The 72,089-nt window shown below is 36.0% G+C and overlaps 3 protein-coding genes across 8 annotated transcripts; 1 reads left to right on the forward strand and 2 right to left on the reverse strand.

The window, feature by feature from the left end:
* Positions 1–11,724: 11,724 nt before the first annotated feature.
* LOC145800055 (protein FAR1-RELATED SEQUENCE 5-like) lies at positions 11,725–13,021 on the reverse strand. The gene is made up of 2 exons (XM_082889713.1): positions 12,754–13,021; positions 11,725–12,200 (listed from the first exon to the last, which is right to left on the reverse strand). Exons 1-2 carry the CDS (start codon positions 13,019–13,021, stop codon positions 11,725–11,727), a joined length of 744 nt encoding a protein of 247 aa, XP_082745839.1.
* Positions 13,022–26,911: 13,890 nt separating this feature from the next.
* Positions 26,912–30,569, forward strand: LOC114295422 (putative E3 ubiquitin-protein ligase EDA40). Its single transcript, XM_028239638.2, has 3 exons — positions 26,912–27,491; positions 27,653–27,742; positions 28,894–30,569. The coding sequence occupies exons 1-3, from the start codon at positions 27,360–27,362 to the stop codon at positions 30,289–30,291; spliced, it is 1,620 nt and encodes a 539-aa protein (XP_028095439.1). The 5' UTR covers positions 26,912–27,359; the 3' UTR covers positions 30,292–30,569.
* Positions 30,570–32,253: 1,684 nt separating this feature from the next.
* LOC114295428 (snRNA-activating protein complex subunit) lies at positions 32,254–47,443 on the reverse strand. 6 transcript variants are annotated; one of them, XM_028239656.2, is made up of 11 exons: positions 47,148–47,443; positions 46,978–47,033; positions 44,022–44,088; positions 43,893–43,936; positions 40,074–40,272; positions 36,998–37,086; positions 36,783–36,873; positions 34,399–34,494; positions 33,613–33,738; positions 33,276–33,536; positions 32,254–32,942 (listed from the first exon to the last, which is right to left on the reverse strand). In XM_028239656.2, the coding sequence occupies exons 1-11, from the start codon at positions 47,310–47,312 to the stop codon at positions 32,658–32,660; spliced, it is 1,479 nt and encodes a 492-aa protein (XP_028095457.1). In that variant the 5' UTR covers positions 47,313–47,443; the 3' UTR covers positions 32,254–32,657. The 6 variants fall into 6 exon arrangements, with proteins under 6 accessions (XP_028095457.1, XP_028095456.1, XP_028095455.1 ...); XM_028239655.2 differs by having other exon boundaries at positions 40,074–40,275; XM_028239654.2 differs by having other exon boundaries at positions 43,893–43,948.
* Between the last annotated feature and the right edge of the window lie 24,646 nt (positions 47,444–72,089).

The following is a 72,089-nucleotide window of genomic DNA, read 5'->3' on the forward strand; positions in this document are numbered from 1 at the left end:
TTGAATGTAAAGTATGTAAGCAATTATAACTTACATCATATGTAGGATACATGACATGATAAACACTTGTACGACCCATGGCAAAAGGAGGTTGATTTTGAGATATAGGTCGAGATTGAGAAATATAGAGACCATGACCATGACCATGACCCTAAAATGCATTGAAATACAGTACATAATATATGAAATGAAAAAAAAAATTAATAATGCATTTTAATTTTACGAAAAACACATAATATGAATTATTACCTGAACATAATTACTACCCATGCTGAAAGGAGGTTGAGATTGGCCTTGGGGAGTACAAATAGCAGCACCCTATACAACTAATGCAGGGATTAATAGGTAAAATGTGATGGAAAACATGTTGGGATATGTTTGACTAAAACTCTAGCCCCAGATAAAACATGATAGGAAAGTGGAATTTGTGTAGAGGAAACCATATAATTTGTGCACATCTCAGTTTACAAAGTCTTCTAAATTAATATCACCCTACTCTTGAACTTTCATCTGTGCATATCTCAGTTTACAAAGTCTTCTCAATTTTGATGATTGAAAATTCTGAACACAACACAGTGTACAGCTATTTCCCTATTAATATTATTCATGGGTGTAATGAACTAGTAATTTATGATAATGAAATGTGGAAGATAATTTGTTGGAATTTTTCCCCTAGGATCATACAGCCACTTCTCCTAGTCCACTGTGATTACTATATTTGATGCTAATGTCAGTTGAGAGATAAATGGAAATAATTTCATATTACTGATTAAGAGAAGTTAGTACTGCACTTAATACACTCACTCTGGAGGTGTATTCAAATCTGTACTTAGCACTGGTCCCATACTAATATTCATTGTTTTGATTAACAACAATTCATTTAATGCTTTCTGTGCAGGTGTACTCAAATATGGAGGGCAACAAATCTGGATGGGCTATGCTGGCTCTCATTGATGCACAATAGTTCCTTAATACACATTCCTCAATTTAGGTGGTGAGCTGTTAATAAAGTAAAACACTGGTTCCGTATGAGGTTCAATTTTCCTAAGGTCTATGCATGTCACAAGTTACATACAATATTGAATATTACCTATATGGAATGATTATCAATGGCCGAAAAAGATTCAGATTGACCTTGGGAAACACAAGAAGAACCATCCTACATGCATAAAAAAATAGCAAAATAATTAATATCACCCTACTAGATGACAAATGATAACCAATCCTACAAGATTTGTTGTCCCAGATAGGCAACCCAAGAGGGGGTGAATTGGGTTATCAAATTTGAGCATCTTTAGGTATTAGTCAAAAGTGTACAAAAAGGAAAAGAAAAATTAATTTGAATTATATGTTGTATGACTTTCCACATGCTAATAATTAATGTGTTCATATGCTAATATTCAATATTTCCACACACTAATATATATGATACAATCAATGTTGTGTAAAAAAAATATAATTGCTCCGTGATGTATACTATTTGTATTATATGCATTATATATATAATGTTCTAATCAAATATTTGCATACACAGAAAAATCTCTTTAAATAATATTTATGATAGATCTGAAAATATATGCCCTCTTTAAAATATTGTATATGTTGTAGAGATTTTAAACTAAATATATTCTACCACTCCATATTAATTTTGTCAAAACAAGGCAACCTATCAATATCAAATTTGTCAAAATAATACAACCAATCCATCATTTTTGTCAAAATAATATAATTAATCAATTTTTAATTTGGTCAAAAAGTGAATAGTGATTAGCCTCAATTTTCAAAAAGTGAATAGTAAAGTTTTCAAAAATATTTTTATTTAACTAATATTTAACAAATATATATATTTTAAAAAGATAATATTTTGTGTCAAATAAATATGTACATTAAAAAAATCCAAATTGTTACAAATAATATTTTAGACATCATCAAAAGTAAATAATACAAATAATATTTTAGACATCATCAAAATTAAATAATATAATTAACAATCTCTCCCTTTTTTATGATGGCAATATTTGTATGGATTTGACACAAAATAAAATTGACAAAATATTTGATAACCCTGCAAAGCAAAAATCATATTTTTTTACCATCTCCCCCTTTGAAATCATCAAAATAAAAGATGAAGAGATGAAACAAATACATTTGATAAAATAATCTGAGCGGCCAAAAATAAAATAATTGTCCTTCTGTCTTGTCGGAATCATTGTGGGGATTTTGGAGCATCTCGAGCGCAGAAAATATTGACAAACAAAAGATTTGAACAGATATGCATCGAGTAATGGATTGATGGAGTGTATGAAAAGTGATACAAATCATAAGCAAAGATACGAAATCATCAAGCGTCGGAGAGAAAACTTTGTTTCAGCTTCTTTTGTAATCATGTCATTCCTTACCTTGTCTATCAATGAGTCGGATCTGCATGAGGTGACTGTAATGCAGGCAAATGAGAGAGTACCAGTGACGCAGGCACATGCTATGCCTGTAAATGAGGGTTCTAGTGTTGTTGGTAATCGAAATGATTTCGATGCTATTAATAACACTATGGCTCTTAGTACACAGGCCATGACTGCAGTTTCCAATATGGCGCGACGATTACAAGCAAGAGTACAAGAAAATCAGCAATAGAGAGATGAGGTGTGTTTGTTAAAACAACAAGTAGTTAATATGTATAAGGAGAAAAAAGAGTTAAAAAGGAAAAATGCACAGTTGGAGAATGCCGTGCATTATTACGCAATGGTGATAATGCCAAGACTCATAGAAATTGAAAATAGAGAGAGGCATGTAAAAGAGGCTCATGAAAAATTGTTGAGAGAAGTGAAAAAAAAAATCTGTGAAGCCTTCTGAAAATTTACATGTAATCGAGTAATATTTTCTTTTTCTGAAATAAAATTGCGAGCATTTCTTCCTTTATTTATTTATTTTTTTTTTATTATTTTTTTTTAATTCTGTCGTTGCACAAAAAAAATTTGTTTGTTGGTGCAGATAAGGAGTATGGCAGATAAGGAGTAAAAAAAATATGTATATATACTCCCCCTAAAATTATGCACAGAATCTACACATGCCCCTTTTTTTATAGTTTTATAATGAAAATATATGAGTCTTCCCCTGAATTAATGCACTAAAAATTACATAAATTTGAAGGGACAAATTACTAATCTATAATACCAAGGGCCATTAAGATCCGGCCATAAACAATTACACCAAGTGCACTAGCATAAAAAGAGAAAATAAAAATAAAAACAATTTCGTCAAACAAGATAGAAGCAACCATTATTAAATCCAAGAGAATTTGGAGCACATATAACAAGTAAAAAAATGTAACACAGTGCAATAAGAATTTTAACATGTTGACTGGTGATGACCTTGCTGAACGGAAGAAATTGAGACAATTGGGTAGATCGGTGACGAATTTGTGTAGATCGGTAGTGGATCTTGATGGATCAGTCACGGATCTTGATGGATCGGTGATGGAACTTGATGAATCGATAAAGATGGTGATGCAATGAGGGATTTGGGTGGATGATGGTAGAGATGAATGTGATGGATGATTTTGTGGATGGTGAAAATGGTTGTAGACGATGGTGAGCATGGAGATGGAGTTAGCTGAGGATGTGAGGAAGAAGGGGAAAGCGAGAGACCAAGAGAAAGAGAAAAAGAGAGAGTAAGGGAAAGAGTGGGTGAGAGATAGAGACGGAACGGGAGAGAGAGAGAGAGAGAGAGAAAAATTATATATATAAATATATGTATATTATTATTATTGTTATTATTTTTTATAATGATAATTATTATTACAATATTTATTTTATTTAATTATTTAAAAAAAATCATTTTTTAATATAAACATTATATTGGAGTATTCATCATACTAATTTCTGTTCTAATATAACAAAATTGTTCTTCATTTAGAGGCTTGGTAAATATGTCAGCTAATTAACAATTTGTAGGCACAAATTCGAGTTCAATGTCACCTTTGAGTACATGATCTCTTAGAAAATGATGCCTTATCTCAATGTGTTTAGTGCGTGTGTGCTGAATAGGATTTTTTGAAAGATTAATGACACTTGTGTTGTCACATTTTATAGGAATATGATCATAGTGAAGTCCAAAATCTTGAAGTTGTTGTTTCATCCAAAGTAATTGTGCACAACACCCAGCGGCGGCAATGTATTCTGCTTCAGCAGTTGATAGAGCCACTGAGTTTTGTTTTTTGCAAAACCAAGAAGTGAGTGAGTGTCCAAGAAAATGACAAGTGCTACTAGTGCTTTTTCGGTCAAGTCTACATCCCGCAAAGTTAGCGTCTGAGTAACCAAAAAGTTCAAAGGTGGTTCCCTTAGGATACCATAATCCCAAATTTGGAGTGCCAACAAGATATCTGAAAATGCGTTTGACTACGGTGATGTGTGACTCTTTTGGTGTAGATTGAAAACGTGTACACATACAGACACTAAATATTATGTCGGGCCTACTTGCAGTAAGATAGAGTAAAGAACCAATCATACCTCGATATTTCTTTTCATCTACAGGTTTACCTTGCTCATCTTTGTCGACTTTTATCGATGTGCTCATTGGAGTTGCTGCTAGCTTTGATGATTCCATTTCAAACCTTTTGAGTAGATCTTTGATATATTTCGTTTGATTTAAATGGATTCCATCATTAGTTTGTTTAATTTGTAGACCAAGAAAGTAATTTAATTCCCCCATCATACTCATTTCAAACTCAACCTGCATGTCTTTAGCAAACTCTTTGCACAAATTTTCATTAGTAGTACCAAAAATAATATCATCAACATAAATTTGAACAATTAGCATATCTTCTTTTTTGATTTTTATAAAAAGTGTTGTATCAATTTTTCCTCTACAAAAATCTTTGTCAAGTAGAAAATTACTCAATCTTTCATACCATGCTCTAGGAGCTTGTTTCAAGCCGTATAAAGCTTTTGAAAGTTTGAAAACATGATCCGGGTATTTATGATTTTCAAAACCGGAAGGTTGTTCAACATAGACTTCCTCTGAAATATACCCATTCAAAAAAGCACTTTTAACATCCATATGATATAATTTAAAATCTTTAAAACACGCAAAAACAAGTAACATTTTAATAGCTTCAAGTCTAACAACTGGTGCAAAAGTTTCATCAAAATCAATTCCCTTTTCTCGATTATAGTCTTGAGCTACTAATCTAGCTTTATTTCTAGTAACAACTCCAGATTCATCCATTTTATTTCGAAAAACCCATTTTGTACCAATAATGGGATGATCCTTAGGTCGAGGGGTCAAAAACCAAACTTCATTTCTTTCAAATAGGAATGGCAACGGGGCGGGGCGGGGCGGGGCCGAGGATCACCTTCCCCGTCCCCGATCCCCGATGATAAGAATGTCCCCAGCCCTAGCCCCGATCCCCGACGGGGAACCTATTACCATCTCCATCCCCGACCCCGAAAATTCCCCGGATCAAAAAAAAAAAAAAAAAAAAAAAAAAACAATAACAACAACAACAACTATTCAAACAACATCATCAACAACAATATCATCAAACAACATCAACAACACACAAATCTGAGTAAAGAGAGGTAGATCTAAGTAGAGAGAGATAGATCTAGCTGCAATCTAATATATATATATATGTGTGTGTGTGTGTGTGTGTGTGTGTGTGTATATAACACAGAGAAAGAGAGGCGGAAAGGTCGGGCGGCGGAGGAGATCGCGGAGAAAGGCAGCGAAGGAGATCGACATGACGGCAAAAGAGGGCGGTGGAGGAGCGGCGCTGTGTGATCGGCGGAGGAGGGGCACTATGAGATCGGCGCTATGAGATCAGCTCTTCTCTCTCTCTCCTCATTTTTCTCACGCGAAATGAAGCCGTGTGTGAGGGGAGAGAGGATCTGAGATGGGAGAGAGAGAGATCTGAAATGAGGGAGATGAGAGATGTGTTCTGGTTTTCGGATTGTGAGATGAGTTCTGAGATAATAGAGAGAGAGAGGAGTATATATTATATGAGTACAGATATAATATTATATTATATTAAGTTTATTATTATTTATGTTGAGTATAGAAAGTAGTTAGTTCTGTCCCTTCTAGTCAACACAGAGTATAGATATAAATATTATATTATATTATATTAGATGAGTGTATTATATTAGATTTGAAATGAGAGAGGGAGAGGGAGGCGGGGAGAAACAATGAGGAACGGGGCCGGGGCTGGGGCCAAACCACTTATCACCGTCCCCGGCCCGAAAATGAGCGGGGATTTTTTCTTTAATACCGTCCCCGGCCCGTCGAGGGTATTTTTCGGGGAAACACCGTGTTAATCGGGGTCGGAGGGTCGGGTCCCCATCGGGCCAGGTTTAAATTGCCATCTCTACTTTCAAATTGATTTAATTCTTCTTGCATTGCTAAAATCCAGTTTTCATCATTTTCAGCTTCTAAAAATGATTTTGGTTCAATTTGTGAAACAAATGCTAAGTTACCACAAATATTTCTAACAGAGGAACGAGTTTTTATACCTTCCACCGTATCACCTATGATGAGGTCTTTGGGGTGGCCATGAGCATACTTCCATTCTTTTGGTAGATTTGAGTCATTTTCTGGAAGAGCATATATTTCTTGAAGTTTCTCCATTGTCATTTCTTCGTCATGTTCGCGTAATGGATTTTCTTCATTTTCTTTTTTGTAAATGCTCTCCATGCTTGGTTGATTTTCTACAATATCATTACTTACAAGATTCTTGGAAATAATATCGTTAGATTCATCAAAAACAACATACACAGATTCTTCAATAAGTAGAGTTCTTTTATTGAATACTCTATAAGCTTTACTAGGCATAGAATAACCAAGAAATATAGCTTCATTCGATTTAGTATCAAATTTTCCTAAGTTATCTTTATTGTTATTTAATACAAAGCATTTATAACCAAAAGCACGCAAGTGACTAATATTAGGTTTTCTACCTTTCCAAAGTTCATAAGGAGTTTTCTTAAGAATAGGTCTAATCGTGGCACAATTTATAACATAGCATGCAATGTTTACAGCTTCCGTCCAAAAATATTTAGGCAAATTATTTTCACAAAGCATAGTACGAGCCATTTCTTCAAGAGTTCTATTTTTTCTTTCAACCACACCGCTTTGTCAAGGAGTCCTAGGGACTGAGAAATTATGATCTATTCCTAAGTCATCACAAAACTTAATAAAATCATCATTTTCAAATTCTCTACCATGGTCACTTCTAATACTACAAATATTAAGATTTTTCTCATTTTGAATTCTTTTACAAAGTTTTGAGAAATTATAAAAAGCTTCATTTTTGTGTGCTAAAAATAATACCCATGTATATCTAGTATAATCATCAACACAAACAAGGGCATAAGATTTTCCTCCTAAACTAAATGTTCTAGATGGTCCGAATAGATCAATATGCAAGGGTTGAAGCGATCTAATAGTTGAAACGATATTTTTGAATTTAAAAGAAATTCTAGTTTGTTTTCCAAATTGACATGCATCACCAAGTTTATCTTTTTCAAAAATAATTTTTGGTAAACCTATGACTAACTCATTTTTTGAAAATTTGGAAATTAAATCAAAATGAGCATGTTCTAATCTTCTATGCCAAAGCCAACCATTATCATTTATAGCAGATAAACATTTAATATTAAAATGAGAAGATAAATCATGCAAATCAAACACATATATATTCTCATGTCTATAACCTATAAATAAAATTTTGTTTTCTAGGGTGTTTTCAATAGTGCAATGAGTTTTCTCAAAAATAACTCTATAACCTTTATAGAGGGGTTTTTACCAATACTTCCTACACTAATGATTTTACCCTTGCTATTGTCGTCAAAAGTCACATATCCGCCATCCTTTGGTTGGAATGTGGCGAACATAGCTTTATTTCCAGTCATGTGCCTCGAACATGCACTGTCGAGATACCATCTATCGTTACTGAATTTTGTCTTGAAACATACCTACAAAAATTTAATTTCTCTATTGGTACCCATTTTTTCTTAGGTCCATAAAAGTTAGAATTTGGCACTCTTGAGATGTCCTTAGGGACCCACATCTTTTTTATTTTAGCAAAAAGATTTTTTTTAATAGGACATGAAGGTGAAATATGACCTTTTGTTTCAGAAAAATGACATGTGAGATAAGAGTGATTAGAAGATGCATACACAAAGTCATTTTTGACATTTTTTACTTTTGAAAAAGGTTTATATCCAATTCCGGCTCTACCAAAAGTACGGTTTTGATTTTTAAGGATTTTATCTAAAGTCTCTCTACCTTGGGTGAATTTTGAAAGAGTAGTTTTCAAGTCTTCAATATTTTCTTTTAAAATAATTTGCTCCTTTTTTAAAGACTCGTTTTCTTTTTGCAATACAACTAAATGTTTTTCAGAATTTGAAGACTCTTTTCGAGTTAAAATCTCATTTTCCTTTTCCATGGCTTCATTTTCTAAAACATTTATCTTGGAAGTCAATGATTCATTTTCTTTTGATAAACTTGAAATTACTTTCTTTTGACAATTATTTTTCAAACTAAGTTTCTTAAATTCAGCATGTAATTCATCAAAAGTTAATTGTAATTCATCAAATGTAAATGATTCATCATTTACCTCATTTTCGTTTCCAAGTGCCATTAAGCATAGGTTAGCAACCTCATTTTTGCAAACTTCGGTTTCTATGTCGCTTTCATCACTATCTTCTCCCCATGCTGCAACCATAGCTTTCTTCTTATCCTTCTTGAATTTTTTCTTAAGTTCTGGACATTCTGATTTGTAGTGTCCAGGTTTCTTGCATTCGTAGCAGGTTACTTCAAATTTTTTGTGATTTTCTCCTCTTTGAAAAACCCTGTTGTTAAAGTCTTTTCTGAAAAAATTTCGTACGCCTTGTTTCTTTCTCACAAACCTTTGGAACTTTCTAGTGATGAATGTCATTTTCTCATCCTCATCTGAATCATCTTCCTTATCCTCTTGATGTTTCGAGGTGGATTTGAAGGCTATTCTTTTCTTCTTCTTCTTGTCCTCCTCTTCCTTTCCTTCTTGCATTATGAGCTCATGAGTTAAGAGAGATCCCATTAACTCATCTAGACTTAGCTTTGATAAATCCTTGGCATCGGTAATGGCAATGACTTTTGTCTCCCAACTTTTTGGCAGTGACCTAAGCACTTTTCTTACAATTTCAGCATTAATATATTTTTTTCCAAGAGAAGTTAAACTATTAATAATATCACTAAAACGAGTACACATTTGAGGAACACTTTCATCAGGTTTCATTTTAAAGAGTTCATAATTATGGACTAGCAAATTGACTCTGGATTCTTTAACTTGTTCGGTTCCCTCATGAGTCACTATAAGCTTGTCCCAAATTTCTTTTGTGGTTTTACATGTAGAAATTCTGTTAAACTCGTTGGCATCTAAGGCGCAGTACAACATGTTTGTAGCTTTGACATTTATTTGAGCCATTCTAGTATCTGATTCATCTCACTCATCTTCAGGTTTTGGTACCCAAAGTCCATCTACAGTTTTGATAGGAATTTTTGGACCATTGCAAATAATTTTCCAATATTCATAATCATTAGATTGAATATGTATGGTCATCCTAGTTTTCCAATAGCTAAAATTTGTGCCGCTAAATAAAGGTGGCCTATTAGATGCTTGTCTCTTGGGTAAGGAATAACTAGGGGTTGCCATGATCTACTCTAAGACGGTTAAGTCACAGAAACTAGAGTCTAGACTCTAATACCAATTGTTGTCCCAGATAGGCAACCCAAGAGGGGGGGTGAATTGGGTTATTAAAAATTTCATAATATTAAAATTAACACAATATTCAGAATTTTAATAAATAAATAAAAAATAGAATAATAATTATTAATATAAAAGTAAGAGAGATAGGGAGAGAAAATCAAACACTGCGATTTATAGTGGTTCGGCACGCCAGGCCTACGTCCACTCCTCAAGGAACCTCCTTGAGAATTTCTTTACTATCAATTGAATAAATACACTACCACGCTTGTGGATTTGGTACAGGACATAGTCTTATCTATTGAGCCTCACTCAACAATAAAAGCCTTACCCTTACAAAATCTCTCACAAAAATAAGGAATAAGAATAAGTGGTACTTAAATCCTCTTTTACAATAATTCTATCACAAAGAGTAGATATGAAAGTATAAGAACAAGGCTAGACTTAGATCTGAAAGTGAAAGAGCAGAATACAATTTGGAGCTCACAGAAAATTTTCTCTTCAAGTTCTTGATTTTTCTCCACACACAATACTTCTATTTATACACAAAAATATACCCGTTAGACACTCCTTGCTGATGTCATGGCTTACATAAGCACGCTCCTTGCTGACGTCATGGATGACATTAGTTTGGAAGAGAATCACGTGTAAGAAAATTTACACTATTGCAAATTTGAACATCTTTAGGTATTAGTCAAAAGTGTACAAAAAGGAAAAGAAAAATTAATTTGAATTATATCTTGTATGACTTTCCACATGCTAATAATTAATGTGTTCATATGCTAATATTCAATGTTTCCACACACTAATATATATGATGCAATCAATGTTGTGTAAAAAAAATATAATTGCTCCGTGATGTACACTATTTGTATTATATGCATTATATATATAAAGTTATATATATATAATGTTCTAATCAAATATTTGCATACACAGAAAAATCTCTTTAAATAATATTTATGATGGATCTGAAAATATATGCCAATATATGCCCTCTTTAAAATATTATATATGTTGTAGAGATTTTAAACTAAATATATTCTACCACTCCATATTAATTTTGTCAAAACAAGACAACCTATTAATATCAAATTTGTCAATACAACCAATCCATCATTTTTGTCAAAATAAAATAATTAATCAATTTTTAATTTGGTCAAAAAGTGAATAGTGATTAGCCTCAATTTTCAAAAAATGAATAGTAAAGTTTTCAAAAATATTTTTATTTAACTAATATTTAACAAATATATATATTTTAAAAAGATAATATTTTGTGTCAAATAAATATGTAGATTAAAAAAATCCAAATTGTTACAAATAATATTTTAGACATCATCAAAATTAAATAATATGATTAACAAGATTAATACAAGGTTGCACACAATAGTAAATATTACCTGAATAGAATTATTACCCATGGCGATAGGAGGCTCAGATCGACCTTCGGGAGTACAAAAACCATCACCCTACAAACGACCAATTTTTTTAATTTATACACATATCACATAACACATAACAAAATATCATTTAATCATATAATATGAATTTTGTGTAATTACTTTCTTAGATTGCATTTTTTTCTTCTTTGCAATAGATTTTTCCATCCCGCCATTGATCCTCCTTCTACCCTTACTAGTTGCTAGTCTTTTCTTGAGTCCCTTAGCTTGGATTGGACAATCTACTTCATCACTCTGTGGGCATGTGTTAGTTGAGGAATTTCTCAATTCAGTGATGTCCACTTGACCACAATTATGCACACTTAATTTGTCTTCAACTAATATACTCAATTCTTCACCTTTTGCAAGTGACAAATGATAAGTTTCTTCACTTTCAGCGGCTCTATTTGCTATTGCTCTAAACATATTCATCAATGACCTATATCGATCGCTTTGATGTAATTTCACATCAGCCTTGACGTCATACCCACGACTATCTTTAACACTTTCAACCCTTACTTTTTTAGTCAATCGTTTCAGTATGTATTATGCAAGAAGATCCGTTGCATTAAATATATCTTTAAGCACTTTTAAACAATGTCGACACACTATGCCCTTCACTTCAAACTTCTTGCAACTACAAATCAAAGAACCATCTCTATCCATTATCATATTTTTATCTTTCTTTCCATCTACCACCGTTCTAATTGTGAATATGGTACTCTCACCATCATTAATAGTGCCTACAATGGACGCTTCAATGGACTGCACGTACTCATTTTGGAATTCCTCAAAAATTATTTTGGTGTAAATATCTGCCATTTTCTTTAACATCAAAGTTGGAATGGAAACCCTTGGCAATTTTTTGGACAAATTATATTTGGCTTCCAATTCTTTATACCTCTTGTCATAGAGCATCCTCTCAAAATGCATGGAAAATTCCATCAAGTTATAATCACAATTGAGATAATCCTTCAAACATACATTGAATGATTCACTTAGTTGAGTAGTACTCATTCCAACTGTTCAAGAATTCATAATATATGGCTATCCACATTTGTCCTTCACACCAAAAGTTAGCTTTAACCAATGATTGTTGTGCGCATCATACATATCAAGCATTTGGTCTCATTGTGTTCTGAATTCTTCTTCAGCATCAATTTCATGCATAAATTTTGAAAACACGCCATTCACCCCTACATCTCCAAAAAGATAACTTACATGCTTCACAGCATTTTGCATCAAATGTCATGTGCAAAGTCGGTGATTTGTATTAGGCATGATAATTGGAATGGCCTTAGCCATCGCTGCATCTTGATCTGTGAAAATAGTTTTTAGAGCTTTGTTTGGCATTGCCTCCAAAAAAAATCTAAAACAACCATGTGAATGATTCGGCAATCTCATCATACATCAACGCTGCACCGAATATAATTGTTTCTCGATGATGATTAAATCCAACAAAGGTTCCAAAATGTCTATGCTCATTATTTAATTTGTAAGTAGTGTCAAAGGTCACTACATCACCAAATTAAGCATAGTCCATTATCATTTGAGCATCGGCCCAAAATATATTACTTATCTGCTCTTCACAATCTAATTGGACAGCATAATAAAAGGATGGATTTTCCACAGTTTTCTTACGAAAGTATTGAAACACACTACCCGCTTCTCCATATTCCAAATCTTTTTGTCTCTTCGATCTCAAATAATTTTTTTGGTCCAATTTGGTGAAGCCAAGTGATGCTCTTCCACCAGATTCCCTACCTAATAGCTCATAAGCAGACGTAAGAGGAATTCCAAATTCTGAAGCCAATTCTACTTCAATTGCTTGGGTGGTAGACATTTTTCTTTGGAATGGAAAAATATGAATATACTCTTGACGCACAAGGTCATGATTATGATGTTCAACAAAATCAATTGCAACATTTTTTCCTAAATTTCTATCTAACTTGATACTCAATCGGGTACCACAACCACATCTCACCTCTTGTCTCATAAATTTTACTAGTGGATCTCATTTGTTAATACCTCGAGTTCCCTCTTTATAACATACAAAAGTCCGTGAAGTTATTTCCTTAGTTTGTTTGTTCTTGTGTGCATACGACTTCCTAATACTAAAGCCTACTTTTCCGCCATAGTTATTGTAAAAGTCATACGCAGCTTGTTTAGAGTCAAATGGCATGCCCAATTTCAGCTTCCAACCACAACTACCCAACTCATCAACAACATTATTTTCTTTCATTACCTACAATTGAGTACCATACAAGTAATAAAGTAAGCTAATTCTCAAAAATTGATGGATAGGATTTTTGAGAAGTGGGCCTACAAATAAATTTTGTAAAATTTTATCCGTTTATGTGCTTTCTGTCCTAGTAGTGTTTGGTTTCTATCCTGTGTTTGTAGCAATGATCATCACAAATTAAGCTAATTCCCATCAATCGCCAAAGTTTCCAAAGATATAACTAAATAAATAAATAAATAAGCTGATAACAGAGCAATTAACATTCTTTCAAAAGAGCTAAAAATAAGAAATCAAAAAAATTAGGAATTCCAGATTCACAGAATTGACACTCAAGCATATCAAAAGAGCTCAAGCATATCACAAATACTACTGGGTAATTCCAAAAATCAAAAGAGCTATATTTTAGTTATGTTTTACTTTGTATAATATTTTGCATAACAGAGCTCAAGCATATCACAAATACTACTGAGTAATTCCACAAATCAAAAGAGCTATATTTTAGTTCTGTTTTACTTTGTATAATAGAGCTCAAGCATATCACAAATACTGCTGAGTAATTTGTATAACATTTTCCTATACATATAATATACTAGTGGAACTGATAATTGGTGGAACTCTTGTATGAATATTATAATAGTATTAAAATAATGGAGTATATGCATAATTATATATATATATATATATATATATATGCTTGAGCTCTGTTTTACTTTTCTTTTTCTTTTTCTTTTTCGATGGATAACTGTGTGTGTTTAGGCTTAATTTAAATGGGAAATCACAATAAAATCAAACAATACCCAGTCATGAATCATGAATACAGATCACAAAAAACACAGAAATGCACACATAGCTTAGGAAATTTCAGAAATTTCAAACAACAAAGACAGATATATATATATATATATATATATATATCAGCGACAAAATCTGAAATGATGATCCTGATTAATGTCACTTATTTTGTGTCACTTATTTTAGCTCGTCATAGCCGCAATCTCGCCTCGTCGTCACGTCGCGTCGCGTCCCTCCGCCATTCTCCATCCTTCACCGTGGTCGTCTTCTCCCTCCGCCATCCTTCGTCCTTCACTGTTGCACCCCTCCACTATCCTTCATCCTTCGCCGTCGCCATTGCCGTCGCCGTCATCGTCGCGCCCCTCCACCATCTCTCTCATCTCTCAGTTCATTTCTATGCCTCTCTCTCTCTCTCTCTCTCTCTCTCTCTCTCTCTCTCTCTCTCTCTCAATTCGTTAGGGCTAAACAAAACAAAACATAGAGCTACTAGGCAGAGGAAGATGATAGTCAAAGAAGCGGGAAACTCAAATTATGGGAAAGAAATAAAAAAAAAACTAATCAAAACAACGTCGTTTTCAAAACGACGTTGTTTTGGAGAGGGCCGCAGGAAAGGACGACCGAAGATCCGTATTCTAAGTTTAAGGTATTTGCAATCAATTTCAATGTTTCTCTCCGTGTCTTGCGTGTAATTGTATGTATATATATATATATTTATTTTTTTTGTGAATGAATGGAATCTCTTTCTTGAAATGTACTAAAAAAGAAGTGATGACTATATAGTACTGCAGTGATATATTGGAAGGCAAATGTTTTTATTTTCTCCATATTATATATATAGCCCCTTCATTTTGTTTTTCCAGTAAAAATAATGATAATCAAAAGCTTATATTTATTAAGCTAATGTTTTGTGTGTTTGTTTGAGGAGGTAAACTAAGGATTTGGATCCTGACAAATTATTGTCAAAGGAAACATTGTCTGATTGAGTGAAAAAGGTAAAGTAAAGTAATATGATTAGAAGATGCCAAAGCCAAACCAACAAATCATCAGAGAGAATCGTCTTCGATTAAAAAAAATATAAAATAAGTAAATAAAATATGTGACTGAAAGCAAACTCAAAAAAAGTATAAATAAATAAATAATGGAAAGCACATTATAAACCGGCTCTAAATGAAAATTAACAGTTATATCTTGAAATTAGTTTAGAGATTGAGGGCCTTTTGCCTGATTTGACTTGGTCAAATAGAACGGTAAACCGTTTGTCTTAGCAAAGCAACTGAACGGAACATATTTCTGCTTTCTAAAGCAAGCTAGCAAAGTTGTTGTGGTGACAGTGGACACAAACAACAGCACCCCCACCCATCCAGACAGAAGAAACCTTTCCTCTTTTTCTTCTTTTGAGAAGAGAAGGCTGAGAAGGACTGCTATAGTATGTATGGACTATGGTGGAGGAAGAGGAAGAGGATTCTAGGATTTACATTACAAAGCAGTCCAAAAAAAAAAAAAAAAAGATTCCACCCCCAGCCCCCTAGCCCAAATGTTGTCAATAGTATGCTTTAAAGCAAGCATTCCATTTCTATCTTGTGGAATATATGCTTTTAAATTTTTTGATTTTTTGAAAGAATGAATGAAAACAAAACAAGTTAACCATTAATGGAGAATTAGGTTGATGATTATCAGATGTTATCTTGGGTTTAACTGAGCTTATACCTGCCCCCTAATAGTAGATAGAAAGAGATAACAACAAGCATCATTTTCTCTTTGTATTATTTTTTATTTTTTATTTTTTTAAATTGATAGTTGATCTTTTAGTCTTATCTTGCTATATAAACTGAAAATGAATCCAGAAATGGAAGTGTGTGTATATATATGTTTAAAACACCAGTTTGTTGTCTTTTGAGTAAACATCATTTTCTTGGTTTAGAATAATATTTGGCTACATTGTTATAATATGGTTATCAGTATTTTTAATTGTCTTGTGTTTGTGTCTCCCTTTTATTTCTTTGGATTCTGATAAAGAAACAACAAAGAAGTCATTATCAACACAATGAAATGACCAATAATATTGGATTTTAGTCCTATTTATTGTTATATATATATATATATATATATATATGTTCATTACTGTAAAAGCTTGGGCCTGGTCATGACAAGCAAAAGTCCCACCCGTGAGCTGATGGATCCCATTTACACCACCATCCTGCATGAGCTGCTTTTGGAAAAAAAAACCGACCTTAGTGATGCGAATATCCACTCAATTATATATATATATATATATATGTGTGTGTGTGTGTAGTTTTGCTTTGTTTAAGAGACTAGCGACGTGAACATTATTTCCAAAAACTTCATTAATTTACATAATTTAAATTTCAACAACACAAAATCTCAAAAATAATGCTTTAACTTGCCCCCCTGGATTATTAAGGACTATGGGTTTTTCTGTCTCTTCTTATCTTATATTGTATAGTATAGTGTCGTACGATTGTATACTTGCTGATTTTGGAATCAGATCACACAATCAGGATTTTGGTTCATTTCGGCCCTCAATAGATATTCCTAGTTAATTAATAATCAATAATGACGATAATGAGCTCTGCAAGAACTCATTAAAGACATTAACAACGCTAACTAAATAATACATAAGTTTGGTCTCTAATGCATGTGTTTTTCTGTTGGTTAATTAGCTTTGTTGCGACACCACAGTAAGCAAAAGGGGGAGGAAGAGAGTGGTGTTTACACATTTTCCAAATTTCTTTATTTTTTTTCTTTACATGAATATCTATGTAGATTCATTTTCATTTGACATGAATTTTAACGTCAACTTTAACTATATTAATGAAATACTCACTCACTCTCTAAATTAATAAATAATATTTCACACAAAATTCGATATCACTTGAGGTAAAAATTCTCAACTCAAAACATATATGAAGGTAGTAATTTACGGTTGATCATTTTTTACGTAAAGCAATACGCACAACCATGAACATATATATATATATATATATATATATATTAAATAGGTATGTAAACAAAAGAAAAATATTTGGGAGCTCTAGAAAATGAGTTCTAATGTGTGTGTGAGCATTATCTAATATGATGTTTTAGCCTTGTATTTTTATTTTTTTATTTTTTTTCACATTATTAAAACTTAATTAGAACTCTAATTTTAGGAGAATGAATCACTATTGTAAACAAAATCATAATCATGAACACAACATATTTATGTTTCTTATAAGTCATATAAGGTCAAGCAAGTTAAACATGTCATTCATGGATTGATACAATTATTAATAGGTTATGTGAGTATTTGTATTATTAAATTAGTTCTGTTCGTGTTTAAGATTTTTTAACATGGCTCAAATTTAACATGATTTAAACACAACACTACACAATATTCATTTTAAGTTTCACTTTTATCTACATCAATACACATTTTTTTTTTAAAAAAAAAAATCAATGAAAATGCTTTCATATAGAATGAGACCTATTAAATAATAAAAAAATATTAGAAAAATGAATAAAACTTGAGACCTCCAGTAAGGGTGCTGGGGTCTCCTGTGATTGGCCTAAAAAATAAATTTTTTTTATTTTTATTTTTAGTCAATCCCAAACCAACACGTGACACTAAAAGGATGTTCACTGGGATCACCCCATTAGGGTCCCAGCAGAGTTGTAGAAAAATATATTTAATTTTATGATTGAATTATTAATCGTACAAGAATTGCTCCCGTGCAAAGTCCAACCTAATAAAGTTCTTTTGTATTGTAGGTGGAAGAGGCCACAAAATAATAATAATAATAAATAAATAAATAAATAAGGCCAAGACCCACAGCGACCGCAATTCCAACATCATCATTGCTCATCATCATTTGTTGATTCATACCTAAATAAATATAACTTCAAAATTCAAATCTAACGGTCATTTTTCTTCCTCTCTCTATTTTACTTTTTCCACACACTACTTTTCTTTTCTTTTTTTTAAATTATTCTCTTATGTGTTGGTGCTTTTTCTATTCATGGAAAGCACGAAGTTCAAATCTTGATTTTTGCCCAAAGTTACAAAATCGAAATTTGTTTGAATTGTTATACCCATCAAAGGAGGAAAAAAAAAGTTAAGGTAGCAGCTTGATGTTGAAGCTTTTCTTTTTACAGTTTGATTCTCTTTCTTTTCAAGATATTTACCTGAATTCTTTTATTTGAAATTTTTTTGTTTTAAATACAATAATAATAAAGAGTAAAGTGTAAGAGCACCTCCAATAGAATTAATTCATTAGCTAGCTAAATTTCGAGAATTTTGGAGGCTAGGCAAAACAATTTCAAGAATAGATTGTGTTGTTGAAATCAGTGACAGAACAAAGATTTTGATTCATGAGTGGCACCATTAAATTAAATCCTTAGCCATATAATTACAAAACTTAACCGAATTCAATTTTCATTTGGTGATAAAATGACCAAATATCAACATGATGTTAAAATTATGTGTTTTAGTTATGCTTTAATTAACCGATTAATTTTTTTATTTGCTATTTTAATTACTAAATATGATGATAATCACAATTTAAAATATAATTGCATGCATACAAAAAAAAAGAAAAAAAAATGAAGATCGATGTGGAAAAAAATAAGAGAAAAATGAAAGAGATAGAAATAATTATAAGAGAATATATTGATAAATTAAACATTTATAGTAACAAATTGTAAGGAATTTATTAAAAAGAAAGAGAAAAAGAAAGATGAGATATAAAGATTTAAAAACATATTTGAAAATTAAAGGTAACGATAAAAAAATCTAATTAGAGGTGAAAATATAATTTTCAATAAATGAGAGAGGGCACGTGGCCCTAATCCCTATGTAGCTGCGTCTCTGGTATACACTATGCAAAGTGATTAGGCAAAATGCAATATGTAATTTTTTTTTTTTTTTTAGTAGGCATAATGCCTATTAGTATTCAAGTTGCTTTAATAGGACCTTTAAAATTTCTCGATGTTGATTATGCAATCCCAATGTGAAAATAAATAAATTTCTTGAAGTGTGGCAATAAAATTAAACTCCTTTGGAAAATGAGATTATTATTGTGTCTCAATTTAAGGTATATTATAAATTTATTTTTATGATCTGAATCGTACATTTTGTAAGATTTATTGAGTACTTTATGACTACGAAAAATCATATTAATCAAATATCAATAACTATATGATCGATAATCAAAAAAATAAACAATAAGTTTTTCTTTTGAGAAATAACATAAAAAATATGTAATTCGATCATATAGTTATTGATATCCGATTAATATGATTTTTGATAGACATGAAATACTTAACAAACCCTATAAAATGAACGGTTCGGATCATAAAAATAAGCTCATAATACACTTCAAATTGAGATACAACAGTCTGCTGTGTCTTTAGCACAGCAGTGACCCATCTCCCGTCCTTCCTCCCAGTGTCCACTAATAGCACTAACTGCAACATGCATATGCCAACAAGAAGAATGTTTTAGAGCTCTAAGAGAGCTCTAAACAAGTGAGTTCTACTTATGATGTGATATGTGTTTTTCTTTTGCTTTTTTTTCTTTTTGTGCTGCCCCATCATTAGAGCTCTAATTAGGGCTTTCTATCCTTGCTGATGCCAACAATATGTTGTAAGAGTAGTTACTGTTACATTTTAGTAATACTGTCAAAGCCTTACACACTGATGCATATTTAGAATGAACTTAATTTTTACTAGATCAAATTCTGAATACCAATTCTCACTATTCAAAGATGCTAATAAAAGATAAAAAGTGAAAAAAAAGAGTAAATTACACCCACCACTTGTAAGGTTTGAAAAATATAATAGGCGTTAACACTAAAGTCATATACATTTTAATACAACAATGCTGGTAATATTATTTTTTATTTATATAATTAATGAATTATTAATAAAAACAAATTCAAAATAAAATGTTATGAGAATTGTAATGATACTATTTGGTGAAACTTATTTAAGTTGGTTATTGATTTTTTATTTTATTTTTTAGTTATGAATCTTGAAAGTTGGTGCAGTTTTTACTTATAAAATAATAATTTAAATAAACTTAAAAAATGTTAGTTATGTGAAAGTTGAGAGAGATATTTTTTACTTATGTTTTTTTATTGTTAATTTTTAAGTTGTAATAAGTTACATCAAACAAATTATAATATATTGTAATTATTTTAAAGAGAAATGCTGAAAATTTTAAAATTACAATAATGTGATAAAAAAGTTAATATGACAAATTAAAAATTAACGCCTATTATATAAGATTTTTGTTAACATATGTTCTAAGGACATATGTTAATAAAATATTTAATCAGTGCAATTATTTCTAGTTATATAGAAAATTGTAGAAACTTAAAAGCTATCGTGACTGAAGAAAAATTATTTTACATAGAGACCAAAATACCCCTTTGCATTTTCTTTCACCTTATCTTTTAATTTTATTTTTTACGTTCCAACAAACTTGATGATTTACCCTTCTTTTTCTATTTTTATTATTTATTTTGGATAATACAAACATAATATGAGAAATTAAAATAACGTGACAAGATTTTATTTACTTATTTATTGTGACAAGGGGAAATAGATTTTCATTTTTATCTTTTTTGTTGTAATATTATAGTATCAAAGGATTATTTATCAATGCATTTCAAGGAATTGTTTTGACTTAAATGAACTTGTAAATGAAGAAAGTATTAACTATTATTTTATTTGATTTATAATTTAATTTTTATTTATGATGTAATTTTTTTTTTTATTTAAAAAGAACTATTATTTTATTTTATTATAATTTTTTAATTAATTTTATTATGAAATATGCCCTTCCAAATTAAGGAATTGTTTTTTTATTTTTAGAAAAAATGTCTTGCAGTCTTTAATTTGTATCTACACAACTATGTTTTGTGGAATATAGAAATTAGAATATATATAAAAAAAAAATTTTTAGTATTATGTATATAATCTGTGATTGTATCAATCACTAATTTAGTATTGTTTTCTTATTTATATCATTTCCTAAATTGTATCAAGATCTATTATATATACGTGGCCTCTATCTCATTCATGGGTAAGCCAAATAATTCTTTTCATTCTTTTTGGTATCATAGTTAGATTAAGTACCTAGTAATTTTCCTTCACCGGCGAGCAGCAACCTTGCCTTGACCGCCCACCGAACCTCAACCCATTCCACTGCCATATTTTCTTTCAGTATCAATTCGTGGTGATCTCTTCCTCTATCCACTAGTTTATTCATACCCCAAATATCGCTATCATATTTTTTTTTTTACTCACAATCCATTTTTTTGTGTGTTTTTGTTCCACTTTTTTTTTCCCTCTATTTCAATCTCACATAAGTTTCTATCTTCAAACATATTTGAGTTTGAGGGAAGTTTTATACCTATATCATGGTGAGTATGGTGATATACCATGTGAACCACCAAAGCTGCACCATCTAGCGCACAACCCAAGTCGCCCCCTTAACGCACCAGCTAAGCCCCCCTAGTGCACTTGCTAATAAGTCGCTCATTGGCGCACTCAATCATCTGTTGACATCATCATTCAACACCATGTCATAAGTTATGTATGTGTTACGCTTGCTTGTTCAACATCCGGTTGGTCTCTACAACGGTCCGACATAACCCCTTAAACTGTTCCGACATTAATTCTGGTTAGTTCCTACAACTGTCACATGACCCCTTAAACTGTCCCGACATTAATTCCGATTAGTTCCTACAACGGTCCAACATGACCCCATAAACTGTCCCGACATTGATTCCGATCAGTTCCTACAACGGTTCAACGTGACCTTAAATTGTCCCGACATTAGTTCCGACCAGTTTCTACAACGATCCGGCACAACTATAAACTATCTCCCTTTCTAGGGTATGGTGATGCTGTATTAAACACTTTTTGGCCTTTTTTATTAAGTGGACTACCAAATTTGTTCAGTAGCATTTATTTAGATTAGCCGTTGAGTTTTTTTCTAACTTCTTCCAATCATCCATTGGCAAGCTGTGATTGTTGAATATTTTTACACCAGCTTGAGGGGGAGTGTTGAATATATAAATTAGAGTACATAAAATCTTTTTATTTTTAGTATTATATATATAATCTGTGATTGTATCAATCACTTATTTAGTATTGTTTCCTTACTTATATCATTTTCTAAATTGTATCATGAATCTATTATATATACGTGGCATCTACCTCATTTATGAGTAAGCCAAATAATTCTTTTCATTCTTTTTTTTTTACTATAATATAATATAATTTGTTTTGAAGAAAAAAAAGAAGTAGACAGTGAGGTATACAACGAACAACTTCATTATCCAAAAAGTACTCTTGTCATGTACCCAAAAAAAAAAAATGGTTATTAAAAAACTGCTAACTGTCTCTACTTTTTTTCTTAGGATCCTTCACTTCTTTGAACCTCTACCACCATTGCTCCTTTCCTCATTTTTATTTGAACCCCTACCATAATCTCAAATATACTCTCACCCCAACATTTTGTCTCTCTTCTCTCACTTCACCGGTCCCTCAACCATGACCCACTCTGGCCGACGACCTCCCCCGCCATCACAGCCCCTGTCGGTAGCTTTGTCGTCCTTGCCCACTCATCCCTAGACCAGACCCACTGCCACCACCTCTCACACACCCACCATCTTACACCAACCCCCCATCACTGTTGCTCTCCCTCTTAGTCATTCATCAATGTTGCCACCCACAAGACAACCCTAGAGCCCTCCCCCACCATGCTCATGTTTGATTTTTCTTCATTTGAAATCATCTTGCCTAGTTCAAAAAATTAGTACCAAACAAATAGTAGAGGTTTGGGTGTAGACTATACCGAACAAATGGTGGTAGTTCGGTTAAAGACCGTCAAACAAATGGTGGTGGTCCAAACCTGAACTACCAAACCAAATGAAAAAAGAGAATTTGGTGCAAACGCAAGCAAGTTTAGCCCAGTTTTGAGGATCGTCTTTGAGCATGAAGACAATGTTAAGAACAACGTCCTCGAAGAGCTTTGAAAACACCATATCAATCATTTTTGTTACAAATAGAGAAATGAATATTGATACAATTTTTTGATTGTTTTATTTTTCTAATCATCCTCATCATCATGTTCTTCTTCTTCTTCTTCTCTCTCTCTCTCTCTTAATGGTAGTGGTAAGGAGGCTACAAAAGTGGTTTTTGGTCTTAACGGGGAGACATCAGAATGAGTAATGGTTGCAGTGACTAGGAGATGTTGGATGGTGGTCAGAGATGGTGGTGACTGCCAGAGGTAGTGGGAGATGAGATTAGGGTTTGGGTTTGGGTTTGGAAAATTAGAATTCGAAGATTATGAGTAAGGGTAAAAATGAAATTTTATATTTGGACAAAATTAGAATTAAAAAAAAATGAAAGAGGTAGGGGTTCAAAGTAGAAATGTAAGAATATTTAGCTGCCTTCTATACAAAACTATCAAATTTAAGAAGAGGTGAAAACACTATTTTGAGAAGTTGTTAAATGAGGAACATGAAGGTAGGTCAAAAGGGGAGGAACTAGGTAGTAATAAGGAAAGCCAAGACTATATGTTCTATCATAGGATTAGGGACTTTGAAGTAAAGTTTGCACTTAAGAAGATAAAATTGAATAAAGGTTTAGGACCTAACGATATACCTATTGAAGCATGAAAAAGTTAGGGTAAGAAGGGGGTTGTTTGGTTGACTAGGTTATTTAGCAAGATTTGGTTGGCTAGGAAAATGCCAGAGGAGTGTAGGAAGAGTATTTTAGTGTCAATATATAAGAATAAATGAGATGTTCAGAATTGCAACAACTATAGAGGAATCAAGTTAATGTGTTACACAATGAAAGTGTGGGAGAGAGTAATGGAATGTCGATTACGAGATATAACAGAAGTATCAAAGAATCAATTTGGGTTTATGCCTTGTAGGTCAACAATGAAAATGATCTATCTTTTGAGGAGAGTAATAGAAAAGTATAAAGAAAAGAAAAGAGACATTGATATGGTTTTTATCGATCTTGAGAAAGCATATGATAGAGTAGCTCGGGATATAATCTGGTAGGTGTTAAAGAAGAAAGTTGTGATAAAAGGTTACATTGACGTGATTAGGGATATATATGGAAATATGGTGACCACTATTAGATTGCATGTTAAAGAGACGAATGAACTTCCAATTTCTGTAGGATTACACCAAGGATCAACCTTAAATCCTTATCTTTTTGCTTTACTTATGGATGACTTGACGTGCGATATTCAGGGTGATGTGCCATGGTGTATTTTTTTTGCAGATGATATCATATTAGTGGATAAGACTATAAAAAGAGTTAACACTTAGGAATGGCAACGGGCCGGGGCAGGGCCAGGGATCACACTCCCCGTCCCCGATTCTCAAAGCTACAAAATTCCCCGTCCCCGACCCCGATCCCCGGCGAGGAACCCATCACCCGCCCCCGCCCCCGCCCCTGCCCCTGCCCCTGCCCCTGCCCCTGCCCCCCAACGGGGATCGGGTTTCCCCGACCCCGAAAAATCCCCATAACTCTCTCCTCTCTCTATTTAGCTTATCATCATCAACAACATCATTTTCATCAACAAAAACATCAATAACAAAAAAAAAAAAAATAGAGACAGATCTGCCATGGCAGAGGGAGGAGGAGGCAATCAATTCTGCCCATTCTAATCGAGATCTTCTCAGATCTGACGGTGGCCTGGCAGAAGAGGAGCCGACGGAGGAGGGGGCCGCGAGAGGCGACGGAGGTGGAGGAAGAAGCGACGGAGGAGGAGGCGGCAGTGGCCTGGATGAGGAGGAGGCGACGAGAGGAGAAGTCAATTGCGTCTGTAGAGAGAAGAGAGAGAGTGAAAGAAGAAAAGAGAAAGAGAGAGTGTGTCAGAGAGAGATAGATTAGAGGTATAATAGAAGGAGGGGGTTTATATATATAAATAGATAGAGGGGTATTATGGTAATTTTATTTCAGGGAGAAACGGGACCGGGGATGGGCCGGATCCGGGGTTGTGAAAATGATCCTCGTCCCCGGCCCGAATCTGATCGGGGATTCAATTTTAAATACCATCCCCGGCCCGTCGAGGGTATTTTTCGAGAAAAAACCACTCTTATCAAGGACGGGGGGTCGGGTCCCCGTCGGACCGGGTTTAAATTGCCATCTCTATTAACACTAAGTTGGAGATTTGGAGAAAAACACTTGAATCTAAAAGATTTAGGATAAGCAGAACTAAGACAGAATATATAGAGTGTAATTTTAGTAACAATCATAATAGAAATAGAGGAGAAGTGAAGATTGAGAACCAAGAACGACCTAAGAGTGAATATTTTCGTTATTTAGGATCAATTATCACAACGACTGGGGAGATTGGAGCAGATGTGGTCCACAGAATTAAGGCGATGTGGCTTAAGTGGTGGAGTGCGTCTAAAGTACTATACGATAAACGAGTACCCATTAGACTAAAAGGGAAGTTTTACAGAACGGCTATTAGACCAGCAATGTTGTATGTGACGAAATCTTGGACAATTAAGAAACAACATGTAGAGAAGATGAATGTTGCTGAGATGAGGATATTAAGGTGGATGTGTTGCAAGATTAGAAAAGACGAAGTTAAGAATGAGTATATTCGAGAATGGGTAGAGTAGTACCAATAGAAGATAAGTTGAGAGAGAATAGACTAGATGGTTTGATTATATACAACGGAGACTAACAGAGACAGTAGTGAAGAGATGCAATACAGTAACGGTAGATGATAGTGTTAGGGGAATGAGTAGATATAGATTGACGTGGATTAGTGTAGTAAATAGAGATATGAATCTTCTTAATTTGACTAACGAAATAACCTTGGATAGAGTTGAGTGGAGAAGAATGATTCATACAACCAACTCCATTTAATGAGACTTAAGACTTGGTTTGGTTTAATTTGATTTCTACAATTTCCCATACAAATTGGGGTGACTACAAACATTAAATACTTTCTTAACATGTGCTGTTAAGTCATGTTTGTTATTCCCCATTAGTGATAGGACTGGAGTGATGTTAAGGTTAGACTTGTGAAAGCATGTTTGGTTAAAAAAATATATTAGTAAATTATTAGTTCAACCAGATTGACAATCCCCTTATACAATCGGATTAAAAAAGTTGAAGAAGGTATGTGATTAAAAAAATAATGAGGGGATTAAGTGTTATTTTATTATTTTTTTTCCCCCAGTGCTACCTGTTATTTGTATAAAAAAAAAATTACATTTGTTTTAGAATTTTTTTTAATATAGAAATATTTTTTTTAATTTTATATAAAAATAATTTAGCAATTTCATCACTAATCATCACTCTCACTATCATTAAAACAAACACGTTTTTATTTAATCTCATCGCTAACAATCTTCATATTAACAATTTTTTCACTACCTATCTCCTCACAAATAATTCCATCTAACCTAATCCGTCAAATAAACGTGACTTTAGGGCACATGTTAATAAAGCTCATTATATAGGCTTATTTTAAAAAGTAGTTTTTTTTTAATTTATTAATTTTTAAATATATGTAGAGAGAGAGAAATGGTAAAAAAAAAATAAAAAAATAATATAATTCAAATAAATCAATAAATTAATATATTAACTTTTTTTCTAATTACTAAAATAGGCTCTCATATCATTGTTGATGGAGAGAACATTTTAATTGGAACTCAAACATTTTTCCATTTTAAAGATTGATGGAGAGAGAGAGAGAGAGATTAGTGTAGTTCTAGTTTGTGTACTTTATTTTGAAAAAAAAGGGTTGAGGGTGCTAATATATATTCCTTGGGCGTTGGTATGGGTTACCATGGGGGAGGGTCGCGCACACACACACAAACAAAGGACAGGTGGATGGTGAAAGGTGAGTGAGTGAGTGTTAGTGTTTGCAGTGATAAAACAGAAAAAGCAGAGAGCTTCATATCTCAATCATCTCCAACACACAAAGCACAAAAAGTTTCTTCTTATCTCCTCCTCCTCCTCCTGTGCGTTACAGATACAACAATTCAAACAGCTCTGGGTAGAACAAGAAGATGATTTTAGCAACACAAATGACAGATTAGAGAGAGAGAGAGAGAGAGAGAGAAATACTTGGCAGGTAGGTAGGTAGTGAGAAATGGGGGGAGGGGGAGGAGGAGCTTCGTCGAAACTGAAAAGAGCAGCAAGGAAAATTGTACAAACATGCGGGTCTTTCTCACGCAGACAAAACCCTCTTGACGATGATCCCTTTGCCTCCCCTAAACTCACTGTCTGTCTCTCTTCCTTTTATTCCTTTCTTTCTTTCTTTCTTTCTACTAAAATGCTTGCTTTTTCAATCCGATTAGATTATGTCCAGTTCCAAATTGAAAAATGAATCTACATTGGCACATAGTTGTTTAATTTTATATATTTGTGCTTTCTGTCTTGCAGGTGTCGTCAATTTCACCCACAAATCCTCCTCCAAACTCAGGGATCTCTGCTTCTGCCACCCAACCCCTTTCTTCAACCACTGCTTCCAAGGTATATCAACAACAATTCACGTTTTATATGTACATATCTCTCTCTCTCTCTCTCTCTCTGTTTATAGGGAAACACTATTTATGCACCTTAGAAAAATAACATAATTTTAATTTTTTTAGTCATAATTAAAAAAAAAAATTTGTCATAACAACACGAGACATAACGAAAAACTCAAGAGTCATGACTAAAATAATATCATAACGAAAGAAGAAAATTAGTTATAACTAATGAAAGAAATGGCATAATTAGGGTGCATATGGGACACCGTTTGAATGGGGTGCATATTAGAATTTCCAGTGTTTTTATTTATGTATGATTTTAATTCAATTTTCACACAAGCCTTCTCATATCATATGACTAACAAAAATGGATATGGGGGCTAGCCCACTTCACACACTTCGGCAGCTGTTGTATTTATTCCATTTTTTCTGCTCTACTTGCTTCCTTACAGAAAAACGACGCAACAAAGAAAGCAGTGATTATGACTAATTTTACAACTCAATTCTCATCCATAATTTTTTCTTTTAATCCAAAATTGCAAGGATGCGGATTCTCTGCAAAAGTGGTAATCCAGCGGCCTATGGTTTTAAAGTTAATTTACTTTGGTTTTAACTCAAATTGAACGGATTATGTACTTTGCCGACATGTCTTGCTGTGATAAATAGCATAATAAGATCATTACACTAAAATCATGACAAAAAAACTGAGTTATTTTACTAATAATGAGCCAATGACCATTCTAATTTCCCTAGATAATTAATTATTGCCTCTGCTATAAGGCCACACAAGAGTGTGACATGAAAATGAACCTGACTTGCAAGTAAAACAAGTAGGCATGCAGTACAGTTTCCTTAGAAGGATCTTTGTTTCACAAGGACCATAAGACGCCATCCATGTAATGAAAGACCAGACATGCTTTAAATGACCTTTTTCTTTTTTTTTTCTTTTTTTTTTAAGGTTTCGATCATGTCTTTGCTTTCGAAAAATGATAAAACAGTCATCCTAGATCACTAAACTAAGCATTTGGCAGCATAAGGGTATTTTCTTTGATCCTGCTCTGTGGTTACTTGAAGCATCTAGAAATCATGCTTTTGTGTACGTTTGTAGTTTTAGCTCTCTGAGACCTTATACTTTCGTTTCTTATGTGGCAGAATTTGTGCGCAATATGTCTTGATCCTCTGAGTTATGGCATAAGCACTAGCCCAGGCCAAGCAATATTCACAGCCCAGTGCTCTCATGCATTCCATTTTGCTTGCATCTCCTCCAACGTCCGCCATGGGAGTGTCACCTGCCCCATTTGCCGTGCTCATTGGACACAGCTGCCTCGGAACTTAAACTCACCTTGTTCCCTCTCTTGCAACCAATCTGACCCCATTCTTCAAATACTTGATGATTCCATTGCCACTTTCCGGGTCCACAGACGGTCCTTCCTACGCTCTGCTCGCTATGATGATGATGACCCAATTGAGCCTGACCACACACCCAATCATCCCCATCTCCATTTCACTATCATACCTGTCCCGCTCACTTATCCCAACTATCTTCACCCATGCTCACATCAATCCTTGCAAGTGACTCGACCAAATTCATGTCATTCCCATGGACTTCTGTCACTACATCACTTGAGCAACTCCTCATCACTATTAGCAACACGTACGGGAGATGCAGGACACCATTTTACCCCAACTGGAAAAACTCCTTTCCTGTGCACCTCCAATGGTAGAGCTTATCTCTCTGTAACAGTAGCACATCAACCAGCAACTGACTTGGTCTTAGTTGCAAGCCCCAATGGACCTCACCTGAGACTTATAAAGCAATCCATGGCTTTAGTGGTTTTCTCGCTTCGACCCATTGATCGTTTGGCCATTGTCACCTACTCATCTTCAGCAGCACGTGTTTTCCCCCTCAAGAGAATGACATCCTATGGGAAGCGAACAGCACTACAAGTCATTGATCGTCTTTTTTATATGGGTCAAGCAGATCCAATTGAAGGGCTCAGGAAAGGGATAAAGATACTTGGTGACCGAGTCCACAAAAATCCACGATTTTGTATTATGCACCTGTCTGACAGTCCAACAAGATCTTACCATCACATTGATATGGAAGCTTCTATTCCAATCCATCGGTTTCATGTAGGATTTGGGTTTGGGACGTCAAATGGGTTTGTCATGCATGAATTTGAAGAGTTCCTCTCAAGAGTATTAGGCGGCGTGATCAAAGAAATTCAGTTGAGGATTGGGGAGGATGCTAGAATTGCGAGGCTTGGAGAACTAAGAGGTGGTGAGGAGAGGAGGATTCCATTAATTTTGGGTGAGTCTGGACATGTTTGTGTGGAATATAGCTACATTGAGGGCGGACCTGATGAATGCACCAGGACGGGGGAAATACTGGTGGGCATAAAGGATGAAAGAGACAGAGACAGAGTTGATGGAACAGAAGATTTCGTTAGTATTGGTGGTGGGAGGACTAGCAGTGTTGAAAGCTGGGATTACCATGACCCTTACAGGGCTAGAAGATGGGCTAAACATTTGCATGGGTATAGGCTCTGAAGCATTCTTCTGCTAAAGGACTACTACAGGTTTGTTTGTACAACATCAAATGAGTATTGGTGGGAGGGAGGACTAGCAGTGCTGAAAGCTGGGATTACCATCTGTTGCTCAGGACAGCAACAGGTTTTCCCATAAACATAACCACCATCTGTACTCTAGAAAGAGGCAAGTGAAATGTGTTCTTATTGAATTTTGTAATTAACCAACACCTAACATTTATAGTCAGCAATTTGAATTATGAAACCAATACTGGTAATGCCATACTTATTTTTCACAGACGTACTATTCCATAGTTTTTTGTGTTATATATCAGTCACATTTGCGTTTCATTCTGACTAGGAATTCGGGCTTCAAAGTGAAATGGAACAGCAGAAAACAACTTGCAATTAAAACTAATTGATCTTTAAATTAGAATTGATAATCTTGCAGCTATTGCGCTCAGTTGAACTAGTTCAGAAGCAGCTTCTTCCAGCTTTACGGCTTTTTTAATGTTTCGAGATAACTCGGATGTTCCGGGTGGGTTTATGCTTCACTTGTTAAGCAGCTTCTTCCAGCTTTATGGGCTTTTTAATGTTACGAGATAACTTGGATGTTCCGGGTGGGTTTATGCTTCACTTGCCCCCCGCCCAAAAAAAAAAAAAAAAACTAAACTGAGAATATGCACTTTCTTTGTGTGCAAACAAGATATTCTCCATTTTCTCATTACATTTATTCACAAAATTCAAAATTTTAAGTGTCTTGCACCTTTCAATATGCCAATTCCATCCTCAGCCCTAAACTCACATTATCTCCTTACACCCATCTTCGTATTCTTTGTTCGCCTTCATTCTTTCTCTTTTTTCCTTTTCTACCACCTTCAATTACCACTGCTAACCCAACCCTTCCCTAAGCCCCCCCACCCCCACCAGTGACCACCTTTGCCTATTACAATACCCCTCACCCTGTCCCTGGGAGGGGGAAGAGAGGCTGGGGATATGCAGAGGAGTGATGGCGAGGAGAGGAAGCTGGAGGGTTTCCAAAGGCTGATGAAGAGGGTGGAAGTGGCTGGCGAGGGGAGGGGGGACTGGTAACAGGAAGGTAGCTATGAAGGGGTTGGCGAGAAAGGGGACTGGCGAGAAAGGGTGGATGTAATTAGAAATTTGATATTTACACTATTATAGTTGGTCTTTAATGGTAATTTTAGATACAAATAAATTTGTAATTAAAAAAAAAATGTAAAATGGGTGTGTAATAAATCAAAGGGCGAATTATACTAACAATCGCGATAGTTTGAGGTTCGTATCATTTTGATTTCTGACTTTTCAATTGTAACACATTTGCTCTTAAATTTTGAATCTTAATCCAAATAAAGACAATTGAAGATACTATTACTTTTTCAAGGACAAAATCGTCAATTTAATAAAATATACACTAATTTGACAAAATAAACGTCAAAAAAATATTTTTAAAATTTTAAAAATTATTTCTATCCGCCAAAAATAAAATTATGTAAAATTGATAAATATTTTAAACATGTATTTATTTACCAAATTAATGTTTATTATATGTTTGGATCATGATCATATAATGAATAATTGTTAAGATTTTAAAGTGTAATTGATATATTTAATATATAAAATATTTTTAGTTTTAGATTTTTCAATTTAAGAGATTGGTTTAATAATGATATCAAAATTATCGTTATATTTAACTTTTAAAAAAATAGAAACTAATTTAATAAAAATAAAAACAATCATTCATTACATGATTATCATTCAAATACATAATAAAAATTAATTTAATAAATAAATAAATATGTAAAAAATTTATTAATTTTACATAATTTTATCTTTGACAAATAAAAATAATTTTTAAAAATTTAAAAATATTTTTTTAACATTTATTTTGTCAAATTAATGTATATTTTATCAAATTGACAATTTTACTCTTAAAATTAAGCAATGATATCTTCAATTGTCCTTATTTGAAACAAGATTCAAAATTCAAAATCAAATATATCACAATTGAAAAGTCAAACACTAGAGTGACACGAATCTCAAACTCACTATTAATGTAATTCGTCCTAAATCAAATGTGTGGTATAAATAGAATCACCAAACCCAACCTTAAAAAGCTTTGGAGGATTGATTGTTTGACACCAAAAGAGCAAAGAAGAAAAAAAATAAAAAATGAAAAAGAGCTACCCTCTCCCAACCACCACCATTGATATGACAGGTCAATGGAGTATAATTAAACGATTTGTAGCCTTCATACCAATACCAATGGCAGAATTTGCAACAACTACCGGAACCCAACCATCTTTATCATTCAACAACAAAAATTAATTGAGGCTTGGCACTGAATTCCTCGGCTGATGACATCAACAATTATTCATGATGATAGTCGTACACTGAGAACTCATCATATAGCAGAGATCCATTTTCATCATAGTGAAGCATGTAGTAGCAATACTTGCAAAAATAGCAAGGATTGTCCGGAGCCCACTTATCATCAACCGTTACCTTTTCTGCTCTGTAAATCTTACAAACAGAGCATTTCCGGTAACGTAATTTTAATTGAAATGTGGTAATTGGATAAGCTGCTCGGTTCTGCACATCTTCTGGATGAATTAACCTCATATCTCTAACTACAATTACATGCTTGCAATCTCCCTGCAATGTAAACACAAAAATAACCTCTTAGTGTGTCTAAGAAACTACAGAAACAAGACAGACCAGCATTAACATGCAAGTCATGGCCATTGCATTAAAAACACAAAAATGATACCCCAAACACAGCTGTTTTTTCTTTTTTTTCTTTCTTCTTTTTTCTTTTTTATGACAAAATAGGTGAGGAACACTAGAAACCACATAATAACAAGGTTTGAGCAACCAGTATTACTTTGGTAATTAAAATGTCTACTCGCAATGAAACCATGATTCTCAAGCAAAAACAAGGTTTGAGCCCCAAACAGAGCACAAAAACAAGGTGATGGCACACCATACCTGGTGACAATACAGATAGCCAGCACCAAGTCGAAATCGTAAATCAGAAAAACGTGTCTTGTGCATGTCAACAGCTTTGAAGCGAGGCAAGTGTGAGCTTGATGCACTGCCTAAAAGGGCTTTTTGCTTCTGTTGCATTTCACCAGATATGATGCACTCCCATTTTTCAAGGACTTCAGCTTCGGATTTTCTGAACCAATCAAATACAGGTTCACTGTAGTCGATAGCAGAAGGAACCCTCAAATCATTACAAAACACATCCTACAAGGGATAGCATCCAATTATACAGGGTAGCAAGTCATATTTCTCATTAAAGTGAATTAATTCAGTTAATCACCTCTATGAGGAAATATCCAGAAGGATCATGTTGCTCTGCCTTTTCCATAACCTTATCTGTCAAGCAATATATGCTGTCTCTCAGTTCAGTCAAAGGTTGACATCCTAAGACCAAGAATTCTTGGGTCTACAAACAATTCAATTTATTGTCAGTGGCAAACATTGTTAGTAAATATATGTACATTATGTGGGTGTTTAGGAAGTGGCTATTTTTTAGACTTTTTGGCTTTTTGGCTATTTTAGTTTTTGTGTTTGGGAAGATAGGATGAATTTTTATTTGAATTGCTGTATTGAAAATTATGTTTGAGGTTGAAATGACAAATTTGTCCCTAATCCCACTTTTTTCAAAATTGATGTAAAGGGGCACAAGTGTAATTTACTACCAGTGGGACAGCCGGAATGGTGACAGTGGCAGGCTGCAGTGCCACTGAATGTAGGCTGCCAAGCTACATTTTTTTTTTTTTTTTAATAAAAACCAATGGTTCAGCTACTGTTCAAGGCTAAAAGGCTTTTTGGAAACTTGAGGCTAAAATAGCCTACCCCAGGCCTTCCAAACACCGCCTATGTATATATATGTACAGTTAAAACAAACAAAACCAGAACCAGAACACCTAAAAACATAACATATCATAAAAGTAGTCCATAGAATATTCACATTCAATGATGCATCACACATTGTTTGATCCAGATAAACAATTATCAAAATTGATTAATAAATTGGAACACCAACCAAACTGTCATTTCAGATATGATATCAAAGAAGTTACAAAGGGGAGAAATGGTTTACCTTTGCCCATGTTCGTTTGTTATGGTAAACTTCAACACAAAGAACAGTTTCTGGGTGTAGCACTGGTACATGATCATGAATGTTTGATGACCTGACCTGATATGAATTTGAAAGAAGTACGCAATGTTTAATCATTTAAAATTCAAATTTAGCAAATTAAAAGAAAAGGAAAAACAAGTGACAATGCACCTATAAATAGAAAATTTCCATCCCTTGGGTGTTCGGTGAAATTTAAATGTTTAAGTTGATGGGCCACCAGCAGTGTTAAACTAACTCTCATTATTTCCTAGTTTTAAAACTGCTAACAAGAATATGCTTGCACAGCTGCAGCACAGAGAATTCAATACTCAAAGCACTGGAATCAGATTCAAGCTTTTCTATATGGTGACTCCAAGAAAGAAGGCCATTAAAACAAAATACATGGTCAAAATTTAAATAGTGAATATCAGTTAAACCAAAAAAATAAACGCACCATCAACACATTGTTTTCAGTAACATGAGAAACAAAAAAATAAAACAAAACATTAGCATCAGTCAACGAATAATTATGGAATGGATTTTTTTTCTCATTGTAAAGAAAAAGACATTGAAAGTTCAACGTTGAAGGCCAAGCCAGTGCAAGGCTTTGACACACACAGCACAACCTTCAACTGTCCAAGACTTGAAAATTACATAAATTAATTAAGTCTTGACGAAGACTAAAAGGGCCTAGTGATGTAGGAGTAGGACAAGTAGAGACAGCAGCAAATTTGGTTTTGGGGGCTGATTTTAAGTGGGTTTTGTAGCCGAAATCGCAATAAGAATGTAGGATTTTGAAGGGTTTGTATGGAGTAATAAAGGGGTAAGATTTTAATTTTTAAGCATGAAAAGATGAGATTTTAGCACTGTTTGGCTTTGTTTGATTCACAAGACTAATAGTGAAGGTATTAATAATCCCATCAAATTAGTGTGGTATTCACTATTCAATTGGATTAGTAGGATAAATTATCCCCTTATCCATTGTTTGATTTGCATTGGATTAGTAGGTAAAAGTCCTTTTATTTTATTTCCCAACTTCGGATATATAATCCCACCCCTACCCTATTACTAATAATCCTACAAATTTGTTGGATTAATAATTCATTGGATTAATAATCCTAAAACAAAATTTCAAAACAAACACAAGATTATTAGGTTTACGGATTAATAATCCCAATCCCATGTTCTAATCCTGTCAATCAAACATGCTCTTTAGGTACTGTTTCAAGGACTGTAAATGGTGTTTGAGCTGTGAAAGTGCAGAAAATACAAGAGGGAAAGAAAGGAAAAGACGAAGATAGTTTCTAATTTCTAGGAATCACTCCTAGAGACCTTAGGCGTCACACCCATGGTTGTTAAAATCGCGATCCAGATCGTACGATCCTACGATCCTACTTTGCCAAAACGATCCAAATCGTTGTAAGATCGATGTTATAACAGGATCGCAAGTAGGATCGCATGGGATCGTGTAGAATCATGTAGGATCGTATAGGATCGCAAGTAGGATTGTAGATTTTATGATTTTTCACCTTATTTTTAATATGTATTATTTTAATTTTTATTTTTATCTTTTTTTTTTAATAGAAGGTAGGATCTTATGATCCTCGATCCGATCCTACGATCCGATCCACCAGACTCTCTCACCGATCCTACTTAGGATCCCGATTTTAACAACCTTGATCACACCTAGGGTTTGATTGCATCACACAATCTATCAGAAAGCTTCAAAGCTCTTGAAATTCTCTAAAATATTAACTCTATTAAATTATAAGCATTGCATGACTTCAGATAGACTTCAGAAATTTACTTTACTAGCTGGGATTCCAAAATAGGAAATTACTAAAATTTTGACTTCCAAAACTCATCTAAGACCAAAATAAGAAACATAAACAAAAAACAACTAAAAAAAACATAAAAGAACCATAAAATAAGACTCTACTAACATTAGTAGCTTAAAACCATGGCAATTTCCAAATATTGTCACTTCTTTAACTATGCTTTTACTTGCTCTTCATGCAGATTGCATCACCTAGTGGTTAAGGTCCTCCCTAACCAAGGTTGGTTTCATTACCAATCTGCATAATCCTACGCGCCTCTCATGCCTGCAATCCTACTAAACACTTTTGGGTTCTTAGGGGGGAAAATGGCATTAAAGAGTCGATCAAACAGCCTCGGGTCTGATAGGGGAATAGATTAGGTCAATTGAGAAATTTAAAAACAAGATGCATTAGGGGAAAGCTACAATAATTCTTAAAAAATGAATAAATAATAAACAAATGAAAGTTGTATTACAAAAATCGTGGTTCAATATTATCTGAAGAAATAGTACATAGAATCAAGAAGAAAAAAACATTTCTGGAGCAAACCTTTGTTGTAGAACTTAACGACTTGAGGGCTTTCATCCTCTCAGATCCATCAGAGGACAAGGTCGCACATTCAATAATCCTGCAATTACCCCTGGGCCAAACGAAATATGAAAACCAAGGTTAACATCAGAATAGGAAGTTTAGATTTTATTTTTTATTTTTTTGTAGGACAAGGTCAACTCAGGGGGAGTGTAGAACAACAATCCTTTACATACTTGAATGAGTGCAGTCTTGCTGCTGCTTTGTCTTCATCTTGTTTTTGTTTAATCTTTGCAAGTTGTTCCACCTTTCTGATATAACTTTCCTGAAATGCAAGGAAGATCGGTATACAAGAAAGGACAGAGACCACATTTTGCCAAGGCAGCAACACATAATTGCAGCTAATTATTCAGCACAAATAATCATACAGAGACACAGAAATTATTATTATTTTTTTTTTTTAACCACTGTCAAATCAAACTCACCAAACAACCAGCATATCAAGCAGTCTATTTAAATTTTACAACCAAAAGTGAGAACTTGGCAACCACTGTCAACTAACTCCAAGCATCTCAAAATTATCAATAACCCTTTTCAAATGAAGTTCTGTGTTAATGCAATGTGTAAGTGGCATAGAAGACAGTCATCTACTATGCTCAGTCCAAATAACGAGATAGCCAAACTAAGCCTTGTATCTCAATCAAGTGGGTTAGTTACGTGAAAATTTCACGTAACTAAAGCTATTTAAAGCTATTTGCTCAGTTAAATTAAATAAACGGAAAATTTCACTTTACCCCCCTATAGTTTGGGCCGGATGAAGATTACCTCTTGACATTTGGAAATCACCCCATGCGGTTTATGGACTAAAATGCACAGTCAATATTTCCATCCAAGATAACAAAATGTGAGAGTCACACGCCTCTGTGGAGAGTAAGTCAATTTTTAAGATGAAAATACCCTTTTTACATCTTCAAATTTACCAAAGATGCCATTATTTTCCCTCTCCCTTTATTTATATTGTTTCTATCTACTCTTGCAATTAAATAATAGCACTCATATATATACATAGAAATTAAATAATTTCCATTAAAATCTATCTTAATGTCAATGGCAGCTTATCTCTTAACATACATGCATATATATATATATATAAATACATATTTATGATTGAAGGATGGGATTTGTAACCAAAATGAGTGCAGCACAGAACGTGGCCACTTAGAACTTAGAGGAGTCGTAGATTAGGAGCGCTTACCGAGTGATAATGGAGTGATATTATTATATATGATTTAATTAAATTTCTTTTAAACAATTAGATAATTTATTTTATTATTATATGTTAAAAAGTTAAGAAATAATAATTTACAAAAATTATTATTATATATAATATTTTAAGATATAACAATTAGATATTCCATTACATATGCTAAAAATTATAATTTCTAAATTTTATTATATATATTATATGATAAATTGTATTATATATGATCAATTATATTATATAAAGTAAATTATATTAAAACAAAGAGAATGAGAGAGAGAGCAAAGAACAAATTGAGAGACGAAGAGAGGGAGAAGCTTAGAGACGAAGAGGAGATCGAGATCGAGAGTGAGAGAAGAGTGACAGATGAATACAATCAAGGTCGACAGAGAGAGACGAATACAATCGAGATCAACAGTGAGAGAAGAGAGTGATGAAGATGATCAAAGAGAGAAAAAGAACGAAAGACAGAGAGATCGAGAAGAAAAAAGAGAGAAAACGAGAGGCAGAGAGAGAAGAAGATCGAGAGACAGAGAGATTGAGAGAGAGAAGAAGATCGAGCGACAGAGAGAGAAGAAGATCGAGAGACAGAGAGAGAAGGCAGAGAGATCGAGAGCTTGATCGCTTCCTTCTCGCATCAGATTCGCATTTCTCACTCCTCAAACTCGCGATTCTTCTCCAATTCTTCCTCAGGAGCGCAAAATCACGCTTCTTGCTCAGATTCGTAAGTATCATCCACAATTCCTGCTACTAAAGTGTATATATATACAAACAATGAGTTGAGATTTGTATATCTATATTAAAGATTGTAACTTTACATCTTTTTTTTTTTGGTATATTTAAATCTTTGGTTCTCATAAGAATGGGGGATTTTTGGTCTATTTAGATCTCATATAAACAGTGAGTTGGGATTTGTATATCTATACTAAAGATTGTAACTTCTCATTTTTTTTTTTTTTTCTTGGGGGGGGGGGGGGGGGGGGGATCTATTTAGATCTTTGGTTCTCATAAGAATGGGGGAATTTTTGGTCTGTTTAGATTCATATAAATCGTGAGTTGAGATTTTTGATCTGTTTAGATATTCAATTTTATGGTAGTGGGTCTGATTTTTTTGTTCAATTTTTGTTTATGGTTGGTGGGTTTGATTACCTTTCTTCTTACTCCCAGTTGTTTGTCTCCTTCTGTCCTTCATTGGCCATTGTTGCAAATTCTGTTAAAAGAGAGGATAAAGCTGAAAAGAAGAAGAAAGAGGTAGGGGTAAAGAGAGAACCAAAAGAAAAATGAAAGTTTTTTAAAAATAAATAAATAAATAACACATATATATGGATAAAACATGAGCATACAAAGATTTTTTTTTCAATCTAAGTTTTTTTTCAATCTTCACTGTACATCTACATATATATATATATATATATGCGTGTGTGTGTGTGTGGTGTGTTTGATGAATTGGAAATTCAAAATTGTGTTCTTTGATTTCAGTTTCTTCACTCTGCATATACATACATATACACACACACACGTGTGTGTGTAAAATATAATTTTGGTGATGTTTGATGAAGAAGAAAGGTGTGGGTTTTGCCAGAAATGGAGGCAGAGATGAGGCCAAGTGAGGGCTTGCCCAAGGGGAAGAAGGGTGTGGGTTTCGTCGGAAATGGAGGTTGTTGGTGTTTCTCAGCTCAGATTGGGAAACATTATAAATAAATAAAAAATAGAAGAAAATGAGGGTATAACTGTCAATTTACATCTTCTGTTAACAGAAGTTAGTGTGCTCTTCAATCCACAAGCCACATGGGGGTTATGCGGTGATTTCCAAATATCAAGAGGGTAATCTGCACCTGGCCCAAACCATGGTAAAGTGAAGTTTCCCCTTAAATAAATTCATACATCTCACAAGTAATATAGGATCCAAGTCAAATTTTTAAATATCTAGATTTGAGGAAGCCTAGATAAAGGAAGCTTTGAGACACTGAAATCATACCAAATGCTCAAGAACAAAAACTAGAGGAAGACAGGTAAGTTAAAGCATGAATGCTAGAGAGTTAATACCGTACTTTTGAAGTATGATTCTGCTGATTAATGATACGCCCCCTCATCTTCCTCTTTTTTGATATGTTTCCACTCAGTTTTCCATTATCACCAGTTCTTTGAGGAAACCCATTCAAGGACTTGAATGAAGCTGAAGCATCTTCTAACATTCCTGAACCTTCTAAACCCGCATGTCCACAGCTAGATATTCTACCATCATCTTTTCTACTGAGAATTAATATCAAAACGGGATAAATTTCAAAGCATAAAAGCATTTACACTCATGTTACATCATTCTAAAACAAAATTATCCGCAAAGGTTATGTTGACGACAACTGTACACAGACACTAAGAGAAGACATAAGCACATATATATTTAATGAATTTTATGTAAGCTGCATCCTTGCTAAGAGCAAAAATCAAGATATAAATCAGTGGAAAAAGAAAACCCTCCCCTTGCCAAACAAGTGCTCTAATTTGTGATTTGGCAACTCAAAACCTTCAAAAGACCTTCTGTTACTCCTTTTCAAATGCTCCAAGAACAATCTTCAAAAAGACCACCTATTAGGCCATTCCCAATATTCTAAATAAGAAGCTCTGCAACATTTCTTCATATCTGGGAAAGCCAAGAAATTCCATGTAAAACAGAAATTACCAAAATGCATAAGATCTCGTTAATTTAGAAGACCTTGTGGACAACCTAGCCCCAGTCAAATGTATATTATATATTAAACTTAAATAAAAAGTTAAAAATCATGGCTTGGATATTCTTCTCTAGAAAATAACATCAGGAAGAAATTAGTTTGAGTTCCTAAACACCAACATAGGTATCCACTTAGAAAATATATTTTTGCATGGCCAATATAAAAATAATGAGCTACGTGCAACCAGAGATGTTACAAAATAGAAACTTCAAGGTATAAGCTTCAATATGCCTTCATGTTTCTGCTGTTCATTTCTACTGGACGTGGGAAAACCTTATCCTATTAATGTGACCGAAAATTGAAGATATGTCTCGTATCTTTGGAAGAAAATCCCCAAACACTCTTACTTAATCAACACCAATTTATTTGAGATGTTGCAAAGACATGCGAGCAAGGTTCTGGAAAGCGGTTGTGGTCGCCGTAACGGTGGCGATGGCGCAGTTGCAGTTGCGGTTGCGGGGTGTAAAGGCCGTAGCGTAATGGTTGCGGTAACCAGAACCGTAAATTTTTTTATTTTTCGTACAATTTGAAAAAAACATACCGATAGGCATATTTTTTTTCCATGACCATATTTATTGGGTTTAAAATAAATATTGATCAATTTTTATAAATTTTTAAGTATGATCTAATATATTTTTTATATTTTTAAATCACTAAAAACTGAGTTTTGTACATTTTATTTTAATAATTAATGACTTTATATTATACAAAGAATCAATCACTCACTATTATATATAAGATAAACAATGACAAAAGTAAGAGAATAAATAAGAGCCTAAATATATATATATATATATACATATTTTAACCAAGCCAAATAAATAATAACCACACTTATTATTATTATTATTATTTTCAAACAATATATAGATAGACACACACAAACAAAATGGTTGAATGATAGCAGCTGAATAGAATATTATAGGTCTTACAGCTTCAACAAATGAATAACATGTTCTTTATCTTCCCTCTTCTCTCTCTCTATCTCTGACTCCTCTATCTTCTCTCTTTATCTCCCCTCTTCTCTCTATCCTTCTTCCCCCCATTTTTAGCTTTTTTTTGTGTGTTTTTTTTGAAAGAAATAGTTTGGAACTATTACATAACGGTGCGTAACAGGCCGTTACGGCTGTTATGGCACCGTTACGACCGTTACAGCCGACACACCTGTGAATCTCAATCACATTGCAAAAGCGGCTATAACGGGTGGCGGTAACCACTACAACCATTACGTAACGGCGTTACGTAACGGTTGCGGCTGCGGCTGCTTTTTAAAACCTTGCCTTGCGTGCAAGCAACATCGCCATGTTCTCAATTCTGTTCTTCATTCCTTTCCCCACAGCAGCAACCTCTGCCCTATTATTCATTACTAATGGAAATCCACTAGTCCAATGGAATCCATTCAATGAGATTCAGCAACACACATAGTTGGATTACAAGGAACCTTTAAAAATAATAAAATAATATATGAAAAAAAAAAAGAACTGACAAATTAATTCAGATTCACATACCAAAGTATTAGATTTTACCAGGCATTCATATGTATGTTAATCAGCACAAACGCATGGTCAAATATAAAAACTATGGATCAATAAATCTTGAACATAATCCATACTCAAATATTCATATCCCAAGGGGTTAAGGGTCAAATAATGCTCGTCGTGTTTAAATTCCAGAAAAGAGGGTCCACTTAAGGTCTAATGCCCTCTACCTGAGTCGGGAAGTTAAAACTAAACAATCCTCTATTGTTGGTGCCCTCCCATGAAAAGCACTTGAAAACAAGTTTGACAAGGTTAAAAATTCCAGTATGGGCAGTCTAACAATATCATGATTAAAAGTCTACTGTACTAATGGCATAGCAACTAAAAAAGTTCGGCCAAGAACAGAGCAAAAAAACTTGATTCAAGATATGAAAATAAATGTATGTATACATCATTATGTTAGGGTTTATGTTACCTATTTAGTTAGGTTTCTTATTTTGGTTGTTAAAACCTCATTTAATTGTAATTTCCTATTTCCAGTTGTACTTATTTTAGGAAAGTCCTAGTTGAGTTGTTTTTAGAATCCATATCTTAAATATGACTTGTAGTGCTCTTTAAAGATCTCAGTTTGCACACAACCAGCATGAGCAGCCATCCAGATTAGTATTATGTGATGCAGGAGACAATGCAACAAAAAATATCTAAGTGTAGAAGGACCCAGTCATTCGTTGGGTCGACCGGTGTCTATGCTTAAGTCTCTAGAAGTTCAACACATGATAGGTTGAAACATCGGTGCAAAGTTAATCCATATAGCACAAGGAAGTTGCCAAAAATTCAATCCAACTCTTCCAAGGATTCTCCAACAACAACTATATAGTATGGACAGGATCAAACCTAAGCTTTTGGAGCATTGTGCATAGCCATATGATTCCGGTTTAATCATTCTTCTCCAAGCAATCACTTTTAGACTCCATCGAAGTGTTCAGAGTGGTATCTTGGAGGATTTCAAGGCATTGGTGGTCAATCAAGTGCAAGGAACAGTGTACATGGCTTCGGCAATAGCACTTAAGTCCTAAAGGTTGTGGATTCAACAGTGGTCTGTAAGTATCTTGTAACTGTTCATCAGTTTATAGTGCTTGGTTGAGTTGGACCTTGGTTCGGGGTCCCATGTTTGCTTTTCCCGTTTGGGTTTTCTACGTTAAAATCGCAATTCACTTTTTTGTGAGCCTGATTTTATATTTTGACTTTGATACAATAGATTAATTGCATAAATCGCTTAAGCAACTCCATAAAATGGATCCAAAATGCATATTTTCAATTTTTTCAATTATCAACCACTATTATCTTGTCTAAATCAAGCACTATTTTATTTTGGTTACAGATAATTTGAGCAGAGAGAAATTGAAATGACATATGGAGGGGGGGAAAGAACTCTGCAACAAAAAAAAAATCAATGTAGGTCAAAAAAAATATTGCTAAAATAGTAAATTACCATATCATAGGAAAGGGTCATAAAACATAAATAGCCTTAAAAATAACAGAGTGCAGTTTATATTCTACTAATACCTTTTTTCTTTTTCTTTTTCTTTTTTTTTTTTTGATAAATTCCCACTAATACCATATTATCAACTCTTATACTTATCAATATATATATTCTACTAACCCCGCATTAGATTGCTCTTCTGAAACTTCTGAAGAATTTCCAGTCTGCACGACATCCTGCAGTCATCTTATTAAAACTATATAAAAGAAACCACAGGAAAATCCTCGTAACAAGTTTATATGAGCATACCTTAAATGCCTCCTCAAAAGCCTTGTTTACCAACTCTTCCTCGGCAATAATTTTAAGCTCATCAACACTGCGAAAGCAATCATGAATAGCAGATATGTCAAATGCTATTAAAGATAATCATAGTACAGTCAGTCAGGAGTAGGAAAAAAATACACACTCACAAATTCAAATATGCCTTAAGTAAACAAAAACGATGTTGCCACCAAGGTTCTTGAAGACACTGCCAAGTTCCAAGGCTCCAACATGATTTGCCCCAAAACCCCAAGGGAACTATTAACTTATAGAGACCAAAAACCATCAACGCAAGAGAGACTTCTGTACTTCATTTCCCCAAAGTTCAGAACACATCTCATCTCCTTTACAAAGAATTTGATCAAAACACATATATCCACAAAGCCTATGAAAAGACTACCCTCCCAAGATCAGGAAAATTACGTTATTGACATATATATATTTGAACAAAACTACCCTCCTATACTTTCTCCCCTCCCCCCTGCCCCCTCAAACTCACTATGTGATAAGGATAACATCGAGAGTTTGTCAAGCAGAAGTCAGAAGCGAGAGACAATACAAGACTTGGTATAGAAATCAATAAGCTGGAGTGAGGAGTGGAGGGTGTAGGGGAGAGATAGTTCCATACTATAAACGATGACGGACAAAGTAACAATCAATCTCGAAGTGTTTTGTTCTCTCATAGAAGACAACATTTTGTGCAATTTGAATTGCACTTATCATATAACAGGTATATGATCATAGGAGTAGAAGAAGACAAATGAACACCCATAGCTAGTAGCAACCACCATAGCCAAATGATCTCTACAACTGCATATGCCATAGCACGATATTTAGCTTCAGAACTAGATCAAGATATAACATTTTGTTTCTTGCTTTTCCAAGAAAGAAATAAGGGAGTCTCCAAGAAAAATGAGAAATCCTATGGTGGAGCATCTATCAGTGACATCACCTACATAGTCTATATCAGAGTAGGCTCAAAGCTTTATACCTGGAGAAACATAAAGAAAGAAAATAAAGTAAGACGAATAGGGATTACTTTCCTACAAGTAGTGAGCCCAGGATAAATATATTGACAAAATGTACAGAGCTGGATTTAGTGGGATTTTGTGGCTGCAAAATGTATTAAAAATATAAAAGTTTAAGGGTTCATAAAAGGGTAGAGTTTTGGGAATGAAAAAGTGTTCAAGTGTTTAACGGCTGTTGGGTGGTTGTTTTGAGCACTATGAACAATGACATGAACAGTAACTTTGTTGGGGAGAGAGAAAGAGAGGTACTTCACCTTCACAAGGGTTAGATCAATCACACACAAACACAATATCAAATTCTCATAATATCAATTGCTCTATTGAATCATTGAGATTACATTTATGTTTTTAGGCTAAATACTTTCCTAATTCTATAAGGACTATATCTTTGGAAACTAAGAATATTTGGCAACTACTAATATTCTAGACCAACTATGACTATAACTTCCAATTCCACTTCGATCATAATTGAAAATTTTGATGAGTTCTAATTCTACTCCAACATCAAAATAAGGAATTTACCTTTTTTGACTACTAAGATTATTCCAAACGTAATAAAACACATATATATTACTCATTTAATAACTTGACCTAAAATAAAACACATGAGCAACCATACAACCCGTATCCAGCAATAGTGAAATTACCATAATACCCTTTAACTACTAAACAAACACTACCATGGACACTTTTATTTGGACCAAAAAGGTTTCTTGACGATCATAAGACCCTTAGACTTTGTTTTGGACTTCCAAAGCCTATCGTACTTGCTTAACAATGCAGTTGCATCAAAAAGATTCCTTGAAACAAGGTCTCTACAAGATACCTAAGAAAGCAAACAACAACTGCCCAATGAACCGAATGAGAAGCAAAGATAAATTGGCTAACAACATGAACTGTACAAGAAGTATTTGGATGAGTAATAGTAAGAAATACTAAGCAAAAAATAACTTGACTATACAAGGTGGCATCTGGTAATGGTAAGGAAACACCATCAGATGGTCTGAGTTTAACATTGAGCTCAAAGGGATTATCAACCACCATTGCATCTGTCAACCGAGCACGATTAATAATCTCACTACCATACTTGGACTAAGACAAAACATAACCCTTTGGAACTAAGAACTTCAATCTACTACTATTATTATATAAGGTGGACGAGGCAAAGTGTTATCTACACTTCACTTTCCAAAATTTCCCACTATTACGCTCCGTTTGTTTTGGTGGAAAATATTTTCTAATGGAAAACATTTTCTACGGAAATTTTTTTTCTAGAAAAAAATATTTTTTTATAATTGGTGGTGGTGGTGATGGGATGAAGGTGGAGGTGGAGGTGGAGGTGGAGGTGGAGATGGTGGCGCTAACCATGGAGATGGTGGTGTGGTGGTGGAGGTGATAATGGTAATGTGGTGATAATGTATTCCATTTGACTTTTATTTTCCATTGTACCAAACGCTAGAAAATATGAAAAACATTCCCAAAAAGATGTTTCCGTCCAATATGAATTTTCCTAGCAAATCCTAATTGCTACATGGAATAGAGTGCAAGAGTTTCCAAGGAGACTAATAGATCACTTCCTTTTTTCCACGAGTCTGTGACTCTTAAACAGACTCGCACAAATTAATCTTAATACAGCAATGAATCATCAGTCTCAAGAACTGAAAATTAAGAAGCCTTTTAGAATGCATTTCGAAAACATTGACCCGCTTCAACTGCCTCTCCGCATTTGCGCTATAAGAAAAAAAGAACACGGAAGAAAGAACACACATTTCTCTAGTAGTGTTGGAGTTGGTCTTAGAATTGCTCTAAACATGACAATAACAATAAAGTGCTTTGGCTAAAAAAGAGTTCTTTGAGTGGGAAAGGGTGAATAGACCATAGATTCAACAAATAAATAAATAAGTTGATTGACTTACCACAAATCTTCGTCAAACATTTCAGACAAGTCTGAACATACCTCCGCCTTGAGCTTCTGAACGGAGCCAAAAAGAGTAGTATTACTATTAGAGACGATAGATAAGGGAACAAAATCAGATTGTGTGGGAATGGGAATGGGTGTGGGTGTGTAAGATAGAGAGATGCGTACCAAAACTTCCTGGTGCACAGAAGCCTCAAAGTCAGAAACCCTAGTAAGAGGACCGACCATGTCGGGAACGTATACAGGGCCGCCGCGAGGAATTGAAACAAAGCGGTCTTCTCCATCTTGAAAGTAAGACTCTGTCATCTCAGTTGTTGTCGTTGTCATATTCATTTTGACCTTTTTTCCCTTTCTTCTTCTTCTTCTTCTTCTTCTTCTATGCGTGATCCAGAGTTTTCGAGGAGTTGCACAAGGCGGTAGAGTGAGTCTACTTTTGCCCTATTTGCTAACGTTTTCCCGTTTATATTTACAAAAATTTTATAAATTAATTTTTATTTAATTTTAAGAAAATATAAACTACAAACGCGTTTGGTAATTGACAAAATATTTAAAAAATTTTAAAAATATAAAAAAGAGTGAGAAATGACAAGTGGCAGCAAGTGACGGCGGAAGACGGTGGTAGAAAGTGGTGACGGTGGGTAGTGGGTAGCTAGTGGTGGTGGCGGGTGGGTGGGTGGTGGCGGGTTGGTGGGTGGGTGACGGTGGCGGGTGGTGGTGGGTGGCGGGTGGTAAGTGGCTGATGGTGGGTAACGGGTAGGTGGCGGGTGGTGGTGGTGGTGGGTGGGTGGGTGACGGTAGCGGGTGGTAGCGAGTGGGTGGTAGTGGTGGTGGTGGTAGCGGGTGGGTGGTAGTGGGTGGTGGTGGGTGGGTGGTGATGGTGGATGGGTGGGTGGTGGTGGTGGCGGCGGCGAGTAGTGGGTGGCGGGTGGTGGTGGGTAGTGAGTGGCCGATGGCAGGTGGTGGTGGATAGCGGGTAGGTGGTGGGTGGTAGCGAGTGGATGGCGGTGGCGGGTGGGTGGCGGATGGCAGGTGATAGTGGGTGGTGGCGGGTGGGTGGTGATGGTGGGTGGGTGACGGTGGCGAGTGATGGGTGGTAGCGAGTGGGTGGTGGCGGCGGCGGGTGGTGGTAGCAAGTGGATGGCGGATGGCGGGTAGGTGACGGGGTGGTGGTTGTGGTGGTGGTGGTGGTGGTGGTGGTGGGTAGGTGGGTAACGGTGGCGGGTGGCGGGTGGTAGGTGGTAGCGAGTGGGTGGTGGTGGTAGTGGCAGGTGGGTGGTAAGTGGTGGTCGCAGGTGGGTAGCGGGTGGTAAGTGGTAGCAAGTGGGTGGTGGTGGTAGTGGGTGGTGGGTTGTGGTGGCAGGTGGGTAGCGGGTGGGTAGTGGGTGATGGTGGTAGTGGTGGTGGTGGCGGCAAGTGGCTGGTAGTGGTAGGTGGGTAGTGAATGGTGGTGGCAAGTAAGTGGCGGGTGGTGACGGCGGGCGGTGAATGGTAGTAGTAGGTGGTGGGTGGTGGCGGGTGGATGACAGGTGAGTGGTGGCGGGTGGATGACATGTGAGTGGTGGTGGTGGTGGTGGTGGTGGTGGTGGTGGTGGTGGTGGTAGCGAGGGATGGTTGGTGGTGGCGAGTGGGTGGCAGATGGGTGGCGGTGGCGGGTGGTAGCAAGTGGGTGGTGAGTGGTGGTGGCAGGTGGTGGTGGAGGGTGGATGGTGGGTGGTGGTGGCGGAAGACGGTGGTGGAAAATGGTGGCGGGTGGTGGCTAATGTTGGGTGACAAAAAAAAACAAACTGAAAACTCAAAATGGAAACACATTTTTTGTGTTTTCATTTTTTGGCCTAATTTATAAACTGAGACTACTGATTTATAAATCAAAAAATTTACTAAACAGGTTTTTATTTGAGTTTTTTAAATTTTTTGTAAATATAAACAGAAAACTGAAAACGTAAGTGTTACCAAACGACACCTTATTATTTTCATTTTATTTTAATTTTTAATTTAATTTAAATTATTTTGATGTGTTTGATTCAGTTTAATAATACAGTTTATAACTTTTTATAAATTAAAAATTAACTTATTTTTTGAGTGGGGGAGGAAAAACTTAACTTATAAGTCAAAAATCAACTTATATTTACAGTTATAAAGTATAAATTATTAAATTATAAGGTATAATCACTTTTCCACCGCTCTACCAAAAAATCTTTTCAAGCCCTTCTTCAATTGCGGTCTTCCACCTTCTGCAAATACCACTATTGCGGTCTTTCATATATAGGTAACACCCATAGAAGGGTACTTACGTGTATAATAAGTGTTCTTATTGTCAAATAGGTCTTATAAAAAAAATTTATCACAAAAAAATATTATTAATTATAAATTTTAGCGATAATTTATAAAAATTATGATTAAAAAAGTCACTAATTATCAATATTTAGCGACGTATATAAAAAATTATCACAAAAAAATTATTTTTAGCAATAATTTTATCAAAATTTATTTTCAATAAAACTTGATGAGAATTAAGTCTAACTATTAGGATCTATTGATAATTTACTCTAAATTTTCTATTAGATATGTAGTTTGGCAGCGGATTTTCGACTACAAAACACGCAGAAGGTAAATTAATCACATAAGTAATAAGGTAAAATATTACATTTATATTATAATTATTATATATATTTTTTTATAAAAATTAAAAGAAAGTTAAAAACAAAAGTTAAACGAGATTAAAATAGTTAAAAAATTAAAAAATTAAATTATTTTAAGTCTTTTTCAACGAAGACTTAATTCACATTACGTGTTACAGAAAACTGATAAAATTCTCATTAAAAATAATTTTTTATAAAATTCTTTTATATATATCGTTAAAAATTGATAATTAGTAATTTTTTTATCACGATTTTTATAAATTATCGTTAAAACTTATAATTAGTAAAAATTTTCTATGACAAATTTTTCAAACTATTGATTAAGCTAAAAATTAGTTACTTTTTTGTAACGATTCTTTTAAATAAAATTTATAATAATTGATAATTTTTTGTGACAAATTTTTTAAACTATTACTGAAAATTAATAATTAATAATTTTTTTAATAATATTTGATGAAAAACGTTATTAATTATTACATGACCTATTAGTTGATAAATTGATCTATTAAAATTTACACGTAAATTCTTCCGGTATGAATGGTGGCACCTAAAAAAATTGTAATTGGACGATTGAGTTAAAAATTAAAATAAAATTGTAAAAAGTAAATGTTCAAAGATTTGAAAGAAAAACAAAATGAGTTCAGCACATGATTGCCCATGCAATTGGTATAGGAATGCTTTTAAAAACAGACTGGACCTAAAAAAATTGTAATTGGACGATTGAGTTAAAAATTAAAATAAGATTGTAAAAAGTAAAAGTTGAAAGATTTGAAAGAAAAACAAAATGAGTTCAGCACATAATTGCCCATGCAATTGGTATAGGAATGCCTTTAAAAAGAGACTGGACCTAAAAAAAACTGTAATTGGACGATTGAGTTAAAAATTAAAATAAGATTGTAAAAAGTAAAAGTTGAAAGATTTGAAAGAAAAACAAAATGAGTTCAGCACATAATTGCCCATGCAATTGGTATAGGAATGCTTTTAAAAAGAGACTGGATTCCCTTCGGTCCGTGATTAAATTGAAAGATATTGTTAATCTTACGAGGGCTCATTACAAATCTCATTTTAATAATTTGAATTATTTAATATGTAAAATTTGTTGAGTACTATATGTCTGTAAAAAATCATATTGATCGGATATCGATAACTATTTCATCAAATTAGATTTATGCCAACTATTTATTTTTTTACTGTCTTTTTTTTATACAAAACTGATTTGATCACGTTATTATCAATATTCGATCAATGTGATTTTTTACAAATATATAGTACTCGACGAGTTCTACATATTAACGATTCAGATTATCAAAACAAGACCCACGATGAATCCTCATAAGCTTAATAACACTCTCTAAGCCTCCGTTTGGGAAGTGGGTTGGCTTTTTGACTTTTTGGCTTTTTTGGCTATTTTAGTCTGGGCTAAAAAGCTTGGTTTGGGAAGGGCTTTTTGGCTTTTTGTCTTTTTTGACTTTTTTTGTGAGAGAAGAATGTAATGATTATAGGTTGGATGTGATGTTTTGTTTGTTATGGCTAAAATAGCCTATTTTGTTTTTTGTGGCTAAAATAGCCAAAAAACCTGAAAAAGCCCTTGCCAAACACAGGCTAACATGTAATCAAATTAGAAGAAAGCCAAACCTTTTTGAAAACTCATAATATCAAACATAAACATCAAGAGAATGCTTCTGTTTATAAAAGTATAGATATAGATATAGTAATAATGTAAGTCATCCATCTCATAAATTCAATAATAAATATGAGTCGTATGTCAAATTAATTTCATTAAACATCACTAAACATAAGAATAAATTATATTTTATTTTTTAAAATAAATAATAATTATTAGTTTTACTTAAACTCATTTTATAAAATAAAATACATTTTTCTATCTATTTATCAATATCAAATAAAATTAATTTTTTACATAGAACATCTTTATTACAAGATTTACAAGATAATAGTTCAGATTATTATTATGTATCTAGAGTTCACAAAAAAGTATATTGTGGTGTAAAGGATAATAAATATAGCAACGAAGGCATACATACTATGCGACAAACTAATAAAAATACATATAGAGAAAATCTCATTTTACCTCTCAAACTTTGCCTCAGTAATCAATTACACCTAAACTTCGAATAATTTTAATTTTATCCTCATAGTTTTTTGAAATCGTATCAACTTGCCCTCTACTGTCACATTTAAACGAAAAGAACTAAAAAAATTACATTTTAGTCCCAAATTTCAAATTATAGATGCAAACTTACCATTTATGCCTCTCTCTCATAATTTCCTTAATTATCCAAATCCCTCTGTCACCCTTCTCCTCCCTCCTCATTCCCCATCAAAACAACCCCGACTTATGATTAGCCGATAAACCTTGATTAATTATGCTTAATGAGTAATTAAGATGAAATTCTAAATTAATTGTATGCGTGTTGCATTATTTGTATTTCTATCTGTCTACCGTAGAAATATCTATTTGTGTTTCTGTTTTGTTCTGCTAATTGAAGGCTTTATCAGCATCCGATCATGAAATTGATTAGATTTGATTTCTATGTTATTTGAGATTTTTAGAATTTTATGATAGGTTTTATTAAAATTTGATTTGGAAAGAATTAAATTAGAATAATGATCCCACTTAGTTATCTTTAACTCCAATTAATTAATTTCCCTAACCAAGTCTATATAAGGCTTATATCTCACTTTGAATCATCTCCTTTTCCTTATTTGAGCTTGCTAAGACGTGAGAGAGAGAGAGAGAGAGAGAGAGAGAGAGAGAGAGAGAGAGAGAGAGAGAGAGAGAAGACCAATAGGGTTTTGAGATCAAACTTGACATTGGAAGGAGTTTGCTAGTGAATTAAAGGGAATTGGCTTGGAAACCTAAAGATATAGCAAGCTAGAGCCTAATTCAAGAGTTAGGTAACGATTTGAGCATTTACTTGTGTAATTGAGACATGACACATGAATTCAAGAGGAATTCGAACAAGAATTAAGCTTTGAGAGGTGAATTAGAGGCTAAATCATGCATGCATGCTCATTCCTCACATGTTGAGTTTGATTTCTAAGAAATTGTCTCATGCATGCCATTATTTAAACTTTGTTTGGGGAATTCATCAAATTCTACATCATTTTACCTTCATTAATCATGTTTTGGAAGGGAAGAAAAGAGGTTTTATCTTGCATGTGTTATAAATTGAGTTTCAAGTTTGATTTCAACAATTGACTTGTTCTTTGGGCCTTAATTTTTTCAAAATGACTTTTAATTCATGAAATCTATGGTTTTATATATGTTTTTTCAAGTTTTGGGCCAAAAATAAGTGTTTAATATGTTTGATTTGGGTTTTGGACTTTATACATCAATCTGAAAATTCCAGATTTTGGCATCACCACTCGAGCGACCACTCTGTATTTTGCACTTCCGCTCAAGCGACCAAAAACTAGCTCGAGCGTAAATTGCATGCTCCTAGAAGTTTACCATTTTTTCAAACCACTCGAGCAATAAGAGTTGCGCTCGAGCAAAGACCTTTGTCTCACACTCGAACGATCATCGAGCGTGCGTCGAGTAGAAAAATCAAGCAACCAGTACTTTTGCAAAGTTTACAGATCGCTCGAGCGACCACTCACATTTTTGAATATCCGCTCGAGCGAAGAAAGTTGAGCTCGAGCGAGACCCCTATTTTCAGCAAGTTTTTAAGTGTTCTCAAGTGCATTTTAACATCCTCATTGCATCCTAGGCATTTGTAAGCCAAGATTAAGACATGATAATGATGATAAGACTTAGAAACACACTAAGAGCAAAACGTAATGAGTTAAGTATATTCCGAGTGTGTGTTTCAATTTGTGTATTTGTTATGTTGTGTAGGTCACGCGTTGTAAGCTATCTGATTTGTCTGCTTTATCTATCTGCTTTTGGAGCCATTTGTGAGTAATAACTCTGTAAAGTTATGTTTGATTATGAGTACTTTCTAACTAAATGATACGATCGGTTTTCTGAAATGCTATTTTATGAATCATAAATGAACATCCATTTTTCTGAAATGTATTTGTGGCATCCTTAGTTCACGTGGCCCTCGCCCGGGGGTAACAATACCGTAGCCAATATGCACGTGGCCTTCGCGCAGAGGTAACAATTTTGTGGCTTATATTCATGTTCCCTTGCTCAGGGGTAACAATACCGAGCCTTATGTTCACGTGGCCCTCGCCTGGGGGTAACAATACCATGGCTACTTGTGCATAAGAAGTGGACTTATGTGGCCACCGGTACCGACTATGCAAAATTGGTATGATATGATAGCTAAATGGATGTACCTCATATAATTGTTATGATTTCTGGTTAAGTATGCGAATCTGAAGTTGTATCTGATTTGAAATCTGCTATGGGACATCATTCATTAAATTCTTTACTCTATTATTCATTGGGCTTCCGCTCACTATTTATATTATGTATATAAGTGATCAGGCGCGTGACCAAGCTTAATGATGTTCGCTTGGAGCTTGTTTTGTTGGCCAAGTCTTGTGCCTCCCGAGGAGGTTTCGAAAGTCATGTGGTCATATTTTGTGAATATATAAGATTTGTTTCCTTTTGGTATATGAACAAGTTTTTTGTTTATCTGTACATTAGGCTAAGTCCCCTTTTGACTTTATGACTATTTTTGTAAATGGGTGACGTAAGGTTACCGTAATTATGACATCACGTGTATGTATATATATAAGTTTTCAAAAATTATGTCCCATGTACGTCAGCATAGCTCAATGGACTATGTATATTTTCTATACTTGCTTTCGCAGCCCCTTACTATGTCATGATTTGTTCAGAGGCATTTAGTATCCAAGGATTACTGCCCGGTTACGATGCTAACCGATAGAGGTGGGTTTGGGTCATGACATCTACCCTCAAACCAGTCCATTGAATGTGAAACATTGAGCTCGTTTGGGAAGAAAAAGCCCAGGCTTTTTGTCTAAAATAGCCACAAAAAAATAAAATAGGTTTTTTAGCTCAATAAGACAAAACATCACATCCAATCCATAAATTATTACATTTTTTCTTTCACAAAAATCAAAAAAACTCATTCCAAACAAGGCTTTTTAGACCCAGGCTAAAAAGTCAAAAAGTCAACCCACATCCCAAATGAACACATTACATGGCAAATATATTCAATTTGGGTCTTTGCTTAAAACTTCTAATTTCTAATAAGTAAAACAACAAACAATTCAGAGTTGGTAACACTTCCAATCACTTCCCTGCACAAAGCATGCGTTTATGTACACGTAGAATTCTAAAACCCTTAAAACCAAACCAAATCAAATCAGTCATTATTACCTTGAAAATTCACAAATTTTCCATATATCCCTGACAAAATCGAGTTCTACAAAATTGGGTACAAAACCCAGTTCAAAGAGAAATCAATAACAAAAACCAAGCATCAACAAATTCATAAAACGTAAATTTCTTGAATTTATTATTAAATTCTAACACTGAAAATTCACAGATTTTTGATATATATATATATATCCCGGACAAAATCGAATTTGGGTGCAATCAAACCACCCAATTTCGAAATCAATCAAACCACCCCTCCACACACAAAAAAAAAGTAAAAATTACCAAATAAATACCTAGTAATTTTGCTTCACTGGCAAAAAGTAGTCTTGCATTGGCCACCTGCCCGACCTAAACCCATTTCGCAACCATATTTTGTTTCAGTATCACTTCGTAGTGATCGTTTTCTCTGTCCACTAGTTTATTCCTATCGCAAACCTATTTGAGTTTAAGGAAGGTATTATACTTATATCATGGTGAGCATGGTGATATACCATGTGAACCACTTATGCCACCCCATTTGGCACACAACCCAAGAAACTCCATTGGCACACCAACTAAAGCCGCCCTCTTTAGTACACAACTAAAGCCACCCTTTCTAACGCACCATCAAAGTCGCCTCCTGATACACTTTCTAATAAACCGCTCCTTGATGCACTTGGTCATCTGTTGCTATCATCGTCCAGCACCACGTCATAAGTTATGTGTGTGCCACGTTTGCTGGTTTAATATCCAGTTCTCTATATTGGTCCAGTATGACCCCTTTAAACTGTCTCAACATTAATTCCGATTAGACTCTACAACGGTCCGACATGACCCCCTTAAACTGTCCCAACATTGATTCTGGTTAGTTCCTATAATGGTTCGGCATAACCTCGTAAACAGTCCCGACATTAATTCTGGTCAGTTCCTACAACAATCTAGCATGACCTTAAATTTTCTCAACATTAGTTCTGACCAGTTTCTACAACGGTCCGGCACGACCTAAACTATCTTCTGGTATTAGCTTCAGTTAGGGGTGAGCAGCGGATATACCGATCTGCCAAAACCAACCGAACCGATCCGCCGCATTTTGGACGGATGCGCGATGATGAGCGGACGGTTGCGGATTGATTTTCTCCAATCCGCCAATTTGGCGGACGGATGGCGGATTTGAGATTTTTTGGCCGCAACCAAACTGCCAAACCGCCAAATCGCGAGCACCTGTAGTAATTTATAAGACTTTGTATTTTCAATTTGTTTAAATATTATGTTTGTGTTTTCAATTGAAAAAGAGTTTAAATATTCTGTTGAAAAAAAGTTTTGAACTTGAATATATTTTTGAATTGAAAAAAATAAACATATTATTCATCTATATTTTTTAGTTTTTAAATCTAACTCTAAAAATAATAAATAAAAAATATGATATATGCTGGTTGGTTTTTGTTTTCAAAAACATATGTAGATGTAACAATATAGAGACATTCAATCTTTACTACTGCTCTGTTTATGGTTTTGGTGGTTTGAATTGTTATTATATTTTAAGAATCACAGATTGTAATACTTTATAGGGATGAATCATGCTGTAATTGTAATATGTGGATGAAGCATACAGTGATCGTGGTATTCTAAAGTTTCAAACTTTCTTTCTTTGGATAAGGCATACAGTGATTGTAATACTTTTTTAAGTTATTGACTGTAATACTTTTTTTTTCTTTTTTTTTTTAAGGAAGTGCACAAGTTGAATTATGTTGAAAATTTATAAAATTTTAAACCGCCAAACCGATTCGCATCCATCCGCCAAACCGCCAATCCGCTCAATCCACATCCGCCGGATTGGCGGACGGATGCGGATTGATTTTCTTCAATCCGCCAATCTGGCGGACGGATGGCGGATTGGAGGTTTCGTGGCCGCAACCGACCCGCGCCCACCCCTAGCTTCAGTCTTTGATGCCGACCAGGGTCTTGTTGGTTGCTGACCAGTAAACGATATAAATAAGAAAACAATACTAAATCAGTGATTGACACAATCACAGAATAGATACATAATACTGTAACTAAAACGATTTTATGTACTCTAATTTATATATTCAACACTTCCCCTCAAGCTGTTGTGAAAATATTCAACAATCGCAGCTTACCAATGGATGACTGGAAAAAACTCAACGACTAGTCATAATAAATGCTACCGAACAAATCTAGTAGTTCACAAAATAAAAAAGGCCAAAAAGTACTTAATACATCAGCACCACACCCTAGAAAGGAGGAAAAAAATAGGGACTAAATTGCCCTAGAAGAGCTGACGAAGCATCTATGGCCAGAAAACACCCTGATTGGCAGCCAATAAGACCTTGCTTGGCATTAGAGGTCGGAGCTAATGCCGGGAGATAGATTATGGTCGTGCCGGACTGTTGTAGAAACTTGTTGGAACTAATGTCAGGACAGTTTAAGGTCATACTGGACCGTTGTAGGAACTGACCGGAATCAATGTCAGGACAGTTTACAGGGTCATGTTAGACTGTTGTAAGAACTAACCGGAATCAATGTTGGGACAGTTTAAGGAGTCATGTTGGACCGTTGCAAAGACTAACGGAATCAATGTCGAGATAGTTTAAAGGGGTCATATCAGACCGATGTAGAGAACTAGATATTAAACCAGTAAGCGTGGCACAAACATAACTTATGACTTGGTGCTGAACGATAATGGCAACAGATGACTGAGTACATCAAGGGATGGCTTATTAGAAAGTGCACCAGGGAGCTACAGACACCCCATTTTTGACGGCCCTTTAAGACTTAGATGTTTTTCCAGGTACATCCGATGATGAGTCTGTTTGATTGCCAAACACTCGAAGTCTCTAGTAGAATGCCATAGCTTTGAGCATTTCAAACCTTGCATCTATTTTGTCTCATCTTTGGACCATGCCTGGGTATTTTCAACCTAAAGTTCCTAATGGCCTGCCGGCCATCCTTGGAGGCTGCCAGCCACCACTTCTTCTTTGTCGGCCATTGATGTGCATTTCTTGCCATCAATGAAGCCTTGCCAGCCATCACTGATAGCCGACAGGCCACCATTGTGTGCTGCAGATATTTTGTGATATTTTGTGCCAACTGTTTTGCACAGATTCATGCATCTTCCTACACGTGTGGCTGGATGTTTGTGAGGAAAATTTGTGTTTTCTATATATAGGACCCCTCTCTCTCATGTGAGGGGGTTAGAAAATTTTGAGACATAAAAATTTTCTTTCTTTCTTGCAAAAATTGTGTGTGTTTGCCTAGTTTCTCTACATTTTTGCCTACTACTCCTAAACCAAATCCTCTCACCTTTGAGCTGAGGTTCCTTTGGGCCTTCTTGGAGCTCTTGAAGGTGGTTTTGGCTTGAACTTGTGCCTAAAGTGTTCTTTGCTTCAAGAGGTAGAATACTAGTATTGTTATCTTGTTTTCAATACTTGTTTTTCTATCTTTTTCAATTTTTTTTGAGGCTGGTTTTGAATTGTAAAATGCTCTGTTTTTGTGGCTTAAAAATGGTGATTTGAGCCATTTTTAGTTAGGGGGTGGTTCACCCTTCTTATTTCTTAGTTTATAAAGTTTTGTGCCTTTATCCATCACTTTCAAACCAACTTTTTTGGCCCTTTTAACCACTGAATTTCAGAGGTTTTTCAGTGGTAAAAAACTCATTTTGAAGTCCAAAATTGAAGGAGTTAGCCTTCTCTCCTAGTGTCTTGTTTGCATGCTTAGTTAGTCTAACATATTAGCATATTTTTCTAGCTTAACTTAGCTTAAGTCTAGCATGTTTTAGCCTCTGAAATAGCCTGTTTTAGCTTTGTTTTAGGCTGTTTGGTTCATTTGAACTTTGCTTTGTGTAGTTGTAGTGTAAATTCTTGCACTACCTTATTGTTTTAAGGCTTTAAATATCATTGGTGTGACTTGGCTGCATGTTTTTAGTGCTTTTATCACTCAATTTCAACACCTAAATTTCTGCAACCTCCCTCTTTGCTTCACTCTTTCATTTGCTTTTGAGGGTCATTTCAAGCTTGGGATCGTTTAAGCTTGAGATTGAGGTCATGCTCAATGGTTTAATCCTCTTTAAAGGTTTATTATCAAAAACATGATCACTCTCTTGCCTTACACTATCCTTTGATTGACACTCCTTCACCTTAGAGGATATTCACCAATGGACAAATTGATTATGGAATGATTTGGTAATTAAAATGTGTAAACAAAATTGACAAGTAAAAGTGACAGGATAAACATGTCTTTATGTTGTATTACATGTGTTCAAATCGAACGTTAATTTGAACACAAGGAAAATGGGATATTTCATACTCAAAAGTGATGAAATGTGCCACTTTCCTAGGTCTCCGTTGCCCTTAATCATGCATGATAGGGTAGTGGTCTTATTGGTCATATTTGTGTATGTATCAAAATTGTACAACTTTGATCTTTGGCCATCATGCAATGAACTTCCTTGATTGGTGGTTTTTGGATCCAAATGTGTCACTCCTTTGAGATGTTGAGATGATAAGGAGGGATACAGTACAAACAAATCCTTGGAAAAACCTTTTGTTTGCTCTGTTTGTACTATGTTACAGTATGATGACCCAGTGCATCAGTAGCCGGCAGGCCACCATTTATGGTTGGCAGTGCATCATTTCTGGCCTGTATGACACCTCACTGGTCGGCAGCATCCCTACATGGCCAGCTAGCCACTGATGTAAACCTTAGCAGAATTTTGGTAAGGTGGAGCAAAAAGGTTCTGGAAATGCTCAACCCTGCAAACAGAGACTTTCGAGAGCAAAACGGAGGTTTTTTTCAAGAGAAAACCGAGCGTGTGCATCTTCCACTTCCCGAGGCAGAGCAGTGGTAGCATAGTTTAATATCTTAAATGCTTAGTTCGTGCGCATTTGTGTTGTAAATTAATTAATTAGTTTTAGCTAATTAAGAGTTGTAATTAATTAGTTAGTTTAACTAGTTATTCAATTTCGGTTTGTAATAATTAGTTAACTAGAATAGTTAATTAATTCGAGTTTTATAAAAATTAGTTAGCTTAATTAGCGTAGCTAATTGGTTAGCTTATTCATTCGGACCCTCCTCCGCGAGGGCGTCATGTTGCAATAAGTGTGCATGCGTGTGTGTATGTTTTCCAACCCCACGTCTTTCTCCCTTTATTTAATCGCTTTTGATGGTTAGATTAGGGAGCATATTTCAATTAGCATATCGCATGCTTGCATCCATTCATCTTGTCTTGTATGCACCGAGGCTCGACGCATCATTCAAACTGTATTGTCATTTGAAAATACTTATTTGAATACGTGTTTAATCGCATGTTGTTCAAATTGATCCATATGCCACATTAGTAGTCAAGCCTATTAATTACATTCTTTGTATGCGTTGCAATAAACATCTTGTATAGTTAGAATCATGCCTCTTTCTAACTAGTTTCTGTTTTGACTTGGAGTACTAGGTGAGTTTTTATGCTTTAGCATACTCGCATAAGTGTGAATGTTGCCATGATTAGCATGCTTGCCATGAGGCTATGTGTTTAAATGCTAAACTGCATAAATGCCTGTGGATGAAGACTTGTTGTTTGAATTGGAACAATTCAACAAATGCGCGTTTTAAACCTACTTTGTTGAGTAGCAAACCAGTTTTAAGTCCACTATGTTTGGTGGCAAATCTGCAATCTTTAAGCCCACTTGAGGTGGCAAATTCAAACTATTTTCATAAACAAACAAGAGTTGAATTGTTCCAAATTAAGCAAACTAGTTTATATTTGCTTGTGCGCATCACATAGTAAAGCTAGTTTAATAACCGAAACAAGAGCACATAATGTATATAAAAATCATATCATGATTAGTAGAGGCCGATCTTTTGATTGGGCGAGCGAGGGTGCTCAATTCATGACCTTCCCCCTTTGTACCCAAGTTCCCGAACCGAGACAACTTTGGTGATGACGGACACGTGGCCTTTGGCACGAGTTAGGGTTTCCTAAATTTCTCCAAAAAAAAAAAAAAAAAAAAGGTGGCGACTCTGTATCTGGCAAAGCAGCCCAATTTTGGAATTATTTGATTTAAAATCAATTTTCCAAAAAGATTTGTCGGATTTGGACTCTTTGGTGTCTATCAGTTTCACATTGCACTTGTGAGACTAGATTCAGAACTGCGAGAGTCCGAACTATGAGGGCCTTCTTTTCAAACCTTCCGAAAGGGGGGCGCGAAAAAAGCGAGTCCACAGTTTCTGGCGACTCTATTGGGGATTTAGAGCACTTGACTCGAACTCATGATATGTTGTTTTATCTATACTTACGTGTTTTTTTGCATTTGCATTTGCATCGGTGGGCCTAAGTCACAGTGTTTGCCATCTGCTATTCCAGAACGGTTTGCTAGAGGTTTGCTTGGAAAAGTTTGCCAAAAAGCTGACCAATTGTGGGCTCTACCATGATGGGAACATAACCCTTGGATCTGGACTACCACTGTACCGTTCAATCCTTCTTTCACTTCTCGGTGTTAGGTGTGAGAGGTATGTTAAGTAGTCTTGCTGAGGTACGCTTTTTGACCAATCGGCCTAGATGCATATCGGAAACCATAGAGACTGTTCGAAACTAAGGCAGGTTGCTTACCCGAATACAGGAATTGTATGAAACCGCTTGTTTTGCGTAGTGAACCCCTAGCTCCTGACGAAATTAGGACAGGGTAACCCTACCCATCTTAGGGATATTTTGGCTCTCACTTGCTTGGTATGTGCTTTTAGAGTGAAACTCTGCAGGAATGTATGTATCAGTTGCAAGAAGTCAGTGTTGAATATAGTTCTCCAGCTTATGATTGCAACCACGTGTTGTTTGTGTTTGAGTCGAGGTGCTGTGCAGTTTCTGATTTTTGTTTCTTTTTGCTTTATTTTCTTTTTCCAAGGTAGTTTTTCATCATTGCTTCTGACGATTCAGTTACTCCCAAGCACTTTGGACTCATGTAAGGAGACTTTATAGATCCGAGGATCTTGTCAGGGACAGCCAGTGTTTGCTTCGCTCCCACCGGTTACAAGATAGATGAGGGTTAAGCATAACTCACCAGTTCAGCAGTCATCAATTCAACAGTCACCACTTACTTCGTCTGTGCCTAGTCAAGCCCAGTTTTTTACTTTTACTCCAGAAAAAGAGTATTTACCAGTTCTAATAGCTCAACATCCCTCAGTCAGCATGGAAGATACGCTTCGTCAGCTCCAGCAGACCATTGAGACCGTGCAGCTAGATGTTGCCCGACAAGTTGAGGTCACAGCCCGCCAAGCTAAGGTTGTAGCCTGCCAAGTAGAAGTGATAGATAGGCTTCAGTAACAACAACCACAACCGGCAGTACCCTCTTCATCCCTTGCACCCCCAGCAGGAGTTCTGACACCCGGGGTCACAATCAATATCCAAGAGAATATGGGCATTCTAGCAGATCCAATCACACCTCAAACCTCCAAGGCACCAGTTTACCAAATGAAGGAGCCATTTGAATTCGAGGTTGACCCTACTGCATTGAAGGTCAGCAAGCTAGAAAAACTCTTCAAACGGGCATAGAGCGTGAATTCAATCCTTGATATTGAGGATGGATACACAGATTCCGCAGTAACTCTGCCGGACAGATTCAAGATGCCGCACATAGACCGGTTTGATGGCTCCAGGGATCCCGTGGTCCATTTCCGATTATTTTCAGATATCCTATGACCAATGGATCTCACTAGACTACAGAAGCTGTCGCTTTTTGGCCAGACCCTGTCGGGTATAACGGCCATCTGGTATGCCAAACTTGAGGACTCTGTGAAAAGAAATTTGGAGGAAATGGCTGAGGCCTTCATAGCGTAGTACTCCTATAATACTCAGATCGAGGTCAGTACTCGTGATCTCGAAGCAACTCGCCAAGAGCCAAAGGAGGGCTTCTCGGATTTTGTGACCCGGTAGAGGGCCAAGGCCTCTATGATGACTATTAGGCCATCTAAGAAAGATCCGATCCGAATGGTGGTCCGTAATTTGCAAGGGAGACTGTTACAGAAGATGATAGTCTTGCCTTTGTCTACATTTGTGGAGCTCCATGAAATAGAAGTTCAAATTAAGGATGTGACAAAGCATGGGCTGATAGATCATGAGAAGGAACAGCCCAAAAGGTTCTTTACACACAGCTCCAATGCAGCCACGACTGGTGGTACCTCTACACGGCCTTCAGATGTGAGCATGGTCACCACCACACCCAAAACTACCAACCTGTTCGCCAACACATCTAATATAACTTCATAAACCTCAAGCCATTAGGCCAGAGGCCAGAGGGTCTTCACCCCGCTTTACATGTTCTTATCCAAAGCCCTAGGGGTCCTGATCAGAAAAGGGCATCTTAAGCCGTTAGAGCAATGCCCACTGCCCGATCCTCTCTCACCTAAATACAACCCGGCCAAATACTGTGCTTTTCACCAACAGCATGGTCACGACACTGATCAATGCTACAGACTGCGTCATGAGATTCAAGATCTCATTGACAATAAGGTGATAGCACCTCCCGAAAAACCCAACGTCACTACAAATCCTCTCCTACCACATAACCAAGTCCCTTCACACTGGCATATAAACCTCATCCATACACTGGTTGTCCCTTATGACCCCAGTATATACATCACCTCTTTCCACCTACCTAAGTTGGCGTTGTTCATCCCTGAGAGCACAGACTCGTGCATGATGAACGCGTCTTCACTCCAACCTGAACCCGTGGTGGTGACAGTGGAAGATAAAGGGAGGTCAGCCTTGGTGGAGAATATTAGTCCGTTGCCCCAAGGCTTTAAGGACTTATCTGATGGGGTGTACAACTCAAGCTGCTATATTGTGTTAATCAATTAAGCAGAGCTAGAGGTGGTGTTGCCAGTTAAGATGGAGATCAATGTAGTTCGTAAAGATGGACCAAGTCAAGGATTAGATGATCTAGCTGACCTGGAGGAGGATATAGACAATTTGCAGTTCTTTGATGAGTAAGATCAGGGGGACGTGCACATTGATTGGTTTGATCTAAATAGGTCGATAGACAATTCTGGTTGGCTAAGTGATGAACACGATATAGATGAGGGAACTGAATTGAAGTTGGAAAAACAGGAAGCAGGAACTGCTGCAATGGCCAGAATGGCTGATGGGAAAGGTAAACTGCTGGAAAACACCGGTGAAGAACAATTGGCTCAGGAACTAGGTATTGTTAGTACTGTGCATATAGAACAAGAAGCCATGCTGGAGCAATTTGGGCAAGAAATGAGTGAAAGTAATCAGAAAGCTAGAATAGCTCAACGCCTCGCGGGGAATGTTTCTACTGAGAGAATACTTAGGGCGGAACTGAATGATTACTTGTCGGTTGCCGGAGGTTGTAGACGCCCCCGAACGTCCCAGGAGAAATCCTGTTTTGTTCATTGGGGCTTACTACAGTTTGGACTCAATGTCACGGTCCTGTATCTAATCTCGCAGAGTGCAATGCAAGACCGATGAATCATCAAAGAGTCCAAATCCGGCAAATCGTTTTGAAAAACTGATTTTTAGAAAAAAGTGCCAAACATGGACTGCTTCGCCAGATACAGAGTCGCCACCTAAATATTTTATTTTGGAAGAATTTAGGAAATCCTGACTCGTGCCTAAGGCCACGTGTCCGTCATCACCAAAGTTGTCTCGGCTCGGGAACTTGGGTACGATTGGGAAAGGTCACTCCCGGCTTGCCCGATCAAAGATCGGCCTCTACTAACCATGATATCGAGTTTTGAAAACATTATGTGCTCTTATTCCGGTTATTAGCCTAGAATTACTATGTGATGCGCACAGCATACAAGTATAGACTGGATCACCTAAGTTGGAACAAAACATCTCATGTTTGTTTTTTAAAGCGGTTTGCTACTCACAAGTAGGCTAAAATGCAAATTTTGCCACCCTCAAGTGGGCTTAGAAAATATGGTGATTTGCCACTCTCAAGTCGGCTTAAAACTCGCAATCAATAAATTGTTCCAATTCAAATAATCCAACCTTCACCCACAGGCATTTAGGCAGTTATATCACATAAGCAAATAGTCTCATGGTAAGCATCTATCATGGCAGTCACTCACACGCATGCAAGGATGCTAAAGCATAAATACTTACCGAGTATTCCAAGCCAAAGAAAGAAGTTAATTAGAAATCATGCATGAATCCTAACTATACTGAAATGCCTAATGCAACACATGCAAAAATGCAACTAAGATAGGCTCGGCTATTCTAAAATGGCATATGAAATGCAACAACTAATACACGTATTCAACTCGGAATTGAAATACAATGCAGTTAGTATGATGCGCCGAGCCCGGTGCATGCAAGACAGATAAATGGATGCAAACATGCGAGCATAAGTATGCTAATTGAAACGTGCCCTAAACTAACCATCATAAGCTAGTAAATAAAAGGGAGAAAGACGTGGGGTTGGAAGGCATGCATCACACACATACGCACACTTATTACAACATTGCCCTCTTCGGAGGGTCCGAATGAATAGTACATAATAAACTAGCTAATCTAAGCTAATTAAACTAATTATTACACAACATTAATTAATTAATGAATTAACGAATTAACTAAGTAAGTAAGGAAACTAGCATGCAAATTAAACAAAATGGACTGCCTCAGCTCTGTTCCGAATGATAGGGATGCATGCATGCTCAAGTCGCCTTGTCGAGAAATCCATCGCGATGCCCCGATTTGCCTCAGTTTGCAACTAGTCACAGAACACTGTACAAAGCTCCAGAAGGCTGCTGACTAGTTTTTGTTGCTGGTTTCCGGTTTGCTGCAACAGAGAGCGAGAAAGGGACATGGCAAAGTATTTTCAATACATGTGTGCATGACCACTCTCCTCATCATTGCACAAGCTCTAGGGAGTGTAGTCCTCGATTCTCGTGCCACCAATCACGCATCTCGATGCATGATGGCCGAGGAGTTGGATTGCACGACTCGATGTAAAATGAATGCACATGTAAACACAACAAGGCCTAAACTCCATCATAGGTAATCCGGAGTGTCGGCGATCGAGAATCGAGGCACGTTTCGTCACTTGGAGTACGAAACGTCCTTCGCTTCCCGTGTTTGGACTAAACCCTACTCCAAACACTATGCAACAACTAGCATGCAATCCTAAATGAAATGCAACTAAGACATTCAAACATGCAAGAAATGACATGCAAAGATGCAACTAGCATACGCAATGCTATGAATTAAGAATGGCATACTCAATGCACACGAACTATATGGCATACACAATGCACATATGAAGACTATCAATGAGACGATCAATGCATACACAATGCAATGGTCAATCATGCAACAACATGGACTACATGGCATATACAATGCAAGATAGACTTAAACTAAAATGAATGGGTCTTAGCCACACTCAAATCAGTGGCCAATACATGATGAAAATGAAGCAACAACACACATGCAATCATGCACAAATACAAGGGACCAAACCTAAGGCACAAAGTGCGACTCCACCAAAGCAGGGTAAGCATGAAATATGGCATACAATCACACACTTTCTAGCTCTGAAATGACATGCAAGATGGTCCCGAAATATGCAAACACCTCACACAATGCATGCTAGATGGCCCAAATACCGAAACTAGTGAAGTGGATTACACTATAGGTACCCAAAGCAATGCATAAATGACCCAACCAGCCCCAAATAGTCCCTATGTAGGTCCAAGACAGTGGGAAAATGGCCTAAAATGATGGCTCAAAATGCATGGAAACAAAGCTCATGCAATGGTCCATAAACGAGGCATACAAGCACAACTCTCAAATGCATTTAAAGAGTGGAAAACATGGAAATATAGCACAAGTATAAGCTCTGAAATAGCATGCTCAATGACCCAAAACATGAAAACACCTCAGTATAAGCATGCAATAGGCTCCAAAACTCAAAGCTAGGCAAGGTTATTGAACTACAACCATGCATAGCAAGCATCATTCAACTATGAGGCATAAAAACAGAGCTAAGGTAGTCTAAAACATGCACAAAATCAGTTTAAGGCATGGCCAAAAAGTGCTAGGATCAAAGGCCAAAATAGCATGCAACACAAGCTAGTGAAGAGGGTTTACACTACAAGTATATGAAGCATTCAAGAGGCCACCAAACCAGCAAAATTTAGAGGTATGACATGCCAAATAAAGCCCAAAAACCCACTGAAACATGGTCTATGCATGCAAGAATGATAGGCTCCTTTGATAAGCTATAAAGAGGGTTGTTCTACACATGCAAGATGGACACCCAAAATGGAAAAAACAACTCTGGACAGAGCCTATGCAGGGTCTAAAACCCACCAAAGATGGCCTGAAACATGGCTTGGAAGCATGCAAATAAGGGCTCCTTTATTAGGCCAAATATGCTAGAAAGCAAGACAAGGAGAGAGTGGATCACCCCTTTCTGATTTTGGTGCTCAAAACAGCATGCTAGCCACTAAAAATCCACTGGATTTCAATGGCTAAAAGACCAAACAAAGGTCAATGCAAAGGCCCTAAGGCATGGCTCAAAATAAGATGAAATGAAACATGCAAGGGGGTAGATGACCCCCAACAGAAAAATGGTCTTAAACAAACATGTTAAGGACCTCAAAAAAAGACTTTTTTCAGTTTATGACAAAACCCAAATATGTTTGCAAGTATAGTTAAAAGATGAAGTAAAATGAAGCCTTAAAAGGGAGAAAGTGAGTTACCCTTGTAGCACAAAAGGACTAGCAGCCTCTGGACCACAAAGACAGCCTCTCAACCTCTGAAAATGGCCTCCAAGATGCTTAGAGTGATGGTGGAGGGGTTACATTGGGAGATGGTATGCAAAGGTACAAGAACCATGCACTTTTTGAGTTTGGATGTAGAGATATAGAGGGAGAAGTCTTGTATGCCTTGGATCAATTTTTTTCAACCTCTCTAAAGGAGAGGGAGGGCCTCTCTTATAGAAAAATAAGAGGGTTCAAGTTTCTTGGAGAAGCTAAAAAAAAGGTTCAAAAGGTTCAAGCTTCTTGGAGAAACTAGAGCAAAGGTTCAAGCTTCTGGGAGAAGCTAGAGCAAAGGTTCAAAAGGTTCAAGCTTTCTCAGGAAGCTAAAACAAAGGTTCAAGCTTCCTCAAGAAGCTAAAATAAAGGTTCAAAAGGTTCAAGCTTCCTCAAGAAGCTAAAATAAGGGTTCAAAAGGTTCAACTCAAAAAAATTGGTCAGTGGCCCCATTTGGTGGTCTCCCGATTGAATGCAAGCTAGTAGTGGGGTGGGAGACCAGTAAATGTAGCCCAAAAACCACGAAAACCAGCTTCCCGACAAGAAAACCAGAAAATCGACAAGTGGGGAGAAAAGTGGTCTCCAAGGAGAAAAGGCGGTCTCCCACCCTTGTACCACCTCTCAAACAATGAAAATAGGGTCCATGCCAAAAATGAACCAAGACGGATGCAAAACGAAGGTTCGGGGGTCAAAACGCGCAGCCGGGTGCCCCAAAAACAAGTTATTAGGCACCGAAAGTGGCGTGCGACCACAAAGGTGGTCTCCCGGGTCACATTGTCCCTCTAGACAGAGGAAACAAGGTGTGTGCCAAAAACCGGAGCAAACGGAGAAAGTTAAGCGGTCCTGAACCGAAGCGCACAGCTGACGGCTCCAAAAAATTAGAAACTGGTCTCCAAACGGGAACAGTGGCCTACGACCATGAAAAGTAGCCTATGGCCACTGAGATATGGTCTACGAGACCTCTCCCTCCCTTCGGGAAGAGAAAACAGAACCTGATTCGCAAACCGAGGCAAAGCACAAAAGGGTCCCGAGGTCCGGGGGTAAAGCTCTCAGCCAAAACTCCGAAACCTTAGAACGAGCACAACATGTGTCATCACCGAGCGCTCAATCGATGACGTCTGAGTCTTAAGGTCGGTCAAAAATGGGGTGTATACAGAGGTATATGGTGGGAAGATGATAAACTGCATCTTGCCCACACTGACGAGGACTGGGGTGAAGGCCTTCCTGACAATACCTGGTATGTGGAAGAAGTCGACCACATGATAAGAAGTGGCTGATAATTCAAACCGCCGCATCTGGACCAACCCGAAGCCTCCGGAAAGGACAAAGAAATAAAGAAACAGAAGGAAAAGCAGTTAGAGGAAAAGGATGTGCTGAAGCAATTGAAGAAGATTCAAGCTGACATATTTATCTAGGGGCTATTTATAGCTTCGCGAGTGCACCGACAGGTTGTACTGTCGGCGATGGATAAAGCCAAGTTATCCATTGAGACTATCCCAGAACAACTAGTGGGATTAGTCTTCCCGGGAAGTACTGCGCTGACTTTGACCTTTTTAGACAAGGAATTACCGCCAGAAGGCTCTGCACACAACAAGCCTCTATACATATCCGTAGAGTACCGAGAGAAGTGGGTACCAGTGGTATTGGTCGACACTGGGTCGGCAATCAACGTCTGTCCTTGCCGTACGAGTTATACAATTGGTCTGAAACCGGCCGATTTTGTGCCTACAGCCCAAGTGATCCAGTCGTATGACAATAGAAGCAAAAAGGTGATGGGAACAGTGAAGATTAGAGTACAGGTTGGCCAAGCTCAACAGGACATCAAGTTTCATGTCCTAGATGTTCCGGCCACTTTCAACTTACTACTTCGGCGACCCTGGCTGCACCAAGTAAAAGTTGTTTCTTCCACTCTCCACCAAATGCTAAAGTACCCCCATGGAAAAAAGGGTGGCCATAGTCTTCGGGAATTCATTTATACATCCTTCGTCAGAGGTCACTACACATGTGCTGGAGATTGTGCATGACGAAGAAGATGTCTTCCTTTCGGTGTTTACCTTGGCTGAGCCCGAGTAGTACAGAATGTCTTAGCTATTAATAAAAGCCTATATGTCAGCGCCCAATCTGTATATCTCATGAATAAGCTACAATAAATGCCTGGAATGGGATTAGGAAGGAGTGGCGGGAGAGACGTTGCTGCATTGGCCGACGTGCCACATAACCCACATGCCTTTAGCCTTAGCTATGCACCCACCAAAGAGGACTGGGTGAGGAAAGGGAAAGAAATGGCTGGAAGAGCCAAAGCTAAGCAGACCGAAAAGCGATACGAGCTTGTGTATAGACCAAGCCGAGGAACCCTGAATGGCTATTTTATTTGGGAGGGAGAAGACTTCTCATTCTGTGGTTTCCCCGAACCCTAGTTCAACTCTGAGAAGCAGCGGGTTCCCGGCTTTGAGATTTTCTTCGACTTGTAGCTACAAGAGAGTGACACAGAGGAATAGACTGAACTAACTGCTAAGGCTACAAAGACCACAGAAAGTGATTCCAACAGCAGTGAACTTGAAGTAGGAACAGCATTGGCAAGTCTCCTTTCGGATCCTCAGATCAACTCAGAGAGCTTAGGGGATAACCTGATCGTTTCCATGATCAGAAACCAATCGAGCACGAACCCTTCTAGTGGTATCTTGGATGCATCTGACATTTGGCAGCTGGAGGAGGGCTTCTTGTCCAATAGTTTTAAGTCGGGCAGTGAGTCGGAATCTGATTCCACGAAGTTTGTGGAGTCGGAATCAGATTCCAATTCCTTTGAGTCGGAGTCTGGTATTCCTAGGGGTGATAACCCGGATGCCGAGGTTTTGTCCATGTCGTCTTTTTCCTTTTCTTTTGAGTCGGTTGTAACTGAGGAATTGGATGAGATGAACATTTTGAATGAGAATGCAATCACAGGTTTTGAGTACTTCTCTGTGCTACTTGTATATTGCATTGATCATGACTTTCAAAATTTTGATGAAAACAACGAGGAAGGAATTCCTCTGGTTTTGAAACATTTGATTGATTGAAAGGAGGAGAGGTTTGTAAAGCGCCTTGTTGATGAAATTATTACAATTAATGTGGATACTGAGAAGGATTCATGTCTGGTCCAGATAGGGTTCACGTTGTCTTCGGATGAGCGCGAGCGCTTAGTCGCTTTATTAAAAGATTTCAAAGATGTTTTCGCGTGGTCCTACAAAGACATGCCTAGAATCGATCTTGAGATTGTCCAGCATCGAATCCCTCTTGACCCCGAGGCCTGACTCGTCAAGCAGAAGCTTCGGAGTATACACCCGGATTGGGCTTTAAAGATTAAAGAGCAGGTCACCAAGTAGATAGACGCAGGGTTTTTGCTAGTATCTGAGTATCCAACTTGGTTGGCTAACATTGTTCTAGTGCCAAAGAAAGATGGCATAATTCGAGTGTGTGTGGATTTTAGAGATCTGAACAGAGCTAGTCCGACGGACGACTTTCCTTTTCCATACATCGATGAACTGGTGGACTTTACCGCAGGCCATGCGTTGCTCTCCATCATGGATGGATTTTCCGGGTATGACCAGATTCTGATGGCACCCAAGGACAAAGAGAAAACTGCCTTTACTATGTCTTGGGGATCCTACTGCTATAGGGTAATGCTGTTTGCGCTTATCAATGGGCTACAACCACAATTCTGCATGACATGATCCATAAAGAGGTCAAGGTATACGTGGATGACATGATTGTCAAGTCCAAGGAAAGAGAGGGCCACTACACCGCCTTGAAGAAATTCTTCCATCGGATCAGAGAATACAGATTGAGGTTGAATCTACAGAAGTGTACTTTTGGCGTAACAGCAGGGAAAATGCTGGGTTTCTTGATCACACAGAGGGGCATCGAGCTAGACCCTTCCAAAATCAAGGCCATCCTAGAAATGCCACCACCAAGGACTGAAAAGGAGGTGCGGGGCTTTCTGGGTAAAGTGCAATTTATAAGATGGTTTATTTCAAAATTAACCTTGACTTGTGAACCACTGTTTGGTCTCTTGAAGAAATGAAAGATATTCCAATGGGATGACTGATGTCAATTTGCTTTCGAGCAGATCAAGTAGTACCTACAAAACTAGCCTGTGTTGTCGCCGCCAGAGCCAGAGAAGCCCTTGATTCTGTATCTGTCAGTAACAGACACAACAATGGGATGTATGCTTGCTCAGGAATCTGAGGATAGGGTGGAGAAAGCCATCTACTATTTGAGCAAGAAAATGTTGGACTATGAGACCCGTTACACCACGTTGGAGAAGGCTTGCTTAGCCTTGGTATAGGCAACCAGGAAGTTGAGGCTCTACTTGTTAGCTCACTCTGTAATTCTGGTTTCGAGATTAGATCA

This window comes from Camellia sinensis, chromosome 9 (genome assembly GCF_055761805.1).
Source record: "Camellia sinensis isolate YWXY chromosome 9, ASM5576180v1, whole genome shotgun sequence".
In the NCBI taxonomy this organism is placed as follows: domain Eukaryota; kingdom Viridiplantae; phylum Streptophyta; class Magnoliopsida; order Ericales; family Theaceae; genus Camellia; species Camellia sinensis.

What these genes read in the sequence shown, in the direction of transcription:
- LOC145800055 (XM_082889713.1), bottom strand. Translation starts at nt 13,021, where the DNA reads ATGTCTACCACCCAAGCAATTGAAGTAGAATTGGCTTCAGAATTTGGA. An exon ending in AGATTGTGAAGAGCAGATAA is followed by an intron (nt 12,201 to 12,753) that starts GTAATATATTTT and finishes ATTCTTGAACAG; the next exon opens with TTGGAATGAGTACTACTCAA.
- LOC114295422 (XM_028239638.2), top strand. Translation starts at nt 27,360, where the DNA reads ATGGGGGGAGGGGGAGGAGGAGCTTCGTCGAAACTGAAAAGAGCAGCA. An exon ending in TTGCCTCCCCTAAACTCACT is followed by an intron (nt 27,492 to 27,652) that starts GTCTGTCTCTCT and finishes TCTGTCTTGCAG; the next exon opens with GTGTCGTCAATTTCACCCAC. An exon ending in CTTCAACCACTGCTTCCAAG is followed by an intron (nt 27,743 to 28,893) that starts GTATATCAACAA and finishes CTTATGTGGCAG; the next exon opens with AATTTGTGCGCAATATGTCT.
- LOC114295428 (XM_028239653.2), bottom strand. Translation starts at nt 47,312, where the DNA reads ATGAATATGACAACGACAACAACTGAGATGACAGAGTCTTACTTTCAA. An exon ending in GCAAGACTGCACTCATTCAA is followed by an intron (nt 36,874 to 36,997) that starts GTATGTAAAGGA and finishes CGTTTGGCCCAG; the next exon opens with GGGTAATTGCAGGATTATTG. An exon ending in ACAAACGAACATGGGCAAAG is followed by an intron (nt 33,739 to 34,398) that starts GTAAACCATTTC and finishes AATTGTTTGTAG; the next exon opens with ACCCAAGAATTCTTGGTCTT.